This window comes from Lagenorhynchus albirostris, chromosome 5 (genome assembly GCF_949774975.1).
Source record: "Lagenorhynchus albirostris chromosome 5, mLagAlb1.1, whole genome shotgun sequence".
NCBI lineage: Eukaryota > Metazoa > Chordata > Mammalia > Artiodactyla > Delphinidae > Lagenorhynchus > Lagenorhynchus albirostris.
In genome coordinates this window covers 139,797,057-139,869,145 of record NC_083099.1, presented here as the reverse complement: position 1 = coordinate 139,869,145, position 72,089 = coordinate 139,797,057, and positions in this window count along the sequence as shown.

The following is a 72,089-nucleotide window of genomic DNA, read 5'->3' as shown; positions in this document are numbered from 1 at the left end:
AAATAAAGTCTGGGATTTGCTTTTTCTATAAACTCTAAAGCACTGACGGTTGCTTTAACACACCAGTTGGCCAGATACGAAAGGCAGGCTCCTTAATCAAGTATGAGGTTGCTATGATGATGCTTCAGTATTTCATTAATTGCCAAATCAGTACCCACTCCGTTTTCCATTTTAAATCAGCTTAAGATGCTGCAGAGCAGATTAAAAAAAAAAAAAGTCCTCTTTTGTTAACTTCAGGCAGCCTGCTGGGATGGAAAGATCCGGGAATTTGGAAACAAAAGATCTTGTTCACATCTGGCTGGATCACAACAGTTTGCAATTTGACCCAGGGTATTTAAATACTCCACACCTGTGTCTATGTCTCCAACTGGGGAGAATCATGCCTGCCTGGTGATAATTACTCCTGTCATGACTTTTTGGGGGCTCAGGGCAGGTCGCTCCAAAATATGCCTCAGTGGCGTATGGGTTATCTTGAATTACGGTTACTTAAGAAACAGCCAATGCACGAGGGACACTCTGACCCTCCTTTCCGTCTCTCTGAAATCAAAAAAATAAATCTCCCATGTGAAAGATGCACCCCCTGCATCTAGAGGTAGAAGAACACCTTTATCTCCAGAGATGGGGAATCCAGGGCTGAGAAACCTATATAAACAGATCTTGTCACTTCTTTATTACCCCAGCCCAAACTCCGTTTATATTCTTCCCTAACAGAGCACCCCAAACCTAAGTTTCTTTATCTTGTCAATTCCCCACAAATTTATAGGCTCAAAGGTTTAAAAGCTGCCTGCTTTTTAGCCACTTCTCAAGTCCCATTTCTATGAGATCTCCTTCCGTACACAAAAGGTAAAATTTGTTTCTTTTTCTCCTGTTCATCTGTCTTGTGTCAGTTTTATTATGAGTCCAGCCACAAGAACTCAAGAGGGGTAGAGGGGGAATTTTCACCCTCCTGACAACTTCGAACCAAAGTGTGCCCTTTGGCAGGTTGGGGGGCACCCCATAGTGTCACCTCAGTTCGCCCCTTCAAGTCCACCTTGCCAGAGGGATTCTGTCACACACAAGCAGAGGGCGCCCTGCCCCCGGGATGACCCCAGCCTGGAGAAGCGTGGGAAGAGTGGTCCAGATTTGCCCTGAGAGCCTCCCTCCTGGCTGGCTGCTTGCAACACAGGCCACATCCACAGAGAGTTCAAGGGCACCGGAGAGAAAACGCAGCCGGGTGGGTTCAGAGGACAGTGGGCTCTTGCACAGCCAGCGAGAGGAACAGAACTGGGTCTCCTACAGTTCTCTGTGTAAGTAAGTTCTTCCCGAAGCCAGCAGAAGCCACAAACCCTCCACAAACATTTTTATATCATGGAAACTTTCACCACAGTTCATAAAATAAATGATACAGGATTACAAAGGAAATCAACGATGTTGAAATAAATGTATCAAAATACTTTTAAAAGTGTACCAAAGTAATATTCTACGCTGCTGAACAAAACCCAAGCCTTTTAAACTTAGTCACTGAAAGAAAACACAGCATGAATCCAAACTACAGATTATCTTATAGAAATGGAGACATGAGAAGACACACAGCTTCGAACCCTGGAGCAATGAATGTGTTTCTACCCCGTTTGTGAGGGAAAGAAGTTCCGCAGCTTGGAGGGGATTTGGACTCCCCTTGGAGTCCCGCAGCTGTCTGTAGGGTGGAATCTCCTCATACACACAACACTATCAGTTGGCAAAAACTAGAACTCCCTGCTCTGTATAAATGCTGGTGAGGGTAACCTGCACTGCTGTTGTGGGTCAGAGCAACAGTATGCTGGATTTCAGGCATCAGGTGGACGCTCTCTTTGGGCTATCACGTTAACAACATCAAAATACATCAATTTCTTTAAAAATAGTTTTATAAGAAAAAAACTCTTCTATGCTGGAATGCCCTTTATTATTGTATCTGATAATGATCTGTAGCTGCATGTCTAATAACTATCTTCATTTTGAAGGCAGCATGAGCTCCGCCCGTATTTGGAAGGGTCCACAGCTACTACTCTACTGTGCAAACGCCGATGAGCTCTTTCGGAGGCAAAGTCGCGGGCTCCGCTGCTGAGCGGGTCGGTGCCTGTTAGGGGCTGACCCGTGGCCCCCACCCCGCAAAACGCCTCTGTTGGAGCCCTAATCCCCAGAGCCTCAGAACGTGACCTGATTTGGACAGTCTTCACCAAGTTACAATGAGGTCTATTAGAGCGGGCCCTCGTCTACTTATGACTGGGGTCCTTATTAAAGGGGGAAATTTGCACACAGATAAGCACACAGGAAGAATGCCATGCGAAGATGAAGACAGAGATTAGGGTGATGCTTGTAGAAGCCAAGGAACGTCAAGGATTGCCAGCCAACCAGCAGAAGCTGGGGGCAAGGCCTGGGACAGACTCTCCCTCACAGCCCTCAGAAGGAACCAATTCTGCCCATACCTTGACCTCCAACTTCCAGCCTCCAGAGCTGTGAGAAGATAAGTACCTGTTGTCTCTCTGCGGTCACACCACCCCATCTCCTCTGGTCCTAAGCCCTGGGTTTGAGGTTCTTTGTTACCACCACCCTAGGAAACTAATACCATGCCATATTCATGATGGAAAGAAGTGCTAAATTTCAGTGAAAGGTTCATGAAAACAAGAATGTAATTTTTGTTCCATCCAAGGTGTCAGATCCACTTTATTAGTCCTATTCTGGTGCTCAGGGTCTTCCGTCACCACTGGTGGACAGAGGCTCTCACACCTGAGCTGAGGGATGGTCACACTTCAAAACTAATGATGGCAGTGATTCCAGGAGGCGAAAGACGGCACCGTGGGTATCTGAGGCGCTGGGTGAGGTCATCTCCACATTTCTGGTCCCTCTAAGAAGGTTACGGTAGTTGTTTTTATCTGACCTTCCCTCGAGGGCCTGAGAGTCAGGGCTGGGGTGAAGTGGAGTGGAAACTTCGCACATTTTTACCACTTTTCTCAGTAAAACATATTTTTCCATTTTATGAAAAAGAATGGTGACGGTGGCTGACCATTTTTAAAATTTTTTCTGCTTAACCAAAGAAACCATCAACTCTACTTTAGCCCCTCTCCCATTTAAAAAATGTTTGAGACCATCTGTTCTGGCTCCCTGCGGCAGCTCAGGGGAGGCTGCCCCTCCCCCGGAGGCACCCTTGGGCTGTGGCCGCGCACACCAGCTGCCTTTGACGCTGTGGGTCATCGCCGAGCCAGTGGCTGGACTCTGCACACAGAGGTGTATAGAGCGCGCCGGGGGCCTCCTCTTTGGCGAGAAGGGAATTTGAACGTCCCAACCCCACCACGAATGGTTCCTTTCTGTGCCTTTCACATCACCTCATGAGCTCAACCAAGAACCGTGAACAAAAATTCCATTTACCATTCAGCTCTCACGCTGCCGGCGGCTGTAGGAAATTATATTGGTGAAGCGTCCCCACCGACGTGGCCTCGGGGGCATCCTGTGCCCATCCTTTGAGGCTGACCGGCTGGGACAGGAATGCTTCCCATTGGAAGAGCTTTCAGTGTAGCCCCTTGCTGTTGGGAGGGAGCGAGCCCTGCGCCCTCATCCCAGACACTTTCACTGCCTCAGAAAACCTCTTCCGAGCACCTCCTCTGTACCCGGCAGGGGTCCGGGGGCTCCGGGTTCCAGGATGAAGAAGGCAAACTTTTGAGGGGCTCACAGCCCACAGGATGAGCAGAGCAGTTAAGTACGACACGACACAGCAAGGAGGTCTGCGGACCTGACAGACTCTCTCCCTGACCAAATTCGTCAGGCTCTTCTGAATCCACTTCTCAACGAGGCCTCAACCTTGGACTCCCACGTAATCTCTGTGTCACCCAATTTCAGCAAGAATCCTGCTAAGTGGGTTTAGCCAGAATCTCCCATCCTCAATATCTGGTCAAATTCCTTATCCCCCCAGGCTTGGGGCCCACCGTCAGCAAGAACCCTGTCAAGTTCAGTTTAGCCAGAATCCCCCCGACCCCTGATGCTTCCTCTCAGTAATTTCCTACCCACGGATCCCACACCCTGCTCCTTGGCTATAAATCCCCACTTGTCCGGGCCGTACTCCGAGCTGAGCCCAGCTCTGTACTGAGGTCTCATTTCCCCTATCGCGATAGTTCTGCAATTAAATGTGTTCTTCCTGCTTTATCTGCTGTCCAGCTCTGGCTTTGCTTTGACAGCACAGAGGAGAGAACAGAAGTCCTACCTGAGGGCGTTCAGGATTGCTGCTCTGGGGAGGCCCATGGGTCCCAGAAACAGGGCAACATGCAAAGGGAAAGCTTGGAAGTGAGGCTGGGGGCCAGCACGGCCTTGAGAAGCACGTGAGGAGTTTGGCTTTTCTGAGGACATCAGGGGGTCGGCTTCTCTAGGCTTTACGGAGTGCTGAGTCTGGGGTCCCCATCCACTTACTTTGAACGTGACAGCTCCAACCACATCAAGTGACTGAGAAAACAGAGCCCAGAGATTCATACCAACGATCCCTGGTCTCAGAATCAATAAATGTTTAGCTTTAGGAAGGCATTTTAGGGGTTGGCATTTTAGGCAGGTCAGGCTGCCATACCAAAACACCATAGTCAAAGGAGGCTTAAACCACGGACATTTATTTTCTCACAGTTCTGGTGGCTGGAAGTCTGAGATCAGGCTGCCAGCAGGGCTGGGTTCCAGTGAGAGCTCTCTTCCTGGCTTGCGATGGCCGATGTCTCCATGTGTCCTCACGTGGCACAGTGAGGAAAGAGGGAGGGATGAGAGAGAGAGAGGAGAGAGAGAGGCAAAGAGAATGCACTAAAACTAAACCTAGTTGCCTTCCAAAGGCCCCAGCTCCAAACACTATCACACACATGTGAACTTGGCAGGGACACAACTCAGTCCATACCAGGGACCATCTCGCAGCGTTTACTATCTGAAAGGTACTGCTGGTCCCAGGGGGTCTCCTTAGATTTCCCTCAATTATATGAACTATTATCCAGAGGAAAGCATCGCTCTTTTCCAGGCTATCAGTTGTGCTTTCCACTGGGAAACTCCATTTCTGGACCTTCTGTCTCTTTTTCTGTCCCAACTGTGGAAAAGATCACCCCACCGGGCCTTGTGACTGGAATTCTGACAGTGAGACGGAGATGTGTGTTTGCAGGGGTCCATACTCCATTCAGGCTCTGTCCCCTCACTCTGCAACCTACCCACTGCTGAAGACTTCTTTATTTCAAAAATAATAACAATAATAATAATGCCTTTACTTGCGGCTCCCAATCCTTAAGAAACCAAGGGCCCAACTCAAGGTATTTTGAACCTATTTCTTTTAAGCTTCTGAAGCATTCTTTTCTGAACAGCCCAAATAACAATGAACAATTTTAATATTATTGAACAGTTTTATCCACAGTGTTAAAAAGAACCAAAAAATGGTGTCCATAGATTTAAGAAAGGCAATCTACAATGGGTTTTTAAAGACGATAAGCTTCTGATGAAGCTTCTAAGCTTCAATAAGCTAAGAATAAGGACCCTTCTTCTGACCAAAAATGAAACAAAACAAATTAATAACATACCAAAAAAGGATACAGCAGAACATATCCTTGCTTATTCTTCTGTGCAATAACCAGGTTAGAAAAATCTGAAATTTTTGGAAAAACTCTTTGACTGCCTGAGTCTGAAATAAAGTATTCTTTAGCCCCATATAAAACACTCTGAAAACAAATACAAGAGATTTTTCTCAGAGAACATCTTCTCCCCAATTATTCTGGACTCCTGCGGCCTGACTGGGAGAGTCACAGAATCCAGAATGCTGGAAGAGGGTCTCAATCAGAAATTCGAGAGTGATAGGGATTCAGCGTGCAAACCACAGGCACGGGGGGGGGGAGAAGGAAGAAAAATCACTGAAACAAGGGGGTGTGATCATTCTGGAAACACAGCCTGCCCAGATTTCGACTTACATGAAGCACCCTCAACAGGAGGCCATGTGGCAACAGTAGGCAGGATTCAGGTTGGACTGCGCTGAACTCTTCATGGCTTGCAATTTCAATTCTTGACAAATAAGTTCAGTGGATCTTTAAGATGACCATCCACCCACCCACCGAGCTCCTTATAAAACAGCTCACATCCTGCATTCTCTGTTACAGTGGACCTCTCCCTGCCTCTCCTCTCAGGCCACGCTTGCTCCCTTTCAGATCCTTCCCTCCTGTGCAAATGACCTTCCTTGTGTGAGTTTCCAAAGCCTCTGCCACACCCCCGCCCACCCCACTCTGCTCTACCTTACCCTTCAGGGCCCATTTCCCAGCAGCGGTGTTCTCTCCTTTACTTCCGCCACCCACTGCATGGTATTTTATCAGTTTCATGAATGGGATTTTATCATTTCTTTGTGCAGACTTTGGACTACTGCCCACCTTTCTCACTGGCTGATCACTCCAGAAGGACAGAGCAGGGACCATCTTCCATATTTTCCGTCATTGTAGCATCTGCTGACTCACAGTATTTGACTCAAAGAAACCCAAAGGAAAGATCTGAATGAATAGAGAAGCCACCCAAGTCTCCAAAGGCCAAATTATCCTTCTTTGCAACTTGGATAACAGTTTCTTACATGAAAACAAACACTTGGTTTATATGGAGTCTCCTGAGGATTAAACTGTTTACAAAATTTTTCAGTGCATTAAGTATTTTTGCTTTATGAACATTGCATAGGACTTCAATAATATCTCAGAAGAAATAGAACCTGGCGTATTTCAATGGAAGAGGAAGAAGCCATATCAAGAGTTTCACCCCCTGCTGTTCATACTGAGGAGGCTGGTGGGTTACTAGAGGCAAAGTTTGGACTGTTTTTAGGAGCATTCAGAAACCTAAGTCAGGCTGCTTTAGCAGGAAGGGGAATAAAAAGCTGTGCAAGAAGAAAGACAGGGAACGAAGGGCACACACAGGGCACAGATCTGCCTATTGGTGCCAGGAGGTAGACAGGATGATTAAGAGGATGGAAGACAGCCTTCTTTCAAAACCCTGAAGACTCCACACAAAAGCTGCTAGAACTGATAAACAAATTCAGCAAGGTAGCAGGATACAAGATTAATGTACAGAAATCCGTTGCATTTCTTTACACCAACAATGAAATATTAGAAACGGAATGTAAAAAAAAATACCTTTTAAAATCGCAACCCCCAAAATAAAATACTTAGGAATAAACCTCACCAAGGAGGTGAAAGATTTATACTCTGAGAACTATAAAACTTTAATAAAGGAAGTTGAAGATGATTCAAAGAAATGGAAAGATATCCCATGCTCTTGGATTGGAAGAATTAATACTGTTGAAATACCCATTCTACCCAAAGCAATCTACGGATTTAATGCGATCTCTATCAAATTACCATGACCTTTTTCACAGAACTAAAACAAATAATCCTAAAATTCATATGGAACCATAAAAGACCCAGAATTGCCAAAGCAATCCTGAAGAGAAAGAACAAAGCAGGAGGCATAACCATCCCAGGCTTCAGACAATACTACAAAGCTACAGTAATCAAATCAGCATGGTACTGGCACAAAAACAGACATGTAGATCAATGGAACAGAACAGACAGCCCAGAAATAAAGCCACACACCTACAGTCAATTAATCTTCCACAAAGGAGGCAAGACATACAATGGGAAAAAGACAGTCCCTTCAGCAAGTGTTAGGAAAGCTAAACAGCAGCATGTAAATCAATTAAGTTAGAACACACCCTCTCACCATACACAAAAATAAACTCAAAATGGCTTAAGGACTTAAACATAAGACATGACACTGTAAAACTCCTAAAAGAGCACATAGACAAAACATTCTCTGACATAAATCATGCCAATGTTTTCTTAGGTCAGTCTCCCAAGACAATAGAAATAAAAATGAAAATAAACAAATGGGACCTAATCAAACTTACAAGCTTTTGCACAGCAAATGAAACCATAAAGAAAACAAAAAGACAACCTACAGAATGCCAGAAAATATTTGCAAACGATGCGACCGACGAGGGCTTGATTTCAAATATACAAAGAGCTCACATAACTCTACAACAAAAAAAACAAACCACCCGATCAAAAAATGGGCAGAAGACCTAATGAGACATTTCTCCAAAGAAGAAATACAGATGGCCAATAGGCACATAAAAGATGCTCAACATAGCTAATTATTGGAGAAATGTGAATCAAAACTGCAATGAGGTACCACCTCATGCTGGTCAGAATGACCATCATTAAAAACTCTACAAATAACAAGTGCTGGAGAAGGTGTGGAGAAAGGGGACCCCTCCTACACTGTTGGTGGGAATGTAAGTTGGTGCAGCCACTGTGGAAAACAGTACAGAGGTTCCTTAGAAAACTAAAACTAGAATTACCATATGATCCAGCAATCCCACTCCTAGGCATATATCCAGACAAAACTACAATTCAAAACAATACATGCACCCCTATGTTCATTGCATCACTATTTACAATAGCCAAGACAATAACCAAACATCCTAAATGTCCATGACAGATGAATGGACAAAGAAGATGTGGTACATATATACAATGGAATATTACTCAGCCATAAAAAAAGAATGAAATAAAGTCATCTGCAGCAACATGGATGCAACTAGAGATATCATACTAAGTGCAGTCAGAAAGAGAAAGACAAATACCATATGCTATCACTTATATGTGGAATCTAAAATAGGACACAAATGAACCTATGAAACAGAAACAATATCAGGGACATAGAGAATAGACTGGTGGTTGCCAAGGGGGAGGGGGCTGGGAGAGGGAAGGATTGGGAGTTTGGGATTAGCAGATGCAAACTGGTACACATAGAATGGATAAACAACAAGGTCCTACTGTACAGCACAGGGAACTATATTCAATATCTTGTGATAAACTGTAATGGAAAAGAATATGAAAAATAATATATATATATGTATAACTGAATCACTTGGCTATATGGCAGAAATTACCACAACATTGTAAATCAACTATACTTCAGTTTAAAAACAGAGAGAGAGAAAGATAGTCTTTGTTCAGAAAATCATGCACACACAGTAATAAACCATGGCTGTCCAGACACAAAATGCAAAAACCTACGTGACCTGTCACACAGCAGAGTGACTCTTTCAGGAGCAGATACACCTCTGGCGGAACTGCCTCTTGACTCACACCTGCGCCCTCCACGACACACGCAGATCGCCCTCAACCCACAACTTCTTCTCATTGTGGGATGACTTCTCACCACGGATTTCATCACTCACAGCTCCCTCTCAATCCTGACAGCAGACAATCACAGAAATCTACAAGCAGACAGGTGAAAAGCTGAAGCCAAACATCAACAGTCTCATCCACATAGGCAGGTCCCTTCTTGAGCTGCCCACGGTAACTGCGATTATTATCATCTGTCTTCTGCTGGAATGTCCTTTGAACTGTGGGCTATTTCAGGCTCTTGACTTCATCGCAGGAGGTGTGGTAGAACAATCTGATTTCACAGTGGATGCTCTTGTAACAAGTGGGTGATTTCTACCTCAATGTGATGAATGCTTACTTATGCCTGTCATTTTTTCCTATATAGTAATCACATAGCTTCCTCCAGCCTGTCATTACTTCCTGATTGTCTTTAAGAAAGTGGGCGGATTCTACTGAGGACATATGACTAGGAAAGGAGCTTTGTTTTTCTAGTAGAAGTAGAGAAAACCTCGTGACTTCTGCCTGTTGGGTTCAAGATCACTTGGCCTGGCCTGAAGCAGATCCCTGTGCCCAGGGTCTGGACAAAATGTTGAGGCCATGACACTCGGCCAAAAGACTCACTGATGGGGGAGGGTTTAGACCCCTTTTTTGATTCAAACACTGACCTACACAGTTGCCAAGAGACTTCCCTCAAACTCCCAAGACTGTTCAACCCAAACTTTCATTTACAAAGACCAGCCATGAAGAGTAAAACATAGACGTTTGAGGAGAATTAGCAACTGGGAGGAAGGATTGGGCAAACATTTTTGTAGTCTTCTTAAGAAAGCAGATTTCCACATGACACCCTAATAACAGGTTTCACAACTACCACATGTGTATAAATATTGTGCCGGTTACAAACATTCCTACCCAGATCCTAGTGCAGGCAATATTCCATGGCAATATTCTGTTAACCTTCTTGTATTTCTAGTTTTATGAAGTGCAGAAGCAAAGAAAGTGAATGCCATTGCACATAACCATTCACTAATTTAAACTTGACCTTTCCCTACATTTCTGAACTTGGGATCACCTCACCACAGTGGCAACAGGTGCTGCTGAGTCACACGTACTTTTTAGGATTCCCTTATTACCAAAGGGCCAAGGTGTAAGACAGCTAGTCACGGCAAACCCTCATGGTCCTCCTGTGATGGACGGAGCCACCTGTCTACATCCACCTCCCCATTTAGATAAATAATGACATCCACTCCCCTGTTCCCAGACCCAAATCCTCAGCCTCTTAATAGAAGAATTCAATAGCCACTTCCCTCTGGGAATCTTTGGGTTAAGAAAAAAATTAGCAAAGGAATGATGGGATATTATATCTGCCCTGCTACAGCCCCAGGAGCCCTAGGAACCCCGAGGCCTAGAACAATGGGAACGAAATGGTAGGTGAGGCACAAATATTTATTGAATAAGTAATCTGGGTAAAGTCTATGAGCATAAAACAAAAGGCACTTTTCCCTGCATCCATAAGCCCCATCGCTCAGCTCATTCCTTCCCCTCAAGGTGGACCCACATTCATACCTCACCCTGTCCTCATAATGTTTAAGCCTCTCTAGTAGTAAATGTCCATGTTCTGGGATCCAGGCTTCTGGCCTGGGGGTACTGTGAATTTCTTCTTCATCAGTTCCAATGACAATACATATTAATAATGAGCAATGTGGGACTTCCCTGATGGGCCAGTGGTTAAGACTTTGCCTTCCAATGCAGGGGGTGTGGGTTTGATCCCTGGTTGGGGAGCTAAGATCCCACATGCCTCATGGCCAAAATTAAAACGTAAAACAGAAGCAAAATTGTAACAAAAAAGACTTAAAAGTCTTTAAAAATGGTCCACATCACATCAAAAAAAAAAAAACCTTTAAAAATGATAATAATAATGAGCAATGCAAACGGTATTGTTTTTTCCTCTTAAGATGACAGCCACGGCCTACATGAATCTCTGCTGTAAGTATGATTGCAAAACAAAAATTCACTCCAAAAACATGTTTAAAGGACCTTATCTCAATAACCTAACATCTTCTGGTCAGCCTTTTATTTTCTTTCCCTTCCAAATCAAGCTTCTGGAATAAATAGTCTGTACTCACCACTTTATACAGCCTTATCCCCCAATTAATTAACTTTCAACACACTGCTATCTGCCTCTACCCCCATTGCTTACCTGAAAGCACTCTACCAAAGGTCACCAATAGCCTGCTTTGGGTCAGGAAAGGATTAACGGAGGAACACCGATAGTCTATTCCTCCTCCACACTTCTGCCAAGAATGCTGTCTTTACCAGCTTGTTCCTTGCAAAGGATTAGGGTCACTGATGAGCGAAGAATTGAGAAATACTGGAAAAGGCGGAGAGTTACTAGTAGAACAGAACAGAATCAACATGGAAGATAAGAGGTGCTGGGGTGAAAGAAAGAGCTAGTGAGGGCTGGATTGGAGAGATGTTGGAGAATTTACAGGACGGGGACCGGGTAACTTGGAAGGTGGCAGATTACAGGGAAAGAGCAGGGAGAATTTAAGATGTTGTTGGGCATTATGAATGGAATCGCCTTTGGCGTCCTTTGAAAGATTTCAGCAGAGATTCTACTTGCCTTTTGGATATCAAACGGCTGATATTTTCATATATATCAGGTGAGACTGTAAAAGATATAACGTCAAGACTGAGCCACAAGGCACATGAGCTCTACGCAGGCTTCATCTTCCATGACCTGCTGGAGATGTTGGGTGTTTCTTCTCATAACAGCCACAGTCCTTGGCTTCTACGCTGTGCTCATCTGCTTCTCCTCTGATCACTCTGATTTTTCACTCTGACTCTCCTTTGTTGGCTCTGCTATTCATCTTGCCCCTAAAATTCAGGTGTGCTGCCGACCCTCTCTTGTTACTTGACATGGTCTCCCTTATCCACCCCACCTCCCCCGGTTAGGGGGAGGGACAAAATCGTCCCCTAATCCATACTGTCTTTCCGCACTTTTTGCCTATCTCCAAATCCAAATGCCAAATGGACCTCCCATAGACATCTCAAATTCCACTCCTCTTTTCAGGCTGAAGGGCCTTAGAATCCACTCACAAGCGCCAAACTCAAGCCCATTTTGACTGTTTCATCTCACAAACTCTGGACTTAACCACCTCCACTGCAGGCTCTATGCTGTCAATCAGAACTTTTCAAAACCACAAGTCCAGTAGTGTCATTCCAGTGCTTAAAACTTTCCAGTGACCATGGACTATTACTCAGCCTTTAAAAAAGAATGAAATAATGCCATTTGCAGCAACATGGATGGACCTGCAGATGATCATACTGAGTGAAGTAAGTCTGACAGAGAAAGACAAATATCATAGGATATCACTTATATGTAGAATCTAAAAAAAATAATGCAGATGAACTTATTTACAAAACAGAAACAGACTCACAAGCACAGAAAACAAACTTTCAGTTACCAAAGCGGAAATGGAGGTGGGGGAGGGATAAATTAAGAGTATGGGATTAACAGATACAAACTGCTATATATAAAGTAGACAAACAACAAGGATTTACTGTAGAGCACCGGGAACTATATTCAATATCTTGTAATAACCTATAATGGAAAAGAATGAAAAAGAATATATATACATATATAATATATAAGTGAATATATATATACACATATATATAAGTGAATCACGTTTGCTGTACACCTGAAACAAACAGAATACTGTAAATCAACTGTACTGCAATTAAAACAAAACCTTTCCAGTGGCAACCATCACCTCCACAGTGCAGCCTACAATCCTGCCACAAGATGGCTTAAAGTCCCATGAGTGCACTGTTTTGTTTCAGACCTCCATTCTGCTCTCTCTGGCCAGAGTGCCCATGGTCTACCAAGTGATCTCCTTTTAATCCTTTCAGATCCGGCTCAAACTTTGCCCTTTGAGTGAAGTTTTCCTGTCATCTCCACCACAATTCCTTGTACACACCTTTACCATAGTACCACCGGATTATAGTTATTTGTTGCTACATTATTTGTTTATACTATACTGTAAGTGGCTTGTGACAGGAAATATTTTATTGGTATTTATTTAAACCTCAACACCTCATAACGTACTTTTCACATAGCAGATGCTCAGTAAACATTCACTGGCTGCGTAAATAAATATTTACTGTTATGGGTTGAATTTTGTTCCCCCCAAGTCCGTATACTGAAGTCCTAACCCTCAGGACCTCAGAATGTGACCTTATTTGGAAATAGGGACATTGCAGATGTAATTAGTTAAGATGAGGTCATACCGGAATAGGGTGGTCCCTCATCCAATATGACTGGGGTCCTTAGAAAACAGAGAGATTTGGACACAGATGCACACACACACACACAGCACCATGTGACGATGAAGACAGAGATCAGGGTAATGCTTCTACGAGCCGAGGAACATCAAAAATTGTTATCAAACCACCAGAAGCTGAGGAAAAACCTGGAGCAGATTCTCCTTCACAGGACTCAGAACCAGCCCTGCTGACACCTTGATCTCGGACTTCCAGCCTCCAAGGCTGTGAGACAGTAAATTTCTGTTGTTTAAGCCACTTGCTCTGTGGTCCCTTGTTATGTCAGCCCTAGAACACTTATACAATTACTAAGTGAATAAATGAATAAAATTACTCAAAGCAGTTATTGCTGGAATATCTGCAACGCATCTTGTGCGAGCTGTGCTAGGCAGCAAACACAATACGGTACTAGGTGGAATTCCTCCCACAAGCCACATTGCATTTATATCTGTCAGGACATGCTTCCTCCTCTCTCTATGAATATTCTGAAAGGAAAAATGTTTTTTCCATAATTTTCCGTAATTCTTCCCCACTTGATTTTTATTTCTGTTTAAAGAAAACTCTAAAGGCAGGAACTCCTACAAAAGACTAGACAGATGGTTACAACATTCAAGAGTCAAAAAGAGCTGGGGGCTATTTCCATTCAGCTGTGTCGCATCCTTCCTTAGTTTTTTCTGCCTCATCTTACCTCTCCAGAACTACCCTCTCTCCTCTGGCCACCTCTAGGTCATCATAGCTTTTCAATGAATCTATGGAAACCACCTTTCCTGAAATGGAAAAAGAAAATACTAACATGCAAACATCATCTCCTGGTCAAATGCCAGTCACCTCCTTGTGTATTTCACTGTTTCTCACTTGAAAACCCAGCACAGACACCATGAATCAGTGGAAGAAGCAGAAATATGTGAGAAAGACATTTCACTGACCTAAGTCACCAATTCCCAAGTAGTCCTGAATGAGTCACTGCCCTGGGACTTGGGGGGAATGTGGCTAAAATTGCCAGAGGGAATTAACAGAACCAAGACCCACATGCTCAGGAAATTTCCCCTCGGACACGGGTTTCTTATGGATTCTGCTTCCAGCTCACTCACATTCACTTCGCTCCAAATCTGGCTGGAAGCACACAGCTTTCATTAACGATAACGTTGGCAAGAAAACTAGAGATTTTAATGTGAAACGATTCACAGTGAAAATATGACACTTTTGAAAAGCTCATTAAAATTGTTAAACATTGACGGATTTGTTAGCTACTCCTACGGTTCCACTTAACAACAGCTCTTCGTTTTTACAGAGTGCTGGCTGTTACAGAATAGGCTGGGACCATTTTCCTATAAAAAACAAAGCTAGAAATGTACCCTAAGGATTTTATTGAGAATATATAGTTTATTTTAATAATAAAAGAAACACAGCATATCAGTTGGAGAAATGAGAACTCAAATTTAGACTAAAATAAGTGAGTTATAAGCACTGTTTTCAAATGCTGGTAATTTTCATTTTAAGCCAGCATTCCCATTATTATAACTACATGTACTTCTGAATAGCAGTATAACTGTATACCGACTTAAGAGGGAAACAACAGGCCATCATCCCAGCAATAAACCAATAAAACCAGGAATTAACATTAAGTTTAACAAGATCATCAAATCCTAACCACTTAGAAATAAAGAAAATTAACTATGAGGTGAAAAGGAGATATTAAAGGTGTAATAACAGTTTAATTATAAAACAAAACAAAGGAGAACACTAGTTGATTCCTTAGAATGTGTTCAAAGTTGCTTTCAGAGGCAAGTGCATAGCCTTAAGTATTTCCATTATTAAAGAAAAGGACTAAGCTCTCATAGAATTTAGAAAACAAATGAAAATTATAGAAAAGAGTTGGAATAATAAAAACTAAAAGCAGGATTGAATTAATTCACACATTAAAACAAGATATTATTGATAAATACACACACATCCTCTCTTTGAAATGGACTAAGCTGTAGCATATCCAATAAATATAGGAAGGGGGGGCGGGAAAAAATAAAATGAGAAATGGAAAATGGGAAATGACACATACTGAAGACAGTCAAGATGTTAAGAGTTCTGTGTTTGGAGTCCAAGGAAATGGGTTAAATCTTAAGTCAGTCACTTGCTAGTTATGAGACTCTGGGCATATTTACCGTCTTAAAACTAACTGATTCACTTTGTTATAAAGCAGAAACTAACACACCATTGTAAAGCAATTATACTCCAATAAAGATGTTAGAAAAAACATGCTGGAAAACACTAAAAAAACAAGAAAGAAAGCAAATCAATTGGCCACAGAAGGTTGAATATATTTCTGGAATCTCAAAAAAAAAAAAAGACTATTGTCTCTATAAGTGAGAAATGGAAAAAGTCTAAAATGGTAAGATAATACTAACTACCTTCTAAAGTTTTTGTGAAAGTCAATTAAGTACCTCACATTATCCAGTAACTAGTAAGCACCAGGCTACATTCTAAATCACTCCTAAGACTTCCATGACGTTAGTTTGTTTGATTCATAAAGCCCCACCATCCCTTCTTACATCTACTCAGGATATAATCACTTAATGTGGTCCTATTAGGTCCACTGTGCAGGGTGACACTTGTGATTTCATCTTCAAAATAATGCAATTCATAGAAATAGGTGAAAGGTCAAATTCTTCCAGGTTTGTGGTAGAACTGACATGGCTGTGTATGAGCTGGTGAGGGGGCAGCTGACATGGAGTGATCTGACAAGGGTCAAAATGTCCTCCCCAAAATATATCCATACAGCACAGTTTCATGCTACAAGAAGCCTCCTACTAAAAGGTAGAGAGGTAACCTAGTGAGAATCTGTCTGCACAAAGGCGGACAATGAAATGACGACAGCAAGACAATGTCTAGGAAGAGAATGATGAGGAGCAAAGAACAGAATTTAGGAAATAAGAGTCAGGAGGGGAACAAATGGAGGTGAAAAGGGACCAACTGGACACATAAGAGAAAAACCAGATTACAGGCATCCCTCGGTATCCACGGGGATTGGCTCCAGGACCCCTGTGGATACCAAAATCCAAGGATGCTCAATCTTATAAAATGACGTAGTATTTGCACATAACCTACGCACATCCTCCTGTATACTTTAACTCATCTCTTGATTACCTTTTTTTAAATTTATTTACTTTATTTATTTATTTTTGGCTGCGTTGGGTCTTCGCTGCTGCGCGCGGGCTTTCTCTAGCTGTGGCGAGCGGGGGCTACTCTTCCTTGCGGTGCGCAGGCTTCTCATTGCAGTGGCTTCTCATGTTGCAGAACATGAGCTCTAGGCATGCAGGGTTCAGTAGTTGTGACATGCGGGCTCCAGTAGTTGTGAAACGCGGGCTCAGTAGTTGTAGCTTGAGGGCTCCAGAGCACAGGCTCAGTAGCTGTGGTGCATGGGCTTAGTTGTTCCATGGCATGTGGGATCTTCCCAGACCAGGGATCGAACCCGTGTCCCCTGCATTGGCAGGCAGATTCTTAACCACTGCACCACCAGGGAAGTCCCTAGATGATTTTTAATACCTAATACAATGTAAGTACTATGTCAATGCTCGTAAATACAGTGTAAATGCTATGTAAATAGTTGCAGGTGCGAGGTTTCTATAATTTCTTTTCCTGAATATTTTCTATCTGTGGTTGCTTAAATTCGAGGATGCAGAACCCACGGATATAGAAGGCCAAATGTAGCATTCCAATAGTGTCTAAAAACTAACACTTCCTATGTGCCAACTACTGTGTCTAAGCAGGTTTTATGTGATGACTCATTCAGGGCTCACCACACATCTCCGAGGTGGGTGCTAATGTTCTCCTTCACTGAGAGGAATCCCACAGAATGACATCACTAAAGTGAGTTCACAGTCAAAGCTAGCATCTACAGCCAGGCAAAGGTCCACAGTCCTAAACCCCACTGCTCACTCCCTGCCCCTCACAGAGAAGTGTCCCAGGGACCAAAGGAGCTTCAAGGAGGAAGAGGTCATCATCAGTGTCAATCTGACAAAATAACTGTGGAGCCAGAAGCTCCTGGGCTCCCAAAATGCAGCTTCAGTGGAGGAACTGTGGCTAAAATCAGAGAGCAGATGACAATCCTTAGGAAGAAAAAGAAGGCAATGGGGGCCGTTGGCTTAAATAAAACTCTCTGTCCAAGGAACCAACAGCTAAAGAGACAAGAGTCTACAACATGGGATGTGGGAAGGGGAGGGAAGGAGCGGATCTGTTGGGTCAAGTCTGAGAACAGGACAAACTAGGACAGCAATAAATGATAACCAATGGGGAACTATGATGGAGAGAGAAAAGCAAAAAAGAAATAAATGCAAGTCAATATCTTTCCCATAAGTTCATGACAGTGAGAGTATCTTATCTGTTAACAAGTAAGGGTTCATCAATAACAAAAAACAAACACCCATATTTAAAAATGGGCAAAAGACCTGAATAGACCTTTTTCCACAGAAGACATTCAGATGGCAAATACACTCATGAAAAGATGCTCAACATCACTAATCATTAGAGAAATGTAAATCAAAACCACAATGAGGGGACTTCCCTGATGGTCCAGTGGTTAAGACTCCATGCTTCCACTGCAGGGGGCATGGGTTGGATTCCTGGTCAGGGAACTAAGATCCCACATGCAAAAAACAGAACGAGATACTAGTTCACACCCACTGGGAAGGCTATTACAAAAACACAACTTTTTAAAAATTAACCAGTGCTGGCAAGTATGTGAAGACATTGGAACCCAACCTGTGCACTGCTGGTGGAACTATAAAGTGGCACGGCACTGTAAAAAACAGTATGGCAATTCCCAAAGTAAGAAACCCTAGACATACCATATGATCCAGTAATTCTCCTTCTGAGTATAAACCCACGAGAAATGAAAGCAGGGACTTGAACAAATATTTGTACACCCACGTTCACAGCAGCATTATTCACAGTAGCCAAAATGTGGAAACAATAGCCCATTGATGGATGAATGGATAAACAAAATGTGGCATATTCATACGATGGAATAGTATTCAGCCTTGAAAAGGAAAGAAATTCTGACACACTACAACGTGGATGAACCTCGAAGACATGATGCTAAGTGAAACAAGACAGTCACACGAGGACAAATACAAATGGTCAAACCCATAGAGACAGAAGGTAGAATGGTAGTTGTTAAGGGCTGGGGGCCCTGGGGAGAAATGACTGATAACGGGTACAGGGTTTCCTTTTGGGATGATGAAAATGTTCGGCAACTAGATAGTAGGGATGGTTGCAAACCACTGTGGATGTACTAAATATTGTGGAATTGTGGCTAATGTGGTCAATTTAATTTACATATATTTTACACAAATTTATAAAAAAGAGTTTGAGGGTCAATGAATTGTAAACTCTGTGCAAAAAAATATATAATGTGGATATTATACTCCAATAAAACTATTAAATAAAAAAAGAAAAAGGAAAGAATCAAGGGTTGAAGGGAAGCCAAGATGAGAGTGAGTGGGAACATGGAGTCCTTTCCGTCAGTGTGGGGGAGGTTTGCCCACACTGCCCCACCGTGCCCACGTAGGTGCCCACACATACGTCAAGCAGACTGTGTGTGTGTTGGGGGCAGAGGGGTGAGGGTGGGAGAGAGGCGGAACTGCAAGTTGGGGAACCACTGTATTAAACAAAATTAAACAGGCTTCTTTAATGCACGACTTTTGGGAAACTTTACAAAGACCACGTGCAGAGTGAACCTCAAGAGAAGATTCACAGGCAGAGTTGCCCAAATTTCTCTGATCTTCGAACAGTGTGAAACATATCCCACAGACTAATGAAGACGTTGAACAAACAAAGAACAGACTGACTGCATGGGGTAGCAGCCCAGATGGGGTGGGGCAGCAAGACAGCAAAAGCCATCAGCCCCACGAATCTGAATAATCAACCACGTGCAAAATGCCTTGCTAACCTCAGAAGTCTTTTTCTCTAACCATTCAAATCTCCCACATGGTAGTTGGCATCATAGGTTTTCATTAGCCTGAAAAAGCTCCTCCGTTTCACCTGATGGAAAAACAAGTACAAACTACAGGTGATCCAAGAAGGAGTTTCAATTAGACAGGTGTGAGGAGCACGTTAGAAGTCAGCAAGACAAGAACCAGGAAAAGTGGGCACGCGATACTGGATGTAAGTGCTATGCCCTAAGTCTAAAATGGGACGTGTAGATCCATCAAAGCGTAACGCAGGGGAAATTGCATATTTGCATGCAGTTTAGTTACCTTTCTTATAAATGATGTTCTCGCATGGGAAGCAACTGGTAAACTGACTCTCAGAGCAGAAGCAAAAACGAGATATACAAGAGAATGTGTACAGGGAGAAAAACTTCAATTTTGGGATAATGAATCTTACTTGCACTTTTTTGAGGGGTAAACTGATTAGTTAATAACTAGCAAGGAGGGAAACTGGGCATTTTGTCCTTGAGAAAGCCAAATAAGGGTATCCAAAAAAATCCAGTTTCAGGATTCTCCAGAAAACTTTGAGAGTTAACTGTGGAGCATTCATGACAGGTTGTATCTATGGAATGTTGACCACCATTCTTCCATCTACACCTACACCTTAATAAGGCCATCTCTCCACCATTTATTTGCCTCATTCAAATTTCTCAGTTCCTTAATTCATGTCCAATTATAGTGGGTACCTCTTCCTTTCTAAAGATTCCAATCACCTGGGCATGGTACCAGACCTCATACAAAATAGGAATATTGAACACCCACTCTGACGGAAACCTAGCGGGGCCCTGTGGGGCTCCCAGGCATGGAGGCCTTTTTTGTCCCGTGTTTCTTGTAGGCAAGACTCCAGCCTCCATGGCCTGCCCTGAGTTCCAAAGGGCAGATTCGAACAGTTGCTAATCAAGGAAGGAACAGCCGGGAAACCACCCGAAGCAAGATTAAAGGGACCGGAGAAGCTCATCCAGATTAGGAGACCGACCACCTGAGACCCTGCTCACATCCTCATCTTGTCAGCAACCCCACCCTTGAACCGTTGCCATAAAACTCCTCGCCAAACTCCCCTGGGTTGGGACACATAGTTTTCGTGGGCAGGAGCCCACTGTGTCCCCCTTTGCCTCGCAAAGCAAGAAAGCTATTTTTTTCTACTTCACCCAAAACGCTGTCTCCGAGATTCGATTCGGCACCAGTGTACAGAGAGGCTGAGCTTTCAGCATCATGACCCACTGCTGATGGGTTGAATAATATTAGTAGTTATTGATATCATTGCTTAAATGTGTAATAGGGTACCGAGACATTTCTTTCTCTACTTTGTCCACACGGAAATGAAACAATAAGTTCAAATGGGCCAAAATTATACAAGCAACACTCAAATGAAGGGACACAACTCTTGGCATACTCCTTGAAAGTGCTGGTCCAGGAAAAGCACTGGAAACACCAGAACTTTACATGCACAGGTGAATGGGCAGATGAAAGTGGGAAAAGGTGAGGAACTGAAATTCATAGAAGTCTTACTTGTTGCACTTCCCAAGCTGGAGAAAAGTGAACAGAGGTGGTAGGTAGGAAACCTGAGGGAAGTGATCCTCTAGAGCAGCGGTCCCCAACCTTTTTGGCACCAGGGACCATTTTGATGGAAGACAATTTTTCCAAGGACCAGGGTTGGGGGGGGGGGTTGGGGATGATTCAAGCCATTACATTTATTGTGCACTTTATTTCTATTATTATTACATCAGCTCCACCTCAGATCATCAGGCATTAGATCCTGGGGGATAGGGACCCCTGCTCTAGAGTAAAATGAGGGTTAAACCTCCAGGCTGGCCTTCCCAGTTTCCATAGAGAAAGGTAGACCCTTACTGAAAGGAGAATCATTATCTCCCCTCAGAGATAACTCTCCAACAACAACCAGAACTTATCAGAAAGACAAAGGAGATGTTGCAAACAGATTAAAAGGATCAGCTTAATCTGAAAAGAGTTCCTGAAGAAAAGAATTGAGGGAATAGCAGAGAAGAAATATCAGAAGAAATACCAGCTGAAACTTTTTCAGAATGAAGATATGAGTTCTGAAATCAAAACGGCACCGGCACCGTAAGTACCCAGCATGATAAATAAAGATAAATCCACGCCTCAACACATCATGGGGGCACTGTGGGACATGGGGGGTAAGGAGAAAGTCTCAAAAGCTATCAGAGAGAAAGGCTAACTGCCCACAAAAGCCACACAACTAGACTGACAGAAATTTCTCATGACGGAAGATAATGGAGTGTTATCTTCAAAATGCTGGAAGGAAATTATTGCCAATCTAAAATGTTATACCCAGTTAAACTAACATGCAAATGTAAAGCCATAATTAAGACATTTTCAAGCAAACAAATAGTATGAAAGTTTACCACCCATGTAGTATCACTAAAACAATTATTAATGGATGCACTTCAGCAAGGTGTCCAAACCCAGACCTACATCCCGGGATATGGGACACAACAATGGCAGAGAAATTGACCAAATTTGTGATTAATAAATTAAGTTGTGTGAATAAATTAATTAATTTATGTCCATATAAAGAACTACTATTTCATGTTTAAAAAGTTAAAACCAAACTCTAGAAACAGTTACAAAATAAGGGAGAGAGGGCTTCCCCGGTGGCACAGTGGTTGAGAGTTCACCTGCCGATGCAGGGGACACAGGTTCGTGCCCCGGTCCGGGAAGACCACACATGCCGCGGAGCGGCTGGGCCCGTGAGCCATGGCCGCTGAGCCTGCGCGTCCGGAGCCTGTGCTCCGCAACGGGAGAGGCCACAACAGTGAGAAGCCTGCGTACCGCAAAAAATTTAAAAAAATTTAAAAATAAGGGAAAGAGGTTGTTTGATAATTAAAGTGTGTTAAGGTCCTTGTCATGGTAGGGAAAATGATAGAAATACTGAAAAACTTTAAGTTATATATGGTTAAAATGCATGACTCAAAATTAAGGATAATCACTAAAATAATGCAACTACAGTCTGTAGTTTGCAAATCAGCAAAGGGCTAATATAGAAACATAGAAAACTTTATCAACTCAACAGGAGACAAAAAATGAAGAAAAGAGAAGAAAAATGGGGACTTCCCTGGTGGCGCAGTGGCTGGGAGTCCACCTGCCAATGCAGGGGACATGGGTTGGATCCCTGGTCTGGGAAGATCCCACATGCTGCGGAGCAGCTAGGCCTGTGCACCACAAGTACTGAGCCTGCGCTCTAGAGCTCGCAAGCCACAGCTACTACTGAGCCCGCACGCCACAACTACTGAAGCCCGCGGGCCCTAGATCCCATGTGCTGCAACTACTGAGCCCACGCACTGCAACTACTAAAGCCCACATGCCTAGAGCCCATGGTCCGCAACAAGAGAAGCCACCTCAATGAGAAGCCTGTGCACTGCAACAAAGAGTAGCGCCTACTCGCCACAACTAGAGAAAGTCCGTGTGCAGCAACAAAGACCCAACGCAGCCAAAAATAAAATAAGATTTTATTTTAATCTATATAAAAAAAGAAAACACTTTGGTAAAGAGAACACTCATGAGAAAATAGAATTCAATCCAAGTACCTCAGAAATCATACTTATTATAAGTGGATTAAACTCATTTATAAACAGAATTTATCAGATTGGGAGAAAAAGTCCATCTATATGCAGGTTCAAATAACACACCCGAAGTAAAGGTACAAAAATAGGTGGGACGGATACCTGCAGTACTAAGCAGTGAGGTGGGCTGGGGGAGATCCCTAGTGCAGCTATTTGAGACAAAGGAGAATTCAAGCCAAAAGTAGCAACTCAACACAGCAGTTCACCATTTAATCTTATAATACAGATCCTTGATATACCTGGAAGCCTTTCACAACACAGCCTCAAAACATACAACACAAAAAAAGACAGTATTACAAGTATAAATTGTGTACTTGGATACAGTATATCCAAGTACTACAAGGATAAATTGTATGTGTACACATTCCTCTCAGAAAGTATAAGACAAGCAAACCAAAAAACAGTAATAATAGTGACTTAATAAAGAAAACTAATGAACTTCATTTAATATATATGTAGAGAAATAAAGAATAAACACTTTTTTTAATTGCACGTGTACCATTTTTAGAATCTAAAAATCAACATAGGGGCTTCCCTGGTGGCGCAATGGTTGAGAGTCCGCCTGCCGATGCAGAGGACACGGGTTCGTGCCCCGGTCCGGGACGATCCCACATGCCGTGGAGCGGCTGGGCCCGTGAGCCATGGCCGCTGAGTCTGTGCGTCCAGAGCCTGGGCTCCGCAATGCGAGAGGCCACAACAGTGAGAGGCCCGCGTACCACAAAAAAAAAAAAAAAAAATCAACATAAAAACATAATGGAGAAAAACATATGTTTTGAAACTTTTAAACTTATATATGAAATAATTTATGGCTGGGACTTCCCTGGTGGTCCAGTGGTAAAGAATTCGCCTTCCAATGCAGAGGATGTGGTTCGATCCCTGGTCAGGGAACTAAGATCCCACATGCCATGGGGCAACTAAGCCCACATGCCACAACTACTGAGATTGCATGCCTCAACCAGAGAGCCTGTGTGCCACAAACTACAGAGCCTACGTGCCACAAACTACAGAGCCTACGTGCCCTGGAGCCTGTGCACCACAGCTAGAGAGAGAAAACCTGTACGCCACAACTAGAGAGAAGTCCGCGCGCTAAAACAAAGAGCCCGTGTGCCACAACTAAGATCCAACATGGCCAAAAATAATCAAATAAATCAAAAAATAATAATAATAATTTATGGCTTAAAGAGGAATTCACAACGGATATTTTAAACCAAATAACAATGAAAGAACAACATATTGAAACCTCTGGAATGCAACTAAGAATCACTTAAGAATAAATTTACAGATAGAAAAAGAAGGATTTAAAATAAGTTATACATATAATTCAAGAAGCTAGTGAAAAAACAATAAACATTAAAAAGGCAAAAATGATGGGGAAATGATATGAGTAGCAATGAATGAAATAGAGAATAAAACAGAGGAGATACCTACATATTCAAAAACTGTTTATTAGAAACACCAATAAAATAAAGTTCTAGCAAGATTTAACCAGAAAAGAGGCAAAAATGAATCATATTAAGAATTAAAAAGGTCCATAACCATAAAGAAATAAACATTTTAAATCATAATGGAATATTATGAACAACCTTTATGCAATAAATTTCAACTTAGATGAAATCATATTGTAAAAAAAATCACAAATAACAAGGTTCACTGAAGAAGAAATAGAACCTGAATAAACAAACAGTAATTAAAGATATTGTACCTTACCCCACCCTAAAAGACAACAATTCAAAAAGATTTAGATTTAAACATACAAAATTTAAAGGAACAAAATACTGATAAAAATCTTTCTTTTATACAAGCTGTTTTAGAGAAACAGAAATAAAAATTTCAACTTCAGAGAGCAAAAGTAAAAGAAAAGAAAATTATGAACAATATCTCCTTCAGACATAAATGGTAAAGTTCCTAAATAATATATCAGGTTTCTATTAATATACTATATCAGTAAATTAAATGAAGGAAAAAAATACATAATTATCTCTAGGGATGCAACCAAAAGAACGGAATCAATAAAATTCAGCACTAATTCACAATAGAGAAGGGTATTCATCAAACCCCAATCATAAACATCATACTTAATAGTGAAAATTAAGAGACTTCCCTTCAATGTCAAGATCAAGACAAGAATGTCAATTATCACCGCTTTTATCAAACATTGTACTCAAGGTCCCAGCCAATGCAATAAGACCAGAAAAAGAAATGAGATATAAGAACTGGAAGAAATGAAACTATGCTATTCTTATTTACAGAAAATACTGTATCAAACCAAATAGTCTAGATTATGCCACATTAACAAACAACCCCAAAATCTCAGATCTAAATACTGTAAACATTTATTTTCACATAAGCAAAGTCCATTGCTGATCCAGGCTACTTTTGAAGGCAGCTATCCTTCATATGTTGATTTATCATTTTATGCTATTTTTCTTATGACATGTTCATATCAATATGTGCTTACACAAGCAGAGAATAGAGAGCTGGAAAGTCAAGCAGCTGCAATTAAATCTCTTAGCATTCACCACTTCAGCTCCCATTTCACTGACCAAAAAAAGTCATGTGACCATGCCTAACTTCAAAAGTTTAGAGAAGTAAAACCCTCTCACATGCTAGGAAAACACAGATAACCAAAATATCTAATACAATTTTCTATATAAAATATTCTAGAGAATCTACATATAAACTATTATAACCAATAAGAAAACATATCCAATTTATCAAACATTGGTGTTACTGTTGTTAAAAATGCATAACTTCAATCTAGTCCTAAGGAAATGTCAGGCAAATCCAAACGGAGGAACATTCTACAAGATAACTGCCCTGGACTCTTCCAAAATATCAAGTTTGTAAAAGACAAAGAAAGACTGAGGAACTACTACAGATTGAAGGTGATAAGGAGACATAACAACCAAATGCAAAATGGGGTTTTTGGTGGGATCCTGGACCAGAAAAATGACATCAGCAAGAAAAAGGGCAAAATTCAAATAAGGTCTGAAGATTAATTAAGAGTACTGTGTCAATGTTAATTTTCTGATCTCAATAACTGAACTATTAGTGTTAACATCTTACATAACCATGTAAAGGGGAAGCTGAGTGAAAGGTTTATAGGCACTCTCTGTACAACCTTTGCAACATTTCTGTAAGTCTAGAATTGTTTCAAAATGAATACTTTTTAAAGCAGCACAAAAATGAACAAAAATCTCGTTCACAAGGGCATCAAAAACTAGAAGAAAGGTATCAAGGACTAAATCTAACTACAGATGTGCAAGACTGCTATATTTTAAAATGTTATTAAGGAACATTCAATGAACAATGCAACAGATAGCAATATAATAAATAACAAATATAACAAAAGGACATAAACTATGTATAGACATACGATGTTCATAGGTAGAAAGATGCAATATCATAAATATGATTCCATTTCTCCCCATAGCTATAAGATCTAGAAAAGTGGCTTAAAAGAACAAGGTGGGGAAACTTTACAACTAATCTTTAAAACTAATCAATAAATTAGAAATAGTAAGAAACGGCATAGACAAAGCTGAAAACTTACATAGTAATGCCCAGGAATGGCTTCAAATAATTACAGAGTCAGAAGTTAAATATAAGGCGTAGGAACCAAAACTGAGACATCAAATTAAATACTGTGGCCCTAACATTAGTCATTTTATTCCCACAATTCTGCTGTTGCTCAAAATAGTCTGGGCACATTTTGGGTGCAATTGCTTTTAAAACCAAGGTGCTTTTTTTTTTAATTCAATAAAAGAAAAACAGTTTTGTTACTTCATTTTCATTCTTGATCCAAAGCAATTTTTTTTTTTTTTTTTTTTTGCGGTACACAGGCCTCTCACTGTTGTGGCCTCTCCCGTTGCAGAGCACAGGCTCCGGATGCGCAGGCTCAGCGGCCATGGCTCACGGGCCCAGCCACTCCGTGGCATGTGGGATCTTCCCGGACCGGGGCACGAAACCGTGTCCCCTGCATTGGCAGGCGGACTCTCAACCACTGCGCCACCAGGGAAGCCCACGAAACAATTTTATACAACATGGTTTTAAGTGCGTGGCACATAAAAGGCAAATAATAGTAATAGCTATAAGTCCTATGGTACATATTACATAATGGCACTGTTGTAAAACTCTATAGATATGGAACCATCTAATCTCATAACCACCCCCCAATGAAATAAATACCATTATGACCTCTGATTTCAATTGAGGAAACTGATGCAGAGAGAAATTAAGTAACTTGCCCAAGGTCACAGAACAAGTACCTGACAGAGCTGGCATATGAACCCAGGCATTTGGGTCCAGCGTGCAAACTCTTCATCCCTCCATGAATGCATGAATAGATGGCCAGCTACTTCCTTTACCCAACTTGGTCTCACACAACTTCCGGCTCTTTTTCTTCTATTGAGGCTATGGGAAAACATTCAAAGTTAGATATAAAAATTCTGGTTGATGTGTTCTTTCAAGTGAGTCTCATTCCACCATATCCATATCCCATAATTCTGGTTTGCAAGGAAGGCCACGTTCATTGTCAAAATCTCTACAAATCACTCGCCCCCCCCCACTTCACCTTGTCGCTTCAGACACAGGTTCACTCCCTTCGTAAACAAAGAAAAGTCTTGCCAAAACCCACAGGAGACCAGCCACAAAAAACTCAAAGGAGCCTGGCCCTCAGGCCAAGGGCAAAGGAGAAAAGTCTGGAATTAGGAGGGCTGGAAGTAGCCCCTACCCATTCGAGGGGCTTTCCTGGGGGTGGGGAGGTGCAGCAGAGGAGGTCAACAGCACCAGGGCCAAGCTGAGTTTCTCGGCCATTGGAACCAGGACCCAGGACGAGGATCTAGTTCTGGCAGAGAATCAAGTAAAAATTTGATCAGAGGCTGGGTCAAATAGACAAGCATCCTGAGAAGGCAAAGGACTCCCCTGGGACACCAGTGCCTGGCTCGGAGCCCAAGTCCATGTCCAGGCAGGAGGCAATGGAGACCCTGACACCCTTCCAGAATTGGTCTGAACTGACCTGAGTCTGAGCTTGTCTTCTGCCTGAAGCTGGGCAGGCAGGACGGAGGAAGGAGGGCTGCGCGCTGGTGCCCTGATGAAAGGATGAACTTTGCCACCCACACGAGGAAGTCTGTCCAGGCATGTAGCCTCTCATAAAAACAGACATTAATCGTGGTCCTGGTTTATTCAAAGCACCTACTTAGAAATCATACAGAAGAAAGGGTACCAGTGTCTGGAAGAATCTTCACAAAGACAGCACTGTCTTTGTCAATTTTTTGAGGTGACAACTTAGTGAAATATCTTTACACTCCAAGTTGCATATGCAGGAGTTAAATGTCAGTGGACCTCATATTGAAATCCTCTCTGCACATATCAGAGCTTAATTATTTTTTAAGTTTACCTAACAAAGGAACTATATAAGATGAACTGACTTGAAAAGAGAAAGAAAACATGAAAGGACAGAGGAAACAGGTCTTAATAGATGTGCAACCATTCCTTAAAAGGAAGATATACGTAGACAGACAGATAGATAGGGTGTTTTTTTTACTATGTTAAAAAAAATCTTGTTTCTCTTGTAATAATAACTTATTTCTCTTCTAACTGGACTCTGTACATTTTAAGCCCCTTGACCCACTTTGCCTATCGCCCACCCCACCTCCACCCCTCAATTCCCCACCCCCGGCCTCCGGCAACCACCAATCTGATCTCTATGAGCTCAGTTTTTTGTTTGGTTTTGTTTTAGATTCCACATATTAGTGAGATCATACGGTATTTGTCTTTGTCTGACTTATTTCACCAAAAGGAAGATATTAAATGCTCTCTCTTTGAAACAATTTGCCTATTACTTGTAGCTGTTTCAGAGGAAACACCATAAAAGATGGCCATCTGCCAGACTAGACAACTTAACTGAAATATTTTAGTACATGTAAGGATGGGCAGAATCAGCGTGCATTTAGCCACAAATGTGGTTCTAGGGATTTCCTGTCTATAAGACACTCCACACAGCTGCCATGTCCCACCCCCCAGCGCTCGCTGGAATATGACACTCCCCAGATCTCTATCTTCCTTAAATTCTACTCCTCCATTTCAAGAAGCGGGGGCAGAAATAGTAAATGAGGGAGACAAGGGGATGGGAGGTGATATTAATATTTACAAAGGGTAAAAACATAACAAAGATTTTTTTTTTAAGTTTGTCATGCTAATACAAAGGAAGAGTGAAAAATAACTTCACAATATCTGATTACTGCTGATTTGGAAAGGGTTTTGGAAGCTGTATTTATCCCCAACAGGTCAGAAACCTAAAGAAACCAACAAAAAAGTGAAACAGAAACAGGATTTTTTCTTTTTTAAGTTAGATGCAATATTTACCACACATACACACACACACACACACACACACACACGACTGGCATAGATATTGCAAAAATGTTGATTATAAAATCTCACCGCACTTAGAAATGATCTAAAGAGACTCCCTTTCTCATCTCTTCCACAAAGTCAAAACCCTACTAGCACTTGGTGAAAAGATGTCTTTTCATCATATTGTCTGTCAGTCCCTGCACAACGCCCACGCTCTGCAGGAGCTGTCTGTGCAGACTGCTAAGGAGCTGACATTTTTTTTTTTAGATCAGTTATTCATTTTAACTGTGAGACATTTCTATCCAATGTTAATTCCCTAATCTTCTGTTTGCACTGTGTCCACCCAATAACCCAACTTCCTGGGTGTGTGATGTGAGTAGGGATAACCCTTCAGAAATATATTGTTATCAACAGCAAGAAATAAACAAATCAGGGCTTCCCTGGTGGCGCAGTGGTTGGGAGTCCATCTGCCGATGCAGGGGACACGGGTTCGTGCCCCGGTCTGGGAAGATCCCACATGCCGTGGAGCGGCTGGGCCCGTGAGCCATGGCCGCTGAGCCTGCGCGTCCGGAGCCTGTGCTCCGCAACGGGAGAGGCCACAACAGTGAGAGGCCCGCGAACCGCAAAAAAAAAAAAAAAGAAATAAACAAATCATCCAATGGGCAAAAGATGTGAACATTTTTTCCTAAGAAGACATATGGCCAACAGGTATGTGAAAACATGCTCAACGTCAGTAATCATCAGGGACTCATCAGGGAAATGCGAATCAAAACCACAGTGAGATATCACCTCACACCTGTTAGGTTGTCTATTATCAACAGAACAAGAGATAACAAATGCTGGCAAGGATGTGGAGGAAAATGAGCCCCTGTGCCCTGTTCATGGGAATATATATAGGTGCAGCCACTATGGAAAAGAGTATGTAGGTTCCTCAAGAAATCAGAACTACCACAGGAGCCAGCAATCCCATCTCTGAGTATAAAACCTAAAGGAAATAAAAACATCATCTCAGAGAGCTGTCTAGTCCCATGCTCCCTGCGGCATTATTCACAATAGCCAAGGTACAAACACAACCTAAGTGTGGACAGATGAACAGATAAAGAAAACATGGGGGGACTTCCCTGGCGGTCCAGTGGTTAAGACTTTGCCTTCCAGTGCAGGGTGTGCAGGTTCCATCCATAGTGTGGGAGCTAATATCTCACATGCCTCGTGGCCAAAAAACCAAAACATAAAACAGAAGCAATATTATAACAATTCAATAAAGACTTTAAAAATGGTCCACATCAAAAAAAAAAATCTTCAAAAACGAAAAGAAAATGTGATACACACATAGGAATGATGGAATGGAATGTTTTCAGCCTTAAAAAAGAAAAAATCCTGCCCTTTGTAACAACATGGATAACCCTGAAGGGCATTATGCTAAGTGAAGTAACCCATAGGGAGAAAGACAAATGCTGCAAATACTGCATGGTATCGTTTACACGGGAAGCTTAAATTTTTTTTTTTTAAGTGGAAATCATAGAGAGTAAAAGAGTGGTTGCCAGGCGCTAGAGCGTGAGGGAAATAGAGCTCCTGAGGATCTACTGCACAGCAAGGTGTCTATAGCTGGTGACACTGTATCGGATAACTGAAATTTGCTAAGCGGTTAGAACATAAACGCTCTCAACAACAAAGGTAAATTTTTTAAATGAATACACTGTTGGACCAACTTGGATCACATCTAGTCTGTAACCACTGCCTTAATGTGCAAAGAAGAAAGAAAGAGGTCAAACCCAAGCCCGCCGTAGGCGCTCCTCGGAAGTGCGCTGGAGGGGAAATCCGCCCAGCCCCGGCCGCCGCCCCCAGCTCCCCCGGCCCCGCCCGCGCTCCCCGCGCGCCCGCTCGGCCCTGCCGGCCCTCACCGTGCGCCCAGCACTCCCCGCGCGGAGCCGGTGCAGCCGCGGGAGCTCAGAGCCGCATTGCAGCCGTCCGCGGAGCAGCGGGTCGAGGCCCAGCGCGGCTGTCCCCTCCGCTAGGCATTTAGGAGGTGGGAGGAGCGGCGCGCCGTGCGCACGGGAAATTTGATAGGTGAGGAGGCGGGGGGGGGGAGGGGCGGGGACGCAGGGCGCTGCTGCTGCGGCTGCTGCTGAGGGGGGGGGCCGCCCTCCCCCTCCCCCTCCCCCTCCTCCTCCCCCCCTAGTCCCCGCCAGCGCCCCGCGCGGGGCTCCGGTAAGTGGCGGGACCCCCGCGCCGAGCGCCAGGGGAGGCGGCAGGCACGCTCTGACTCGTTCCTCTTTGGTCGCCCCCAGGGGAAGAACATCTTTCACGGAGCACCAGACATTCACGACGGTGGAGTTTGCTCCGATGCCCCTCAGGCCGGGGCTTTGCGTTTACCGTCCTGCCCTCCCTGGGGACGATCCCAAAGTTAACTTCGAAAACGCTCTCCGTGCGGGGAGAAGCCCCGCGGTCCAGCACTTCCTAAACCCCAGAGGCCTCCAGAAAGAAGTCCCTCCCCCCGCCTTTCAGAAAAGAGATGCTATTTTCATAGCAAACAACTTGGTTATGAGCAGAGTCAAGGTCAGACGACGGAATGGGGAGTTAGGGGGGCTCTTAAAACCTTAGGACGGCCGAGCGAAGCAGGCTGTATCCCCATTCCCACTTCACAGATGAGGAAACAGGCGCGGGAAAGTTAAGGGGCGTGCAGCGGCTGAGGGGTTGAGCAGCGAGATGGATGAGAAGATGCCGGTGGGCACCCAGCTCCCTCTGGCAGGGAAAAAATCGCTGGCTAGAGATTCATGTGCGAAAATATACATGTACGCTTGTTAAGAGCTGGGGACACGTCATGGATCATCTCATTCATCTCAACCCTGGCCGCACATTAAAATTGCCTGGGAAAGTTTTAAAATTCCAAACGTTCAGGCCCTACCCCAGGCCAAAGGAACTGACTTCTTTTCCTTAATCTCATATCTGCAGTAACGTCAGAACAATGCCAGGCCTTCTTTTGCCACGGTTAGCATGTGATCCTTCTTGCGCAAAGATGAAGTGAGCTCTTCTCGGGGGGAGGACGAAGACCACCCGATACTTGGTGAGCTACAGCGCCAGAGCCTGAAAGGTGCAGAACCCTTGCTGAGCTGGAGAGAAAGGAAGTCACAGACACCCGCCCCCGCCCCGAGATCCAGTGGGCGGAGCTGAGCTGAGGGTGGCTGGCGAATGCCCCGTGAAGAGGCTGATGAGACAGGAGTCAGCGCTGAGAGCAGGGTGGCGTGGCGCGAACACCAGCCTCACTCGGTTGATGCAGCTCGTTTCCTGCGGTAACCAAATGAGCCTCGCAGCTGAGCGCTGATGGTCTGGCGCAGCCAGGCGGATGCCGGTTCCACAGCCTTTAGGTGAGGCGGCCAGAGCCCAGGGGTGAGTGAGGAAATGCCTGGCCTCCCCAGGCATCCCTGTCCTCTCCCTCCCCCAAGCCCCTCTCAGTCTCGCGCCCCGTGTCTTGTGCCTCCTCTGTCCAGCGTTGGTACCAAGCCACGCCTGTCACACACACACACCTCAGCTCACCTCAGCTCAGAGGGCTCTAGGCCTCGCTTCTGGTATCCCGAGGGGCTGTGACACAGGGCAGATGTTTTTTAATCGAGGAGAGCAAGGTGGGTCCAAGACCTAGAGAAAAGGGTCTGGGGAGGATGGGACTGAGTGGTGGAAAGCCAGTGTCCCCTGAGATTGCAATGATGAAAAGCCATCCAGGCAGAGGGAAGGCTGAGACACGAATCTGCCTGCCCGTGGCTCAGTACTACCGTGTGGTGACACGGGTCAGTGTGCGCGAATCACGTAGCTCTGGTTACACATGTCGGGAAAATGAAAGCACCATCCCTGGAGCAGAGCTCACTGAGGTTGGTGGGTGTTTGCTAAGCTCCGGGAGGACCCGGGTAGTGGCTGCTCTGTCCCCTTCACCGCGGGGTGGGTCTCACCTGTGAGTCACGCACAGCACTCCCCTTGAGGAAAGGATTTTGCAGAAGCAGAGGCAGCTCTGCCCCATGTCCCCCACCTCCACCCCACACCCTCTCCGCAGCGGGGGACCCGTGACTGCCAGTCGTAGGCTGCTGAGACCCAAAACAAGGGTTCCCAACCTCAGCACCATGGACGTTTGGGATCAGAGTTGTGAGGACTGTCCCGTGTGTTGCAGGATGTCTAGCAGGAACCCTGGCCTCTCCCAACTAGATGCCAGGCGTGCGCATGCGCACACACATGGTTGTCTCCAGACGTTGCCACGTGTCCCAAAGGGAGCGAAGTTGGCCCTGATGAAGAAGCACTGCTCTAATAAGAAGGAAGGGGACCCAGTGCCCCACAAATACTGCAGAACACGTATTTATCAGTGATGGCCCCATGGAAAGGGGCTGTTTCTCAGATTGGAAGCCTTCACTACAGAACGGGGCCCCTGGCCAAAGTCCACTTCGTCCGGTCACAGCATCCTTCCTGTGCTCCTTGAACAGGCCGAGCTCATCCCATGGCAGGGTCTGGGCACCTCCTCTTCCCTCTGTCTGGAATGTTCCTCTGCCGAATATCCATGGGAAGGCCACCTCATCCCCGGCAGAGGCTCGGCCTGGCACGCAGTGGACGCTTGGACCGTACTTATTGGATAGACAAGTGGGAGGATGGACAGGGGCCAGAGATGTGCACAGGGGCTGGAGGGCGTGGAGAAAGCTCCGTTTACGCTGTTGGCTTGGGTCTGGGCGTTATGGGAAGCAGGGGGCAATCCTTTCCCTCCTTGGTGATCACAGCGGGTGGAGGTAGTGCCTACTTCTCACTCATCTCAGACAGGGGACAGCTGCCCCAAGCGGGAAGTCCTGCACTTCCGATAAAGAACCCGGTGGAACCAGCACCGTGACTCACACAGTCCCGGGGACCCGCATGGAAATTTACAGAACAGACCAGAGTTTCTTTGAGGCCTGGAAAACGGTGCTCCTGGGGCATCCACTACACTAATTAGAGTGATTGTGCCGGGGGAGGTGTTTCAGGCCAGCAGCAGTTTTCTGAAGCGTTAAGCAAAGCTCTCAGGGAGCAAGGTGAAGGGTTGTGGGAATTGATATCCCGAGCTCCGAGGAAGTGGCTGAAATTGGCTCGGGATCTGGTGTATGTGCTGGCTGTGTGAGGCCTCAGTGAGGAGATCCTGGCTACAGCCAGGTTGGCCCATGTGGTCCTACAAGGCTGTGGCCAGTCACACCCTACATACTGGGATATTAGGGCCGCCCCTCATTCTTATAAGTAGATGGGACCCCACCTTCCCAGACAATGAAGGGATTCACGCTCCGAGTGAGTCCAGAAATGGCAGTCTACCCCGGTCTAAAGAGGGTCGGGTTAGGCAGAAGGGCTGAGTTCTGATGACCCCGGCCACCTCTGAACAGATAGAGCCCTTCAGCCCTTAGGCCACAGCCGGAGTGTAGTAAACAGTGTATGAACTCGCATCAGTAAGTTTTGTATTTTGTACTTTCATGTAAGTATTTTGCTTTATTTTGGGATTTTTTTTCATCATCATGCAATTTTATGGCACATGAAAAACCCAAGGACTCAGAAAAAGACCCCTGACTTTCAGCTGCTGGCGTGGTCATTTGTACTTACTCCTCAGCACAATGAACACCATCCACGCAGGGACACGCTCCCCTTGACGTCTCCAGTGAGTGCTGGAGCATCTAAACCTAACCCAGAGAACTCCCTGGTGGTCCAGCGGCTAACCAAGCAGAGCAAGTCCTAAGCTTTCATTGCCAAGAGCTCAGGTTCGACCCCTGGTCGGGGAACTAAGACCCCACAAGCCACACAGCATGGCCAAAAACATAATAAATATATAAATAAATAAATAAACCTAACTGGATTCTAAAGTCTAAAAATAAGTGTTCGCCTTGCCTCTTTTTTTCTTTAAAGCATTTTAATTTTTTTTTTTTAATTTTTGGCTGCATTGGGTCTTCGTTGTTGCGTCTTCGTTGCTGCGCGCGGGCTTTCTCTAGTTGTGGCGAGCGGGGGCTACTCTTAGTTGCGGTGCGCGGGCTTCTCATTGCGGTGGCTTCTCTTGTTGCGGAGCACGGGCTCTAGGCGCATGGGCTTCAGTAGTTGTGGCACGTGGGCTCAGTAGTTGTGGCTCGTGGGCTCTAGAGAGCAGGCTCCGTCGTTGTGGCGCACGGGCTTAGTTGCTCCGCGGCATGTGGGATCCTCCCGGACCAGGGCTCAAACCCGTGTCCCCTGCATTGGCAGGCGGATTCTTAACCACTGCCACCAGGGCAGTCCCGCCTTGCATCTTAAGGATAGAAGTTCCAAGCCAGGGAGGTGACAGAGAGGTGGGGCCAGTCATCCTGGTTCTGCAAGCTTCTGGCTCTGGGCGTTGGGTCCTCCAGCTCCCTCATTTGAACAGTGGACATCAGGACGAAGGGTTATGTGGAAGACAGCCACCAACCCTTGTCTCAGCATTGCCTGCAGGAGCATTGGCGACCCTCTCAAGAAACCCATTCTTCAGAGGTATGCACCATCCTTGTCAGAGAAGCTATCTACCTTCTCTTTTTTGAGGTGTTGAAATCAACTCCACACTCAGAGATTCTTTTATGATTGAGGAGACTTTCACGTGCCCTGAGCTCTGTTAACAGCTCCTAGAGAGGCATTGAAGAGAGTCACGGGGACCATTTGCAAGAGAGGACGTTCATTTCAAGCATATAAACTCCGGAGCGTTGGCTTCATATATTGATCATCTTTTGAAGAGGGCACAAAAAAAGGTAAAAGTCATCATCTTTCTCCTTCAGGGAGCCCCCCTGGCAGAAGAGGGACCAGCTTGTCAGTAACTGTCCATTTCAGGAGTTGGATCTGGACGTGAATGAAGTTTAACAGAACGTGGTGGGAGAACAAGGAAGGGCCGCTCAGTTCTAAGTGGGGGACGAAGGAGGACTTGTATCCAGAATATATAAAGAACATTCAGAACTCAATAGGAAGAAAACAAATGCCTAAACTTAAATATGTACAAAAGACTTGAACAGTCTCCTCACTGAAGAAGATATACAGGTAGCAAGTAAGCTCATAACCATTACCCAGCATCAGTCACCATTTAGAATCAAGACTTCATCATTGTTTTCCATCCTTTTTTAGCACTAGAAACTCTCCTTGCAAATGCAATGTGTGTGGGCCTCCAATACCCCAAAACGAGCTAGGTCAGAGTTGTTCTGTAGGAGGTTAGCGGGACCCCCCAGCCCACTCAACAGCTCTCTTCCATCGTCCCAGGGATACCATCTTACACCCCTAGGACTTTGCCCAAGCGCTGCAGCACCTCTAGACCTGAGCACAGGGACGTTTCCTTCTGGTTCTAACCATCATGTCGGTTAAGGGGGAGAAGTACAGAGCAGGGAGGAGGCTAAGGAAGTCAGGGCACTGGCCACTTGTTTCCGAAGCTGTATGCTGGGGCCCTCGCCCTCGACTCTGGCCTCTCAGACATTTCCTGCCCTTTAGCGCACAGGTGGGTGTGCCAGGGCAGGGCGAGGAAATCAAATATTAATCAGCCGTGACTTCTTGCCTGCTGCCTTCCCCGTGGTGGAATCAAGATAAAAGCAAAAGCTACAGTGCAGTTTGGAGGGCCTCTTACTTTGTCCGAACTCTCCTACTTTCAAAGCACCGTGTCTGTAAACCGTTTCATTCAAGCTTCCCATATTCCACCCCTCTACCCCTTCCACCCCTGGTGGACTGCGTGGGAGGCTTTAAAATTTTTCAGATGAAACTGACCCAGTGGTGACTGAGATCACGGGCTCCAAAGCCACGTACCAGCCCTGTGCCCTTTGTCACCGCCGTGACCTGTGCCCATAAGGGAGGTGCAGGAAAAGTGGTGGGGAGGGGTTAGTTCTTTGCAGTTTTTTACTTCACACATCTTTGTTCCTTAAAGCATTCGTGGGTTTTTTTAACATCTTTATTGGAGTATAATTGCTTTACAATGGTGTGTTAGTTTCTGCTTTATAACAAAGTGAAACAGCTATACGTATACATATATCCCCATATCCCCTCCCTCTTGTGTCTCCCTCCCACCCTCCCTATCCCACCCCTCTAGATGGTCACAAAGCACCGAGCTGATCTCCCTGTGCTATGCAGATGCTTCCCACTACCTGTCTATTGTACATTTGGTAGTATATATATATGTCCATGCCACTCTCTCACTTCATCCCAGCTTACCCTTCCCCCTCCCCGTGTCCTCAAGTCCATTCCCTACATCTGCATCTTTATTCCTGTCCTGCCCCTAGGTTCTTCAGAACCATTTTCTTTTTTTTTTAGATCCTATATATGTATTAGCATACGGTATTTGTTTTTCTCTTTCTTATTTCACTCTGTATGACAGACTCTAGGTCCATCCACCTTGCTACAAATAACTCAATTTCATTTCTTTTTATGGCTGAGTAATATTCCATTGTATATATGTGCCACATCTTTATCCATTCATCTGTCGTAGGACACTTAGGTTGCTTCCATGTCCTGGCTATTGTAAACAGAGCTGCAATGAACATTGTGGTACATGACTCTTTTTCAATTATGGTTTTCTCAGAGTATATGCCCAGTAGTGGGCTTGCTGGGTCGTATGGTAGTTCTATTTTTAGTTTTTTAAGGAACCTCCATATTCTTCTCCATAGTGGCTGTATGAATTTACATTCCCAACAACAGTGCAAGAGGGTTCCCTTTTCTCCACACCCTCTCCAGCATTTACTGTTTGTAGATTTTTTGATGGTGGCCATTGGACTGGTGTGAGGTGATACCTCATTGTAGTTTTGATTTGCATTTCTCTGATGATTAGTGATGTTGAGCATCCTTTCATGTGTTTGTTGGCAATCTGTATATCTTCTTTGGACAAATATCTATCTAGGTCTTCCGCCCATTTTTGGATTGGGTTGTTTGCTTTTTTACTATTGAGTTGCATGAGCTGCTTGTAAATTTTGGAGATTAATGCTTTGTCAGTTGCTTCATTTGCAAATACTTTCTCCCATTCTGAGGGTTGTCTTTTCATCTTGTTTATGGTTTCCTTTGCTGTGCAAAAGCTTTTAAGTTTCATTAGGTCCCATTTGTTTATTTTTGTTTTTATTTCCACTTCTCTAGGAGGTGAGTCAAAAAGGATCTTGCTGTGATTTAGGTCATAGAGGTTCTGCCTATGTCTTCCTCTAAGAGTTTTATAGTGTCTGGCCTTACATTTAGGTCTTTAATCCATTTTGAGTTTATTTTTCTATATGGTGTTAGGGAGTGTTCTAATTTCATTCTTTCACATGTACCTGTCCAGTTTTCCCAGCACCACTTATTGAAGAGGTTGTCTTTCCTCCATTGTATATTCTTGCCTCCTTTATCAAAGATAAGGTGACCATCTGCATGGGTTTATTTCTGGGCTTTCTATCCTGTTCCATTGACCTATCTTTCTGTTTTTGTGCTAGTACCATACTGTCTTGATTACTGTAGCTTTGTAGTATAGTCTGAAGTCTGGGAGCCTGATTCCTCCAGCTATGTTTTTATTTCTCAAGATAGCTTTGGCTATTCGGGGTCTCGTGTGTTTCCATGCAAATTGTGAAATATTTTGTTATAGTTCTGTGAAAAATGCCATTGGTAGTTTGATGGGGATTGCATTGAATCTGTAGATTGCTTTGAGTAGTATAGTCATTTTCACAATGTTGATTCTTCCAATCCAAGAACACGGTATATCTCTCCAACTGTTTGTATCATTTTTAATTTCTTTCATCAGTGTCTCTTCTGCATACATGTCTTTTGTCTCCTTAGGTAGGTTTATTCCTAGGTATTTTATTCTTTTTGTTGCAATGGTAAATGGGAGTGTTTCTTTAATTTCCCTTTCAGATTTTTCATCATTATTGTATAGGAATGCAAGAGATTTCTGTGCATTAATTTTGTATCCTGCTGCTTACCAAATTCATTGATTAGCTCTAGCAGTTTTCTAGTAGCATCTTTAGGATTCTCTATGAATAGTATCATGTCATCTGCAAACAGTGACAGTCTTACTTCTTCTTATTCAATTTGGATTCCTTTTATATATTTTTATTCTCTGATTGCTGTGGCTAAAACTTCCAAAACTGTATTGAATAATAGTGGTGAAAGTGGACAACCTTATCTTGTTTCTGATCTTAGAGGAAATGGTTTCAGTTTTTCACCATTGAGAACGATGTTGGCTGTGGGTTTGTCATATATGGCCTTTATTGTGTTGAGGTAAGTTCCTCTATGCCTACTTTCTTGAGGATTTTTTATCATAAATAGGTGTTGAATTTTGTCAAAAGCTTTTTCTGCATCTACTGAGACGATCATGTGGTTTTTCTCCTTCAATATGTTAACATGGTTTATCACATTGATTGATTTGCGTATATTGAAGAATCCTTTCATTCCTGGGATAAACCACACTTGATCATGGTGTATGATCCTTTTAATGTGCTGTTGGATTCTGTTTGCTAGTATTTTGTTGAGGATTTTTGCATCTATGTTCATCAGTGATATTGGCCTGTAGTTTTCTTTCTTTGTGACATCCTGGTCTGGTTTTGGTATCAGGGTGATGGTGGCCTCATAGAATGAGTTTGGGAGTGTTCCTCCCTCTGTTATATTTTGGAAGAGTTTGAGAAGGATAGGTGTTAGCTCTTCTCTAAATGTTTGATAGAATTCACCTGTGAAGCCATCTGGTCCTGGGCTTCTGTTTGTTGGAAGATTTTCAATCACAGTCTCAAATTCAGTACTTGTGATTGGTCTGTTTATATTTTCTACTTCTTCCTGGTTCAGTCTCGGAAGGTTGTGCTTTTCTAAGCATTTGCCCATTTCTTCCAGGTTGTCCATTTTATTGGCATGTAGTTGCTTGTAGTAATCTCTCATGATCCTTTGTATTTCTGCAGTGTCAGTTGTTACTTCTTCTTTTTCATTTCTTATTCTGTTGGTTTGAGTCTTCTCCCTTTTTTTCTTGATGAGTCTGGCTAATGGTTTATCAATTTTGTTTATCTTCTCAAATAACCAACTTTTAGTTTTATTGATCTTTGCTATTGTTTCCTTCATTTCTTTTTCATTTATTTCTGATCTGATCTTTATGATTTCTTTCCTTCTGCTAACTTTGGGGTGTTTTTGTTCTTCTTTCTCTAAATACTTTTGGTGTAAGGTTAGGTTGTTTATTTGAGATGTTTCTTGTTTCTTGAGGTAGGATTGTATTGCTATAAACTTCCCTCTTAGAACTGTTTTTGCTGTGTCCCATAGGTTTTGGGTCATCGTGTTTTCATTGTCATTTGTCTCTAGGTATTTTTTGATTTCCTCTTTGATTTCTTCAGTGATCTCTTGGTTATTTAGTAGTGTATTGTTTAGCCTCCATGTATTTGTATTTTTTACAGAGTTTTTCCTGTAACTGATATCTAGTCTCATAGCGTTGTGGTTGGAAAAGGTATTTATACGATTTCAATTTTCTTAAATTTACCAAGGCTTGATTTGTGACCCAAGATATGATCTATCCTGGAGAATGTTCCATGAGCACTTGAGAAGAAAGTGTATTCTGTTGGTTTTGGATGGAATGTCCTATAAATATCAATTAAACCTGTCTGTCTAATGTATCATTTAAAGCTTGTGTTTCCTTATTTAATTTCATTTGGGATGATCTGCCCATTGGTGAAAGTGGGGTGTTAAAGTCCCCTACTATGATTGTGTTACTGTTGATTTCCCCTTTTATGCCTGTTAGCATTTGCCTTATGTATTGGGGTGCTGCTATACTGTATGCTTAAATATTTACAATTGTTATATTTTCTTCTTGGATCAATCCCTTGGTCATTATGTAGTGTCCTTCTTTGTCTCTTGTAATAGTCTTTATTTGAAAGTCTATTTTGTCTGATATGAGAATTGCTACTCCAGCTTTCTTTTGATTTCCATTTGCATGGAATATCTTTTTCCATCCCCTCACTTTCAGTTTGTATGTGTCCCTAGGTCTGAAGTGGGTCTCTTGTAGACAGCATATATACGGTTCCTGTTTTTGTAGACATTCAGCCAGTCTATGTCGTTTGGTGGGAGCACTTAATCCATTTACATTTGAGGTAGCTATCGATATGTATGTTCCTATTCCCATTTTCTTAATTGTTTTGGGTTTGTTATTGTAGGTCTTTTCCTTCTCTTGTGTTTCCTGCCTAGAGAAGTTCCTGTAGCATTTGTTGTAAAGCTGGTTTGGTGGTGCTGAATTCTCTTAGCTTTTGCTTGTCTGTAAACGTTTTAATTTCTCTGTCAAATCTGAATGAGATCCTTGCTGGGTTGAGTAATCTTGGTTGTAGGTTGTTCCCTTTCATCACTTTAAATATGTCCTGCCACTCCCTTCTGGCTTGCAGAGTTTCTACTGAAAGTTCAGCTGTTAACCTTATGGGGATTCCTTTGTATGCTATTTGTTGTTTTTCCCTTGCTGCTTTTAATATTTTTCCTTTGTATTTAATTTTTGATAGTTTGATTAATATGTGTCTTGGTGTGTTCCTCCTTGGATTTATCCTGTATGGGACTCTCTGTGCTTCCTGGACTTGAGTGACTATTTCTTTTCCCACATTAGGGAAGTTTTCAACTATAATCTCTTCAGATATTTTCTCAGTCCCTTTCTTTTTCTCTTCTTCTTCTGGGACCCCTATAATTTGAATGTTGGTGCATTTAATGTTGTCCCAGAGGTCTCTGAGACTGTCCTCAATTCTTTTCATTCTTTTTTCTTTAATCTGCTCTGCAGTAGTTATTTCCACTATTTTATCTTCCAGGTCACTTATCCGTTCTTCTGCCTCAGGCTCTTGATCAAGAGGCTCTTGATTCCTTCCAGAGAATTTTTAATTTCATTTATTGTGTTGTTCATCATTGTTTGTTTGCTCTTTAGTTCTTCTAGGTCCTTGTTAAACATTTCTTGTATTTTCTCCATTCTATTTCCAAGATTTTGGATCGTCTTTACTATCACTACTCTGAATTCTTTGTCAGGTAGACTGCCTATTTTCTCTTCACTTGTTTGGTCTGGTGGGTTTTTACCTTGATCCTTCATCTGCTACGTGTTTCTCCGTCTTCTCTTGTTGCTTACCTTACTGTGTTTGGGTCTCCTTTTCTCAGGCTGCAGGTTCATAGTTCCCGTTGTTTTTGGTGTCTGCCCCCAGTGGCTAAGGTTGGTTCAGTGGGTTGTGTAGGCTTCCTGGTGGAGGGGACTGGTGCCTGTGTTCTGGTGGATGAAGCTGGATCTTGTCTTTGTGGTGGGCAGGACCATGTCCGGTGGGTTGTTTTGGGGTGTCTGTGACCTTAATATGATTTTAGGCAGCCTCTCTGCTAATGGGTGGGGTTGTGTTCCTGTCTTGCTAGTTGTTTGGCATGCGGCGTCCAGCACTGGAGCTTGCTGGTCATTGAGTGCAGCTGGGTCTTAGCGTTGAGATGGAGATGGCTGGGAGAGCTTTCTCTGTTTGATATTACATGGAGCCAGGAGGTCTCCGGTGGACCAATGTCCTGACCTCAGCTCTCCCACCTCAGAGGCACAGGCCTGACACCGGCCAGAGCACCAAGACCCTGTCAGCCACTTGGCTCAGAAGAAAAGGGAGAGAAAAAGAAAGGAGGGAAGGAAGGAAGGGTTACTAAAATAAAAAATAAAAAATTTATTAAAAATAAAAAAAAATTAATGTAATAAAAAAAGAAAACAACGGAAAGAAAGAACCCTAAGACAAATGGTAAAAGCAAAGCTATTCAGACAAAATTAGACAAAGCATACACATACACACAAAAAGAGGAAAGGAAATATATATATATATATATATTTAAAAGAAAAGGAAGAGAGCAACCCAATCAATAAACACATCTACCAATGATAATAAACTCTAAATACTAAACTAAGATAAACATAAAACCAGAAACAAATTAGATGCAGAAAGCAAACCCCAAGTCTGCAGTTGCTCCCAAAGTCCACCTCCTCAATTTGGGATGATTCGTTGTCTATTCAAGTATTCCACAGATGCAGGGTACATCAAGTTGATCGTGGAGCTTTAATCCTCTGCTCCTGAGGCTGCTGGGAGAGATTTCCCTTTCTCTTGTTTGTTCGCACAGCTCCCGGGGCTCAGCTTTGGATGTGGCCCCGCCTCTGCGTGTAGATCACCTGAGGGCGTCTGTTCTTCGCTCAGACGGGACGGGGTTAAAGGAGCCGCTGATTTGGGGGCTCTGGCTCACTCAGGCCGGGGGGAGGGAGGGGCACGGAGTGCGGGGCGAGTCTGCGGCGGCAGAGGCCGGCGTGACGTTGCACCGGCCTGAGGCGAGCTGTGCGTTCTGCCGGGGAAGTTGTCCCTGGATCCCGGGACTCTGGCGGTGGCGGGCTGCACAGGCTCCCGGGAGGAGAGGTGTGGAGAGTGACCTGTGCTCGCACACAGGCTTCTTGGTGGCGGCAGCAGCAGCCTTAGCGTCTCATGCCCGTCTCTGGGGTCCGCGCTGTTAGCCACGGCTCGTGCCCGTCTCTGGAGCTCCTTTAAGTGGTGCTCTGAATCCCCTCTCCTCGCGCACCAGGAAACAAAGAGGGAAGAAAACGTCTCTCGCCTCTTCAGCAGGTCCAGACTTTTCCCCAGACTCCCTCCCGGCTAGCCGTGGCGCACTAGCCCCCTTCAGGCTGTGTTCACACCCCCAACCCCAGTCCTCTCCCTGTGCTCCGACCGAAGCCCGAGCCTCAGCTCCCAGACCCGCCCGCCCTAGCAGGTGAGCAGACAAGCCTCTCGGGCTGGTGAGTGCCGGTCGGCACCAATCCTCTGTGCGGGAATCTCTCCGCTTTTCCCTCCGCACCTCTGTGGCTGCGCTCTCCTCCGCGGCCCCGAAGCTTCCCCGCTCCGCCACCCGCCGTCTCCGCCCGCGAACGGGCTTCCTAGCGTGTGGAAACCTTTCCTCCTTCACAGCTCCCTCCCACTGGTGCAGGTCCCGTCCCTATCCTTTTGTCTCTGTTTTTTCTTTTTTCTTTTGCCCTACCCAGGTACGTGGGGGGTTTCTTCCTTTTGGGAGGTCTGAGGTCTTCTGCCAGTGCTCAGTAGGTGTTCTGTAGGAGCTGTTCCACGTGTAGATGTATTTCTGATGTATTTGTGGGTAGGAAGGTGATTTCCGCGTCTTACTCTTCCGCCGTCTTGAAGGTCTCTCCCCAGGAAAAGTGTTTTGAACTGTACCTGCCTGGCACCTCGCAAGCCCTCAGGACATGGCAGCTCTGGTGGCCGGGTCACTGACCCACGAACACATCTCTAGGAGGTGGGGGGCTGAGCACCAAGACCGAAGCCTCTGAGTCCCCCCTTGAATGGCCTCCCTAGTCCTGCTATTCCGGGGCCCTTTGTGTGGTTGCTTGAGTCCGCACAGAAGCACTTCTGGTCTCCAAAAGAAAGTAAAAAGTGTTAGCATTTATTTATTGGTGAATGAATGAACAACACTGTGATGTGAAGGCTCTGTTATCCAGAATTTTTAATTGTTGATTTCATTGAGTGAAGCCTGGGAGAAAGAATTAATCATAGTCAGTGTGACTAACTCACTGTTATTTTTTGGAGGTAATATTATTATTAACTATTATCAAATCTCCATGCCAATCATTACGCTAAATGTTTTATAAGCATTAACTTGTTTCTTTCTCTCACTACAGTTGTGTGAGGTAAGTGCTGTTTTATCCCCATTTTACAGATGAGGAGACTGAACCACAGAGAGGTCAAATAATTGGACCCCAGAAAACAGTCTCTGGCCAACTAGAAATAACCTAAAGTAATCATGTATGTGCATCACTTTTAACCTGATGTGAATGGAAGGCTGGCAGGAGTTAGCAGAGATTTGTTTCAAAAGAAGAAACCCCAGAATCCATCATTTGTCCTGGGCTGCAAGCTGGATCAGAAACCTTTAAAAAAGAGATAGGAAGCCAATTACCCTGCTTCCCTCTGAGGCAAAACATCCAGGAATAGGGTGGAGAGCAGTAAGAAAAATTAATTAGAGACAAGGTAAAAAATGGAAAAGAAAGAGCCATGCGACACATGATAAGACCCTCTTTAGATGTCCAGGACCAGCCCTGCATTCCATTACCCATGGTTTTCCCATTTTTCTTCCTTTTTTATGGACTTAAGAACACGACTTTTAAGGTTCTCGTGGTTTGTGTGTCCTAGGGCAGCATTTACAAAAGTCCGTCCCCTGGGCGTTAAAAGTGTATTTTAAAAAATTAAAAACAGTGTCTAAAGTCTCATGTACTAACAACCTGGTCCATACAGTTTTTTAGTGCAGGACTTCTCAGAGCCTTTATGGTGAATTGTGAATGTTCAAGAGGGGCATGAGGAATGCAGGCTTTTCCAAATGTATCTAATAATGTAACCCATTTTTCAAAGAGCACGTTGTAGAACTGTTGTTCCAAGGTCCTCACTTTGGAGAATGATGTTCTAAAGCAAAATAAATCAAAGGGAAATAAATAATGGTGAGATACGTCCTTTCTGTCTATTACACGATGTCCATTTGACAACACATCCTTACAGCTGTGTCCCTGCCAGGGCCAGAAGCCAGGCTGAGCTCTCCGTTCCCCCACATTGTCTGGGAACCCCACCTGCCCAGCCCTGGACTGACTTAATCCACACAGTGCCCGGCCAGAAACAGAGCAAGCAAAACTTTAGATAAAGATCCGTTGAGTAGAGAAAGGAGATTAAATAGAAATATGTACAAATAAAATGAGACAGCCCTATACAGTGAATCTAAAGGCAAGGCCCTTCCGTATACAAGCTCATAACCTTGGGCAAGCCTCTTACACGTTGTCAGACCTCAGGGCTGTCCAGATTCAGTAACAATGGGGCCTGGCATACGGTGACCCCAGCAAGTGCTAGATGAAAGAGGGAGGGAGGGAGGGAGGGAGGGAGTGAATGAGTGTAGGATGGGCTGAGTCCAGAGCAGAAGGTGTTAAAAAAAAAAGGTAAAATTTTATTTAAATCTTTTATTGCTAAGTAAAATTGTATGAAGGCTGGCCAAGACCCGTAGAGTTAAAACCAAAAGGAGTATATGTTTTTCTGGCAGGAAAGCAGTGAACTCTCCACACCCCTGAAAGCAGGATCAATGTGGATGTGGAAGACACCCCTTTCAGTGCAGTGCACTGAGGTCTTGGAGGGTCTTGCGTGGAAAGCCAAGTTCAGAGATTCCCACATATTTAGTAAGCGAACTGCTTGTTTTGGGGGTTTTTTTTTCCTGACATCAAAAAGACATCCTGCATTCCTGACATCTGTTGCCTGGGAAGGTAAACACTGTTTTAAAAGCCTCATAAATTTTAAATGATTTTGCACCTTCTGTTTCACAAGTGTATCTACACATAGTTGAACAACAGAGAACACGTAGGAGGAAAACTCTTTTTCTGGGACATGCACGATGCTAATGGCACACACATGGGTTTAAACTCCCTTTACAAAGCTCTCTGCTCCTCAGGAGCTTGGAAACCCTAATGAGGGGAAAACATCCTGGCCTCTGAGTCAGAGTGACATGTTTAAAGTTATACCCGACCTCATAAATGCTGTGTGATTGTGAGCAAGTTAAGAAAGCTCTCTGAGTGAGCCTTGGCTTCTGTATCTGGAAATCGGGGGTGATACTCATCCCCTTGTAGGCGTCCTCTGATGATGAACTCAGACAACGTAAGCCAAAGAGCTGGCATACAGCAGGCACTCAGCAAAGGCCTGTGTCCTCCATCTCAACAGGGGAGTCACGTTTAAATTCACATCCAATAATAAAACCCCAAGAGAAGAGGCTCAATATGATTTTGAATATTTTATATCAAAATAATTATTCGATAAATCAAGTTTTCTCTCTATACATTTGGAAATTATGCCTTCCCCTTTCTATTCTTTGGGTGGTTATCCTTAAAATTAGACTAGACATACATGGCAGATGCCCAAAATTAATCCACTCTCTCATCCCACCGGGCAGCGCAGACCTTACAATGTGGAGTCTCCAGGCCTCTTCCTGCTGTATCTCCCTGCCTTGTTGTCCTGCATTCTCATTCCCTTTATTTACAGCCCCAAACTAGTCATCATTATTTTTGTTATTTTATATAGTCCATGCTTTTTTTTTTTTTTTGCTAATAGCTGTTCTCTTCAGTGAATTCAGTGGAGGTCTACTGGTTTCCGTCTGGTTTCCATTTTATTTGTCTGAAAATGCCCTTGCGCACTCGCGCTTTAATGATCCCTCCAGGTATAGAATTCTAAGTTGAAGCTATTTTCTCTCAGCTATTTGAAAATGTTCCTGTATGGTGTGAGAGTTATAGGCACAGGCTCTGCCTGGCTTCGCCAACTACTAGCTGTAGGAACTTGGCACGTGACTCAGAGACTCTGGGCCTCGCGTCCTCACTGGCAACACCCGGATAATATAGGTCCTACCTTGTAGGATTGTTGTAAAGACATAGTACATGTAAAACCCTGAGAACATAACAATGCCTGCCGTAAGGTTAGCTGTTCTTTTTATCATCACTTTACTGTCTTCTGACTTTTACTGCTGCTGTTGAGAAGTCTGATGACGTCTAATTTTTGTTCTTTTTTTTAGGTAACCTGACTTTGCTCCCTGCTTCCATGTAGGATCTTCGTTTTAGGTGTTTTACAATTTCGTTCCCATGTATCTATCTGTTGTTTATTTTTATTTATTTAGGTCTCACCGAACTTCCTGAATCGAAGCACTTGTTTTCTTCCTTGCGATTGGAAAATTCTCAGCCATTATTTCCTTGAATATTACCTCCATCTCTTGCAAGCTCAACCTTGCATTTAGAAGGATCTTTTTTTATGTCATCCAGTATTTCTAGGGTTTTCTTTAATAGCAGGAAGGTTTTCCGTGTATGTGGATCACCTCATTGACAGAAAGAAAAGTCCTAATCTGTGCACTTTTCAAGTTCTTTAAATTTAGCATTAAATTCAAATATAATACCAAAGAACTCTTTAGAGCCCCAAATTACTTATTTAAATGGGAAAATCTGTATACACTGCATACAATGACATTATTCTTATAAGAGTGCTAAGCTGATCATTGAAAGCAAGGGAATATTTGAACTTAAATTTCCTCTGACTGACGCTCAAAGGATGTTCAGAAACCTTATTGTGCCAACACCTTTTTCCCAAAAACTTATCTGCCTGCAGAAACCTCTTACCAAGGCCAGTGAGTAAAAGAAGATACACCATGCGTTTCTTTTTTCGGGTCACCAACCTGCCCATTTCTATTCTCTTGTCTGTGGGCTAATTAAGCATCATGATTTCATTCCATTAAACATACCAACATTAAATTTATATTTTTTCAGAATACTTGATAGCACTTTATATACTTGCCAGCTTTTTTTTCTTTTTGCCTAAATTCACACTCAAAATCAAATTTCCCTATTTCTTTTCTTTCAACTTAACTCTGCTGAGAAAAAGAGAATATATTCATTTCTAAGTTAAATGTTTCGCTGCATAATTACATGCCTTCGGTTTTTCCATCTCCTGCGTTGGCATTCTTTAAGTCTGGACTTTGTTGAAATCATTAAATCATAAAATGGAGCTCCAAAAGGGCAGGGACTCGTTCTTATTCAGCCCTATGTTCTCAGCCCTGTAGGATGCACTCAACAAATATCTGTTGAATGAATGAAAGAAACTTTAAGCTTTTTCAAATGAACTTCCCTCCCAAAGCTGGAATCCCTTTTAGTGGCATCAGAGTAATCCAAACTCTACCTAAATATCTCCAGTGGCAAAGAGCTCTCAACAGCATACAGAAATCTATTCCACTCACCCCTAGACCTGTCCCCCACTAGACCCAGTTGTTTGGTTGGTTTGGGCTTTTTTATTTGAGTCACTCTACTTCCTACACCTAGTCCATCTGGGTCCCAGTTGATTCTTCTGCAGTAATGCTTCCTAGGATTATACTTGATTCTGCATGATAACCTATCTTAAAAAACCTCTCCCTTGTCTTGTAATAGATTCTTAAAGTTGGACAGGATCTGAGGTTGGGTCAGTTTTTGGAATTTCCCCAGTGGCTTTGGATGCAATTAGTTCATGGGCCAGCACTAATTTGGTCACTATTCTGGCAACAAATTCTCCTCCAAATTTCTCCTCTGTTCAGTGAAACAGTCCTCATCCTTTTAACTGGGTCTGTAAAGTGATGTTCTCCAGTTGCCTTCGTCTGTATTCAGTCTAATCTGGACATTGCTTCAAAAACTGTCACACATATAAATGGATTCAATACTCTACATATGATCTGCCCACCACAGGCCATAATGAGACCAGATGGACACCATTTTTCTATCAGTGTGGACTGAGCTTTTCCATGGCCCCAAGTTTTGTCCCATTTTTAACTCATTGTCAGTTAATTCACAGCCCACTTTTTTCTCATAAGCATAGCACCTGTAGTTGGAAGGGGTGGGGGAGACAATAAACTCAATGCAGAAATTTATGTTCACGCTTTTAAAATCTTATATTGGCTTTTGTCAAATGTTCCAGGAATTGGAGAAATATTTTAATCTTGAATATCCAATAGGAATTTCCATTCAGCTTTTTGTGATTTGCAAATTTAATTCACATGCATTCTGTTTCTTCATTTATTCACTCAACAAACACTGATAACCCACCATGTGCAAGTCATTAGCTAAACCCTCATGTGGGACATGAATTTCTACAAGACACAATGACTGTTTGCAGGGACCCTGCACTCTAACAAACACATCTAAGTCTTCATTTGTATGACTGACAACAAAAGCCACCCCGGGGCAGAGACCTGTGGCCCAAGATTACAACTCTTTACCTCCAGACTGTGTCCTTCATCAACGCTATTTGAAGACAGTCCTTCATCAGGTCAGAATCTACCTCCTGGACCTTAGCCCATATTTCCTTATTTCTCCACCGTATCAGAGAACATTTCTATAAGAAACTTCATCAAGTATTTTAAGGAGATGAAAACATGCATACGGTATTCCTAAATTCCCTAATTAAAAGCAAGAAGAAAATGAGGCTAATGGTGATGGTTTTGTTGATCAGGAACCTCAGCTGGCACCCAGTGTTTGTTATCTCCTCTTGTACATATTCAGACGCCATCTGTTTCATGCACCATTCCCAAGGCTACCAGGGACTGACTTGAAGTTCACCAGTTCAGAGTCTCCATTTTCCGATTTTTCTGAAGGGACTCACATGAGTCCAGTGTCTGGAGCCCCTTCCCAGGACTGTGACTCCTCAAAGTTACCTGGTGGGAGCTTTGAGAAATTCTCTGGGATGTGACTGGTCTGAAGCTGAAACATCTACTTACCATTTAAATACTCAACCAATTTTCTGACTATCTTTTCACTTCTCCTGTGTCTACCTCCCTTTCTATGTTGTTCTATGCTTTCTAACCAGAAGACCCCCTTTGGAAGAGCATAGATTGAGTGAGTCTGTTGGCCTTCCTCCATCTAGGGACAAGAGCATCTTCCTCATAGAAAGGTCTTACACTTCTCGATCACCTGACCCTCTTCTTACAGGTCCCTGCCAAAGAGTTTTATTCTATTTATATAGAGCACCTCCCCCTCCATCCTTTGTACATTATTTCATAAAGTTGAGCTCAAAGACCTTCTTATGCAGCCTTTTGTCTTCTCTAGATGTCTTTCCCTTTAATATTATTTGTGAGTTCTAAATCATTATTTTATTTTTTTCCAAAGCTTCTATTCCTTACAGCTGAATATCCCTTTTAAGAGTCTATAGTCACAGCCATAAAAAGAAATGAAATTGAGCTATTTGTAATGAGGTGGATAGACCTAGAGTCTGTCATACAGAGTGAAGTAAGTCGGAAAGAGAGAGACAAATACCGTATGCTAACACATATATATGGAATTTAAGGGGAAAAAAGTGTTATGAAGAACCTAGGGGTAAGACAGGAATAAAGACACAGACCTACTAGAGAATGGACTTGAGGATATGGGGAGGGGGAAGGGTAAGCTGTGACAGAGCAAGAGAGAGGCATGGACATATATACACTACCAAATGTAAGGTAGATAGCTAGTGGGAAGCAGCCGCATAGCACAGGGAGATCAGCTCGGTGCTTTGTGATCGCCTGGAGGGGTGGGATAGGGAGGGTGGGAGGGAGGGAGAGGCAAGAGGGAAGAGATATGGGAACATATGTATATATATAACTGATTCATTTTGTTGTAAAGCAGAAACTAACACACCATTGTAAAGCAATTATACTCCAATAAAGATGTTTAAAAAAAAAAAAGAATCTGTAGTCAGATCACTGAATCTTAACATCCTTTTAAAATAAATAGAAAAATCCAGAAAGTAGGGAAAGTTGTGTACAAGCAAGAGATTAAGTCGAGAGGATGCCAAGAAAATAATTTGAGAAGTTTGTAGCTGATGAAAAAAGCTCACATTCAAAATTTCAAATACAAGAATGTCAAAAGTAGGAAGGCACTTTAGTTATTATCGGAACATAATAGTGATATATGGGAATGAAAGCAAAGAAGCACATGATTTTTCCCATACTTGCACTAAAAACATCAAAAGTACATGTGCTTGCTGTAGAAGAACCCAGACATTCCAGAGCTGCACTGAGTTCTACAAATGCCATGATCACTACCCGGTTACAAACCACAGTAAACAATTCTGTATGTCTCTTCCTAAGATGTAGGATTTCTTCGAGACAGTCTTTATTGAACCTGAAGATTCAAATGAGGTTTCATGGCAGAGAGATCAGAAGCATCAGACTTAGTAATGTTGAGCAAGCAGGATGTTCTAAACCCAAACTGACAAAATCATTTCTAAATAAGTCATTCAGTCTTCAGGGCACCTACCCAAGGTGAAATTCTAAAGCAGCCGCTCATAATGTTGCTGTAGAACTCACCCTCCCTGGAGGACAGAGGGTGGCAGCTTAGCCCCCAGCCAAATACACTTACTGAAGAGTTTGCATATTTTCCTATTTAAAAGGATGCCCCATTCCTCATACATAAATAAAATGAGACTATACAAACATATGTATCTTCATCTGTATCTGTATACATATGTACATATACATCCCTCTTTCTTGCCATCATACTTCTCTTGAACATGAGGTTTCCTAAATAGCTCTGAATCTGTCAGTCACCCCGTTTTAATGTTCTCAGGCTGCCGTAACAAAGTACCCCAGATGGGGTGGCTTAACCAACAAAAATGTGTTGTCTCACATTTCTGGAGACTAGCGGTCTGAAATCAAGGTGTTGGCAGGGTTGGTTCCCTCTGAGGGCTGTGAGGAGAAGATCTGTTCCAGGCCTCTCTCCTTGGCTTGTTCATGGCTCTTTTCATGCTCACATGGCACTATCCCCATCTGCAAGCCTGTCTCCAAATTTCCCCTTTTTATAAGGACGCCAGTCATATTAGATTAGGGGCCACCATAATGACCTCATTTTAACTTGGTAAAAACCCGTCTCCAAAAACAGCCACTCTGTGAGGCACTAAGGGTCAGGACATCACCATATGGTTAGGAGGGTTACACAATTCAGCCCGTAAAACACTCCCACGTCCAGCCTTTGCCCTGAAAGTCACTTTAATCTAAAAGAAGCAGCTCTTCAGCAACAAACAACAAAATCAGCTGAGAAGAACCAAGGCTCCAAAGACTATGCCCAGTTCTTGTAGAAATCCATGTTCTAGCTGGTTGAGTATCTATGGAAAACCAGCCTTTCCCAGGAGAGTAAGAAACACAGGAGACATAAGAAAGGAAAAAAAATATGAAAGGAAAGAAAAGTACAGCAGACAAAAGTCCCCCAAGCAGGGTGAGCGTTGCAGAGGGAGCTGCTGATCATCTGTTTGTTTAGCCCATCCGTGCAATCCCTCTCTGGGAAACAAAGTCAGCCGTGCCTGTGGCTGGAAGCCCCGGGCCCTGACAGCAGACAAGAAGGATTCCACACGCCCGCCATCCAGACCTGTACAGGCACTCGGGGTCGTTAGCTGCCATGTTTCACACCTACAAGGTCACAGTTGTAGCCGACCAACTAGATTGTTGTGTAGATCATTCATTGTCACTGAGATCCTTCCACACTGTAGATGTGGGTGAGGGCGTTGCAGGATATGGGAGTGCATCTACATGCAACCCAAGCGTTGGTCCACTACCTGCCAACATGTATTTATTGAGCTCCTGCTCTGGACCAGGCACTGTGCTAAATATTGTATTTCAGTGTAACTGGGAGTCTAAGTGGAGATCGAGTATTGATGGGGTGTAGGACTCTGGTCCCTTCCACCCCACCCAGGCATCCATTTTCATAAGCTGTTTGGGGGTGGGGAATGGCATTGGAGTTAATGAAGGAGGGGAGAGATGGTGCTTGGGGCCTGGGGAAGAGGCTTGGAGGGAACCTGGAGAAGTTTGTGGGAGGATGTGGGGAACCCAGCCCCTCCCCTACTTGCCCTTCAGAAAGTAGGGTTGTAAGTCAAGGGCAAAGAGAATGTTTTGATTAAGACTTTATGACTTTGGGGCTCAGGGACAATTTTCTCCTCCTTCCTGTGTGGACCCTGTAGCCACGGCCAGTTGGGGCCTGAGAAGGTCAGCAGAGCAGACTGCTCTTCCCTTAGGATATTCTAAAATGGCAAATTTTCCCATACTTTGGTCAACAATTTATTTTGCAGGTATTTACTGAACCAGTTTTTCTTTCATATCCTCAAAATATTTTGTTTCCATGAACAAAGTTCTGAGACTTGTAAATAATTGCAAATGTTTTGACTTAACTGTGAATTATTGAATCACATACATTCTTAAATTACTTAGGTAGCCATTACAAGAGAAGCATCTCCATGCTGAGTCTAGTCACTGGGGGAGTTTTTCAGTGATGCCCTTTGAGAGCTTATAACCACACCTGTTTAAGAAGGAACCGCAGGACTTCCCTGGTGGCACAGTGGTTAAGAATCCGCCCGCCAGTACTGGTGACATGGGTTCGATCACTGGTTCCAGGAAGATCCCAGATGCCACAGAGCAGCTAAACCTGTGTGCCACAACTACTCAAACCTGCATGCCTAGAGCCTGTGAGCCACAACTACTGAAACCTGTGCACCTAGAGCCCGCGCTCTGCAGCAAGAGAAGCCAGCGCAATGAGAAGCCCACGCACCGCAATGAGAAGTAGCCCCCGCTCACTGCAACTAGAGAAAGCCCGTGCTCAGCAACAAAGACCCAACACAGCCAAAAATAAATTAAAGAAAGAAAGAAAGAAATTTATTTAAAAAAAAAAAAAGAAGGGACAGCTACATTGTAAAAGAAAGCATATTAAATTCTTGGTTTTGTTTTAATATTCACAATACTGTTTTAGAATTTGCCTCTCCACATTTTAAAAATCCATCTCTATCCCACTTAAATAGCCATGATCTACTCTGGGCTTGTAACCTGCAAGGGTATTTCAGGCTTAAGAACACCATATTGTCTTCTGTGCATTATTCCGATAAGGCTACTAAGTCATTAATTTTGCTTTTCTTCTCCAAGAAAAAGGCTATTTCCTAAAGTATAATTTCTCGAGCAGCAGTTTATGGTTCTCTTTCCTCCACCAGTATATAAAGGTTTCTGTTATGATTTGCATAAACTTGCCAAGTGAATTAAATCAGTGTGCAAAATGCAAATGTTACCATGCAAATGTAGAACACTGTCTGAGTGTGAGGGAAACCCACCCACCCTCATGCCACAGAGCCAGGGAGCTGCCCAAACACAAGAGAAGTTTGGCTGAGGGCATAAAACAGTCGTTTTATAATCCATTTATTGGGTTCCAGAACAGTTCATAATTCAATTTCCTGTAGTCTCAACTCAAGACTTTCTTTGTTAGTGGACTGATGCTCTGTGCCGTCTGTAGATGGGCCAGCCACTCGCCCAAGGACTGGTTTCTATATGCTTCCAGCTATTCCCTGGTGAGTTCTTCTGATCTTTCACCCAAAATTAAAATAGACATGGCCATCAACTGGTTTTAAAGTTTGTACATATTTTTTCAGGATGCATTTATAAACAATAAATATAAACCACACTTCAAAAAATTCTAAATTTAGCCAAAATCGTCATTCCTTCCTTTCTCACCAATATTTAAATTTCTTCTCCCCATCTTCTTCTCTCTCATCCCACCCCACAACCGTCCATCCTCTCCTCCTGGTCTGTAACATTTCCAAGATAGAAATGGAGAGCAAAGAAGCAGTGCTGAGAGGAGAGGCAAGCTACCGTCTTTAGCTCCTCTCCCTACAAGATGTGCACCTATGGTACCCAGCTTCTGAGGGACTTCGGAGGAACTCAGTTGCTTGAAAGGAAATTACAACAATGTACTGAGGGAGCATTTTTCCTCACTCATCTTTGTCGTTTGTCAAATTCCAAGTGCTGTCTTCTTCCCTGAATTCCTGATTAGAGCTGTGAGATGCTCTCCCTAAGGAGAAGGCATTTATTCTTTCTGTGTCTTCCTTAGTTCCTTTTTTTTTCCTTCCAGTTTTATGGACATATAGTTATATAATAATTATATAATCTTATAATCACTGTATTATATAATAATAATTATTATTATATTATTATTATTATATAATAATTATATAATCATAATCACTGTATAAGATTAAGGTGTACAGCATAATGATTTGACTTACATACATCATGAAATGATGACCACAGTAAATTCAGTGAACATCCATCCTCTCATATGGATACAAAATTAAACAAAGAGAAAAAGATTTTTTTCCTTGTGTGAGAACTCTTAGGATTTCCTCTCTCAACACCTTTCATATATAACGTACAGCAGTATTACTTATATTTATCATGTTGTACGTTACATCCCTAGTAGTTAATTATAACTCAAAGTTTGTACCTCTTGACCACTGTCCCCCAACCCCCTCCCCCCACCTCTGATAACCACAAATCTCATCTCTTTTTCTATGCATTTGTTTCTTTTTGAAGTATAACTGACCTGCAACACTATGTTAGTTCCTGTTACCCAACATAGTGATTTGATATTTTTATACATTTAAAAATGATCACCAAGATAACCTAAATGGGAAGGAAATCCAGAAAAGAGGGGATATATGTATACGTATAGCTGATTCACTTTGCTGTACAGTAGAAACTAATGCAACATTGTAAAGCAACTATACTCCAATAAAACTTTTTTAAGAAAAGAAAATTAACAAAAATGATCACCATGATAACCCTAGTTGCGATATATCACCATACGAAGATATTATAGTTATTGGTTATAGTCCCCACACTGTACATTTCATACTTGTGACTCATTTATTTTGTAACTGGAAGTTTATACCCCTTAATCTCCCTCACCTATTTCTCTTCTCCCCCAACCCCCCTCTCCTCTGGCAACCACTTGTTTGTTCTCCGTATCTATGACTGTCTTTCGTTATGTTTGTTATTTGTTTTGTTTTCTAGATTCCACATATAAGTGAAATCATACAGTATTTGTCCTTCTCTGTCTGACTTATTGCACTTAACATAATATGCTCTAAATCCATCCATGTTGTTGCAAACAGCAGGGTTTCATTTTTTATAACATATATATTTTTATATATCACTATGTCACATCTTCTTTATCCATTCACTTATTGATGGGCACTTAGATTGCTTCCATATCTTGTCTATTGTAAATAGTGCTGCAATGAACATAGTGGTGCATATATCTTTTTGAATTAGTGTTTTCATTTTTTTCAGATAAATACGAAGAGTGGAATTGCTGGACCATATGGTAGTTTTAGTTTTAATTTTTTAAAGTCTCTGTTTTCCATAGTGGCTCCACCAATTTACATTCCCACCAAAGTGCACAAGAGCTCCCTTTTCTCCATATCCTCACCAACACTTGTTACCGGTTGTCTTTTTGATAATAGCCATTCTGACAGGTGTGAGGTGATATCTCATTGTGGTTTTGATTTGCATTTCCCTGATGATGAGTGACATTGAGCATATTTTCATGTGCCTGTTACCAAAATCTTCACATTATTTACTTTCAAGGAGCAAAATTGTATATTCTGCTGTTGTAAAACTTGAGAGTGCTTAGGAAACTGAGTACTTAGCAGACCACAGATTCAAGCAATGAAGGTCCATACAACAAGAGGAATGAACTATCTACAACAACATGCAAAAATGTAGATGAAATCTCACACACATAATGTTGAGAAAAGCCAGACAGCAAAGAAGACCTACAGTAAGTTTCTAATGACACAAAATTAAAAAAAAAAAAAAAAGGCAATATTAACCTCCAGTGTTAGAGGTCAGGAGAGCGGTCACCCTGGTGGCATGGGAGTGAATGGAAGGGGGCCTGAGGGGCACACCTGGGGTTCTGGTTATGCTCTCATTCTTAATCTGAGCTCATACACAGGTGTGCTTCGTCTATGAAAATTCATTGACTTGAGCACTTAGGATAACTTCTCTTCTCTGAATGTACATTATATGCCAATATTTTTTTTCAAGTGTGTGCCTTTTTTTGGTCCATTTCCTACTTTGGCCCTCACTAACACTTTTTTCCCTCAACTTTGAATTTCAACACAGATTTTCAGAGACAGAATCCAAGTCCCACTCTACCGTGAATGTAGTTCAGCATTTGTGCTACCTCATTGTCTGAGTACTAAGCTGCACAGATGGAGAGGTGAGCTCTAGGAAACCAGGCTTTAAAACAAAACACACAAAAAAATCTTTTAAAGAAAGCATATTCAACAGCAGCTGGATACCACAGGGCAAAAATGTCGATTTGCAGATTTAACCAAAATAAGTCACTAAACAAAGAAACAAGGGAGAAAAAAACAATAAAAACATTTGGGGGAAAATCAGAATTCAGAGTTGATACAATATACAACCTCTGAGATCAAGTTTTCAACAAAAAATTACAAGATGTAAATAAAACAGTGACCCATACTCCAGAAAAACAAAAATTCAATCAACACTGTCACTGAGTGTTCCCAAATGTTGGGTTTAGCTGACAAAGACTCCAAAGTAGCTATTATAAATATATTCAAGGAACTAAAGAAAACCACGTGTAAAAACTTTAAAGGAAATTATGAGAACAATGAATCAGCAAATGGAGATTTTCAATAAGGAGATAGAAAAATTATAAATTCTGAGGGTGAAAACTCCAATAACTGAAATGAAACTTTCACCAAGAGGACTCAGCAACAGATCTGAGAGAGCAGAAGAAAGTTTCTATGGACTTGAAGGTAGATCAATAGAAATTTCCAATCTGAAGCATAGAGAGAAAAACGATTAAGTAAAAATGAACAGAGCCTCAGAAACCTATGAAAAAACACGAAGTGTAATATCTGCATGCAATGAGAGTCTCAGGGTGAATAGAGAAAAAGAAGCAGGAAAAAATTGAAGGAATAATGGCCAAAATTTATGAAAAAGCATTAATCTACCATCTTAATTCAGTCTGCTAAAGCAATTACCATAAACTGGGTAACTTAAACGTCAAGCATTTACTTCTCACAGTTCTGGAGGATAGCATCCAAATCAGCATGCCAGCAAGGTTGGGTTCTGATGAGATACAACTTCTTGTTGTATCCTCAGATGGCAGAAAAAGATCACGCTAGCTCTCTGGCCTCCTCTAATAAGGGCACTAATCACCTAATTACCTCCCAAAGACCATCCCACCTCCAAATACCATCATACTAGAAATTAGAATTCAACATATGAGTTCAGTCAATATTCAACAAATATACAGTCAATAACATCTATATGTCCAAGAAGTCCAATGAATACTGAATAGGATACATTCAAACACTGCATAGTCAAATTGTAGAAAGACAAAGAGAAAATCTTGAAAGTATCAAGAGAAAAACAATTCATGTACAGAGAGGCATCAGTATGATTGATGGGTATCTTTTCATCTGACAAGTGGAAACCAGAAAGCTGGAGAATGACATATTCAATGTGCTTAAAATTGAAAAAAACAAATTATCAATCAAGAATTCTACTTATTGTAGTAATCATTTTGCAATATATCGATACATCAAATCACCATGTACACTTAAAACTAATACAACTGTTAGATGTCAATTATATCTCAGTAAAACTGGTGGTGAACACAGGGACATCAGCCCAGTGCTGTGTGACCATCTAGAGGAGTGGGATAGGGAGGGTAGGAGGGAGATGCAAGAGGGTGGAGATATGGGGATATATGTATATGTATAGCTGATTCACTTTGTTATAAAGCAGAAACTAACACACCATTGTAAAGCAATTATACTCTAATAGAGATGTTAAAAAAAAAACTGGTGGGGGGAAAAGAATTCTATATCCACCAAATCTGTTCTTTGAAAATGAAAGCAACATAAAGATATTTCCAGATGAACAAAGAGTAGGAGAATTCGTTGCTAGCAAAACTTCATTACATGAAATACTAAAGGAAGTCCTTCAGGGTACCAGATGATTAAAAAAAATCCAGGGAAAGAAATTAATAGTTCAGGAAATGGTAAATATGGAGGTTAAAGTCTATAAATATATTTTTTTCTCACTTATCCTCTTAACTTCTTCAATAGACATAGATTCTACAAAGCCATAACTCCAACACTGTATTGTTGGATTTCTAACATCTACAGATTGAATATTTAAGACAACAACAGTACAACTGGAGGACGGAATAAAAGAAGAGGGGAATGGAACTATATTGGAGCAAAATTTCTACATTTTTGCCAGAATTAAGTTAGTATTAGTCTGAAGTGGGTTATGATAAATTAACAGTCATTTATAATCCCTAGCTCAACCACGAAGATAAAAAACTCAAAAGAGATAGAATTTTTTTACATCAGCAGGAATTTAAATATGTTTTAATATACTTATTTAAAACAAAAAGTCAATTTTTAAAAAAGAATAGAACATTTATATTCATAATATGATTCTAAGCATTGTAAGCAGCATTATTGTTTTCAGAACTTTTTTCTCATCTCAAGCAGTTTGGTTGGAAGGAACATCAGATCCAGTAAAAAGGTGGTTTAGAAACATGCCTGGTCCTCCCAGGCACTGAGGACATCCCAGGAGCCACTCCCTTTCTGAGACCCCAAGGATTTTGGTCTGTGCTCCTTTCCGCACGTCTGCCTCCTTCACCGTCCAGCTTCGGTGTTGGTTTATCAGCACATACAGAGCTCCCAGTGGTCACCAGACCCTGGGCTATGTGACCTTACAGACCTGGCTCTCCTGTCTGACCAGGTGCCTTCCTTTTCTCAAATGGGCTCAGAAGAGGTTCTGGTTGGATGCTGGTAGGCAGTGGATAGGCAGGCACATGTCAACCCACGGGGATCATCTTTCCTTCTTGGTGGTGGGAGAGGCAGGGCAGGAGAATCTCAGCAAGGGCTCAGAAGGGGGCAGCAAAATGACTCATGTGGCTACACTACTTCCTTTTACTGAAAAAGGAGCATCACTTCACTTTTTTTTCCGTGTGCTGACTTGTTTGATGGACACGTTTGGTTCCATGCATTCCTTTTTAGTCAGAAATCTTAACAAACGGCCAGAACCTAAGCAGTGGTTGGTGGCCCACAGAGGGGCCTCCCCTGGGAGGAGCAGTGAGTGTGAGCTGCAGCTGGGGGGCTGGGGGCGGGGCCCCAAGGAACCTGGAGGAGGGCAGACAGACCCTGGCAGTCGGCCTCAGCCCTAGATGCACAGCAGAAGCACTGGGGGAGCTGTTAGTTCCAGGAGATGCCAGGGCTGCATCCAAGATGGACTGAATGGAAATCTCTGGGCAGGGAGGTCCCAGGTTGACTTTAATGTGCTCCTAATGCTGAGAACCACCTCTGTAAAGGAAAACCTTGTCAAAATAGTGACGTCAGGAATTTTAAACGACCTCAGAAAAACTCAGGTGATATGGGGAGGAGTGTGTGAGAATATAGCCAGGGAAAGAAACATACTCCAAAGGATTGTATATCATATCCTGGACATTGTGAGCCTTGTGTTTCGGAGACTGAGTCCTCTGAAGGATGTGGATGTTTGTTTGTGGAGCAGGTCATTCATTTCTTTGGACTCAGACGGCACACTCTGTCTCTCCAGCAGGAGCTCGTTTCTCAGTTGACGTCCTTTCCCTTAGCTGGGCTCTGTCCCATCTCTGCTCAGTTCAGGGAATCAGGCAGGATGGTGAAGCTTCCACCCAGAACTGGGGACACCCTCCCTCTAGTCCCCTCCTTCCCAGGATCACCCCTCACTCTCCAGTGCCTGCAGTTTCACCAAACTCTGTCCTCTGACCCTTCAGGAAAGAAAGAACAGGGGGTTTTACTGGGGTTTTGTCTTCTCCACAGGGCTTGGCCTGCTGCCAGACTAAACGCCATGGAAATGGGGAGCTCGTCCCAGGCCACTCTCATCTTTCAAGGGTCAAGGCTGAATTGTGTGCTTTTTCTCATTCTCGTGTGTTGCTGTTGTGTTTTTGTCCAGAGTTTTACTTGTCATCTGTTGTGTGATCGGAATGAGGGGGGCAGGAACAAGCTGCGGTTCCAGGGCACCTGGCAGTGACTGACACAAATAAACTAAAAGACACACAGACATGAATCACAGGGAACACAGGCCAGTGCCTGTTGAGCCTGTGGGTGTTGGAGGTGAAAGAGGTACAAGATCCAGGTTCCCTCCACCCCAACCCGCCCAGGTGGAGGCAAGGATTCTGGGAGAGAACAGCATCTGAGGCTCCCGCTGGGGCCTGTTAAACCCGTTTTGGTGGATTATACAGACCAAGAGAGCCGTGCTCCTCTTCCGGGGCAGGGATGCCCCTAACACTGTGGACCAGATCAAGGGAGCAGGTAGGACAGCAGGCTCACAACCTGTGCCCCTTCCCTTCTCCTTGTAACTCTGTCCCTTACCAGCCCCCACATCCAAGCAACCTCCCAGCCCCCCTCAGGTCTAAGGTGGACACATTGGCAGTGTAGTCTACCTTCAAGAGAATGGACCCATGGGACTTCCCTCGTGATCCATGGTTAAGACTCTGTGCTTCCACTGCAGGGGGCACGGATTCAATCCCTGGCCAGAGAACTAAGATCTCTCATGTCCCGTGGTGCAACCAAAAAATAAAAAGAAACAAAGAAAGAAGGAAAAAGAAAGCACTGGGAAAATAATCTAGAAAGGAGTGGATATATGTATATGTGTAACTAATTCACTTTGCTGTGCAGCAGAAGCTAATACAACATTGTAAATCACCTATACGCCAATAAAAATTTTTAAAAAAGAAAGAAGATGGACCCAGGAAGCACTCACACTGGCCCTAGAAGTGGCCTGGGACACTGGGGTTGAGGTGTGCTCAGTGGTGATGCCCCAAATTTCCCAAACTCAAGATGTAGAATTTGAATCACCCACCAGCTACCCTGCTTCAGAGATAGTTCCTGCTAAACCACCACATCTTCTGGAAACTGTCTTCTGGAAACCTCTGGATAAACAAATGGATGGGAATATGGGCACTAAACTTACACAGGAAAGAATCAAGTGATATTGAATCCAGTCCCAGTCCAACCCACCCTGTAGGTAAATAGGGGTAGGTCAGGGGTTGCAATGCAGGAAGCAGAAATGAACCAGTACTGCCCAGGTGCCACCCAGTGAGAAAGCTGCTTTTCGAGGCGCCAGAAACTAATCCTTTAGTCCCTGGATTGCTGCACTCCAGGAAGTTACAACAGGTCACATCCTTGGCAATGGGCGATTTTGATTACTCACGTGACAGTAAGCCCAGAGTTGTATCTTTCCAGAGGACCCAGGAGGAGCTGCCTAGGGTTATGGAAGTGTCTGCAGCCATTCCTAAAGTTATATTCTCCACATTCTTTCATCCTTTGCCAGAGGTGGCAGAATCCATAAGCCCCTCGGTGAAGGTCTGGTGCTATTACCAGAAGCTATGCCAATGTGTGGTCATTATAGATGATGCTAAGCCACCATCTGTCTCTTATTCAAGAGAATATTCTTGAATATTATTCTACAGAGAGGATGTGCCACAATCTGACCAAGAGCCCAAACGATAAAGAGAGTGAGTCAGGTACCTTTCAATGTGCCTTCTCAAGACCTGCTCCCCAGACTTCTCCGCCATGGCTTTCATGGGGATTGGGTTGACCGCACACACAGCCCTGGTGATCAACAAGCCCTGTGCTCTCTGGCTTCAAAGTTGATTCAGCAAAGGGGAGCCCCACAGGAGATTGGAGGGAGGAAGAGCAGTACTTTCTTGGCATTAATTCTCTTGACTGCCTCCTGCAAGGTGACTTGGTCACTGCTCTCCTTAAGGCAGGATTAATCATTCTAGGAGAGAGACTCTCCCCTTATTGATTCTTTGGACCACTTCCTCTTTCTCATTCTTTGGTCCTAGTGCAGTAACAGCTGTTACACCTTCCTCCTGCTCTTACTACTGCACTCACCCTAATGATTTCCCTATACCCTGCCTCCACACCTTTGTACCTGGTGCTTTTATTAAGCCCTTCTTGGCTTTGCCCTGTGTGATGTACTTCCTGCAGGGACTCGGACTGATATTGATACCCTATCGTTATGATAAGATCCAGCTGTCTGTAACTGAGGGCCTGGGCCCTCACATGGGCTTATTTAATGACTTGCTTTTAAGAAACACATATATCACCAATCATTTTCATTGTGTATGCTTTGCTGGAGTCTTTTCTCAGTTCCTTATAGTTTTAAAGATGTCCTATATTGAACTTTTATGATATTCCAACTAAGCACCTAAACACTCCAAATGCATTTTTCCTTTTTAACTCACACAACTCCAATAAATAAAGCACATCGTCACCCTCATTTTATTAGTGAGGGCTCTAAGGCTCTTGTCAAGATCACCCAGTCAATAAGGATTATACTTATCTATGGGACGTTACCAAGAATCTTTGATCAAGATCTTTACTGATTTTGCATTATCATTTTGTGGAAAATTTCACTGGAGATAAGTTTCTTCTCAAAATGGCTCGGCTTGTAATACTCTTTCAAATTTCCGTCAACAACTGTCAGTTCTGTACCAGTTACTTGGAGCTCTCAGATGATTAGCGTATTGAAAATGAGTCTACATTTACCTAAAGTTTTAAGATTATTTGCCTCAATTAATATAATGGACTAAATAGTGATGTAGTGAACCAAATGGACTAAATCCCCAAAATTCATGTCTACCTGGATCTTCAGAATGTTGTTTTATATGGAAATAGAGTCTTTGCAACTATAATTAAGTTAGAGATCTCAAGATGAGATGATTTTAGATTTAGAGTGGATCCTAAATCCAATGGCTAGTCTCCTTATCAGAGGAGGGGACACACAGAGACATGGGGGTTGTAGGGTGACCACATGAAAATGCAGACAAAGATTAAGGTGATGTGGCCACAAGCCAGAGAATACTGGAAGCCACCAGAAGCTGGAAGAAGCCAAGAAGAATGCTCCCTAGAGCCCCTAATGACTCCTTGATTTTGGACTTCTGGACCCCAGATCTATGAGAGAATTGAGAGAATACATTTTTGCTGCTTTAAATCACCAAGTTATCACCAACAAGTGATAACTTGTTACCTAGGAAACTAATACAATTAAATTAAATGTGGAGACATGAACCTTATTTGAATCATGGAAATACTTCATAAGCAAACAATCTGAAAGAATCATAAAAAATAATGCAAAATTGGAAAACTTTGGTGATTGTGGTTTGCTAACCTATCATTCCATGTCTGCAAGAGAGAGTCTGACCGAGTCGCTAACTGGACTAATGTCTCTGGATTTGTCTCAATTGACATCCCTTGGGTTTTCCCTGGAAAACCCAAGGAATGTCTACAAGGGAAAAGGAAGATATTTAGGTTGCCACACACCCTGCACCTATTCTTTGGGATTTTCACCCAAGCAGCTGTCTCAGCAGAAAACTCAGGAGCTGGACCAAGCAGAGCTTACCCTATGAACTGGGACCAAAGGCCCACATCCCATGACATTCAGTAAATCAGGCAGAGCAAGATCTCATTCCCATAGGAGACATCTACAGAGGTGTGCCCCCGCAGTGGGCTGCTAACCACAGACCCAGAAGCATTCCTGGGAGCAGTAGGGTGGAGATATTTTGGTTAGACTTCCTGAAATTTCCTCAGGGTCACAAAGTAAGGAAAGCAGCCATTGTTCTACAATGACTCAGCTGCTTCTCCAACCTCAAGACCTTCAATAAATAAAGCACCGCCACCGCTCTAGCACAAGGTCAACCTCAAGAAAGGGTCCTCCTTGGCTAGTTAAAGACTGCTGGTCCCAGCAGCCATAAAAGATGATGGTAATTTAACTCTGTAACCCTTCTGAACTTCTGTGTGAAGAAAAAAAAAAATATCCTAACCAAGACAAATGACAAATGATTAAGCTGTTCTCAATAAGCATGGTGTATATACACAAGAGCCTGTTCCTTCACTTTCCAAAGAGGTCTTACAAATCAGTAAAGAGCCACCCAGTAGCAGAAAAAAATGGAATTTAAATAGGTAGTTCACATAAAAGTATAGGAAAATAGTCTCAAACTGGCACATAATTACAGAAACTAAGACAAAAATAATAAAAATGATTTCCTTTCAATGTTGGCAAAAATTTAAAGGTTAGGTATGGGAAACAAGCATTCTTATACAGCATGGGCTGGAGTGTAAGTACAATATCTGGGGAGGAATTTGGCAATATGTATTTAAAATGTACAAACTAACACAGTTTAGATTCTTAAAATACTCTTTAAGAATTTAGCTTATGTGGGCTTCCCTGGTGGCGCAGTGGTTGAGAGTCCGCCTTCCGATGCAGGCGGGTTCGTGCCCCGGTCCGGGAAGATCCCACATGCCGCGGAGCGGCTGGGCCCGTGAGCCATGGCCGCTGAGCCTGCGCGTCCGAAGGCTGTGCTCCGCAACGGGAGAGGCCACAACAGTGAGAGGCCCGCGTATCACAAAAAAAAAAAAGAATTTAGCTTATGCAAAGAAGACATACAGATGACCAATGGGTACATGGAAAGATGCTCAGCATCACTAATTATCAGAGAAATGCAAACCAAAACTACAACGAGGTACCACCTCACACCAGTCAGAATGGCCATCATTAAAAAGTCTATAAATAACAAATGCTGGAGAGAGTGTGGAGATAAGGGACCCCTCATACACTGTTGGTGGGAATGTAAGTTGGTGCAGCCACTATGGAAAGCAGTATGAAGGTTCCTTAAAAAACTAAAAATAGAGTTGCCATATGATCCAGCAATCTCAATCCTAGGCATATATCCAGACAAAACTATAATTCCAAAGGATACACGCACCCCAATGTTCATTGCAGCACTATTTACAATAGCCAAGACATGGAAGTAACCTAAATGTCCATCGACAGAGGAATGGATAAAGAAAATGTGGTACATATATACAGCGGAATATCAGCCATCAAAAAGAATGAAGTAACACCTTTTGCAGAAACATGGATGGACCTAGAGATTGTCATATGAGTGAAGTAAGTCAGACAGAGAAAGACAAATATCATATGCTATCGTTTATATGTGGATACAAATGAACAAAAAAATGGTACAAATGAACTTATTTACAAAACAGAAATAGAGTCACAGATGTAGAAAACAAACATGGTTACCGGAGGAGAAGGCTGCGCGGGGGGAGGGATAAATTGGGAGATTGGGATCAACATACACACACTACTATATACAAAATAGATAACTAATAAGGATCTATTATACAGCACAGGGAACTCTACTCAATACTTTATAAGGGCCTATATGGGAAAAGAATCTTAAAAAGAGTGGATATATGTATATGTATAACTGATTCATTTTGCTGTACACCTGAAACTAACACAACATTGTAAATCAACTATACGCCAATAAAAATTTTAAAATAATATAAATTAGATAAACAACAAGGTCCTACTGTATAGCACAGGGAACTATATTCAATATCCCGTAATAAAACATAATGAAAAAGAATATGTATGTATATATATATCTGAATCACTGTGCTGTACACCAGAAACTACCATTACATTGTAAATCAACTAGATGTCAATTAATTTTTTTAATTTAAAAATTAAAAAAGAGAATTTAGCCTATGGATAGTTGCATAAATATATAAAATGACGGCTCAAAAATGTTCGTAATAGCACTATTTGATAGAGCAAATAAGTAGAAGCTACCCCCAAATTCTACAGTGTATGTCTGGTTAAGTCAGTGTAGTAATATTATATGGTTTTTCAAAAACATAAGAAAAATTTATATATGCTGATATGGAAAGATTGCCAGAATATTTTAAGTAGAAAGAAAAAAGTCAGAAAAGAATGTAAATCCCATAATATACTATATTTACTATACTATACATAGTCTTCTTAACCATTCTACAACTTGGCTTTTCACTTATAGAAAATATATATTTGAATTCCAGAAGAATATACAAAAACCATATTAATAGTTTTTATTCATTATGAATAAATTACTAATATTAGCCATTATTAAATGGTTACTTCTAAAGACTGGGAAAAGGATCAGCAAGACAAAGGGAATTTTGACTTTCTCTTCTGTTTGAACTTTTTTTTTTTTTACCATGAACATGTATTCTATTCATAATTTTTTAAAACTGACGCTAATGTTGAAGGGGATCCCGATAGTGGAGGGCTTGCCTTGTAGGTCAAGGGCACTTGGTGCAAAGTTCTAGGCTTTGTTCCTATAAGTCCTTGTTTGTTGATATCCCAACATATTTTATACCCACACTTTGGAGACTTTACCCCTTCAAGAAAGTTCTTGACTTTCCTTGGGTTGTTACTCTACATGTGTACAGTTAATTTGGTCTTCTGGAGTGTGGTAGGGTTTGCCCCGCCCTATAGCTTCTATTGCTGCCTTACTGAGAGCGACAGAGACAGAGACAGAGACAGGGACAGAGAGAACTACCTCTCTATTCCCAGCCAGCTTTGCAGAGGTGTTGGGTCCTGCCACAGAGATCTCTGAAGGCTCTAGGAGCCAACAGCCTTTGGCAAGCTGGTTACTTTTCCCAAACATGTTGCCCAGGGGGACTCCATGAATTTTTGCAGCCCAAGGTGGTGGGGCAGGCAGAACGCTTGTGTCTACAGCCCAGAGTCCCACAAGTCCCTGCCCACCCCATGCCAGCCCCACAGGGAACTCACCTAATTTGGAGCTACAGGGGGAAGTTGCAGGGAAGCCCTTGCATTAAGGCAGTTAGAAGTCCCTACACCTAATAGGAAGCCCTTATGCCTAATTTGAGCTGAGGGCTTTGGAGGCACCATGAGTTATGCTGGACACTTGGAGTATATGCATATGATCAACACATCACCCCTGTGGGTTAGGTTCTAGTATTCTTCACAGCTCTCCTGATGAACCAAGGCTTCTCGAGGCCACACAGCCACAAAACAGAAGAGCCGGGAGGCCTGCCCTTTCCCCCCGCCAGAGCCATAGACTCATGACCTCACACACAGGCTCCTGGCAGATCCCATTCTTGGGACCTTATGAATTGAGGAACCAAAACCCAAGACACCTACTGGAAGACACAGTCCGACTTCCAACTGTTTTCATGTTTGAATTTAAGATCCACAGCATACTCTGCTGTCAGGGATTTGTACCCACAATTCAAGCCTCCAGGGATGGAAATGGGCTGGACCCTCGTCTATGATTCTTTGTCCTTAGAATTCCCCTTAGCGCTCCCTTTTCCTTGCTCTAGACCCCAGGCCAGCAGTTGTCCAAGGAGCACAGTGCATTTCTAACCCTTGCCTGTTGGAAAAAGAACTTCCTTCCTGTTACCAGGGCAGGATGTTGCACAAGGAGCAGAATGGTTTTCCAATCCCATAGTGAATCCTATGGTGAGCTGTCAAGTCCAGAAGTTGAAGCTAACATCTTGAATAACTTCCAAGCCAAGGCAAGAGATCGGCTAACCTTTACTGTACCCTTCCACCACCACATTCTCTACTGTATAATAGTTGCCAAAGAAATGCACACATGATCTGATGAATGTACCCATAATTGGTCCATTAAGCATGTACCAATTTTAGAAAGCAGTGCTGAACTCTTGCTGTCACAGAACTAAGCACATCACATCGATTATCTCGTTTAATGTTCACAATATTCTGAAGGATAGTGTTATTTTTATCCCCGTTTTAGAACTCAAGGATCTGAAACATATAAAGAGCTCATACAACTCAACAACAAAAAACCAAACAACACAATTTAAAAAATGGCCAAGGGCTTCCCTGGTGGCACAGTGGTTGAGAGTCCGCCTGCCGATGCAGGGGACACGGGTTCGTGCCCTGGTCTGGGAAGATCCTACATGCTGTGGAGTGGCTGGGCCTGTGAGCCATGGCCGCTGAGCCTGCGCGTCCGGAGCCTGTGCTCCGCAACAGGAGAGGCCACAGCAGTGAGAGGCCTGCGTACCACAAAAAAAAAAAAAAAAAAAAAAAAAGGCCAAAAATCCTTGAATAGACATTTTTCCAAAGGAGACACACAGATGGCCAACAGGCACTTGAAAAGATGCTCAACATCACTGATTATTGGGAAATGCAAATCAAAATCACAGTGAGGTATCACCTCACACCAGTCAAAATGGCTGTCATAAAAAAGACAACAAATAAGTGTTGGCAAGGATGTGGAGAAAAGGGAAACCTGCACTGTTGGTGGGAATGTAAATTGGTGCAGCCACTGTGGAAGCCATTATGGAGATTCCTCAGAAAATTAAGAATTGAACAAAAACACTAATTTGAAAAGATGTATGCACCTCCATATTCATTGCAGCATTATTTACAATAGCCAAGGTATGGAAACAACTTAAGGGTCCATTGATGGATGAATGGATAAAGAGGATGTGGGGGATATATATACACACACACACACAATGGAAAACTATTCAGGCATAAAAAGGAATGAAATCTTGCTATTTGTAACAATGAAGATTGTCACAAAGGACCTCGGGGGTATTACGTTATGTGAAATAAGTCAGATGGAGAAAGACAGATACCATATGATTTTACTCATATTTTTTTTACTCTAAAAAAAGATGAACAAACAAAACAAAAAAGAAACAAACTTATAGATACACAGAGCAGTTTGGTGGTTACCAAAGGGGAAGGAGATTGCAGGTGGGCGAAATGGGTGAAGGGTGTCAGTTGTATGGTGACGGATGACAGCTGGACTTATTGTGCTGATCACTGTGTAGTGTACACAGATGTCAAATTATAATGTTGTATACCTGAAAGATAATAATGTTATATACCAAGTTTGCCTCAATTTTTTAAAAAAAGAAATCATCTAAAAAGAGGTTAAGTAATTAATCCAAAATCTTACACATAGAAGATTAAAAAAACAAGATCAAACCACAAAGCCTAGGATTTACCGTTGTAACTTCCAACATAGCTGTTGTCATTGACTAAAATGAACTGGAATTCAGACACATTTTCACTGTCACTAAAACTTCCAAACTTAACAATTCTCTTTCTTTAAAATTCAAAATTAAACCTTTTTTCAGGCTCAATACTTCCCATCCCAAACATTTTATTAACTTGGGATCTATTTTTATCTTGAATTTGTAACACACTGATTATCTGTTAGTTGACAATAAACTCCCTAAACAATGAGACTAAAGTAGAGAACTTTGGGAATCACACATCATGAAAAAGGTGCTACTTTGTTTTTAATTTTTATCGGAGTATAGTTGATTTACAATGCTGTGTTAGTTTCAGGTGTACAGCAAAGTGAAAAAGGTGTTACTTTTAATCCTACTTCATTTCTGAGTGGGAAACTAGTGGCAAAACCAACTAAAGCAGCACCTAATGGAAGCATAATATTCTAATAGTGGAGGTTATTTTAAAGCAAACTCTGAGAGACGATGGCTTTTACAGGCTTTTCTAGACATTCGAGACAGCTTTGGCTACTGTGCAATTTGTACATAAAATGAAAACTAGTTAAAGAACACATTCAGACTCTGTGGACCATCAAATGCATTTATGTGGTAACATGTTGAATGAAGCAAAGATAACCTTTTAGGAGAGGAGCCCGAATCACATGGGCACATTCATCGGGTTTGCTGGCATTTTTCATTCATCTTTTCATAAAATAATTAACGGTGCAACAATTAAGACACGTTTTCCCTCATGGGTCCTCGGGCTGAAGGTCTGTCATGGCCACTGTCACAGCCTGTGCCTTTCCTGGGTCCACCTGAACACAGAAAAGACTTTGTTGTAGGAATTAGCCTTCCAGCCTGAGCCCCTTGAGCTCTGAGAGCCATTTCACGTGGCAATGCCGTTGCCACAGTTACCAGGCCCTCCTAGGGTGCTTTCCAGATTACAGATATTGCTTGAAAACAAATTGGCTTCTTGGTCTCCATTCACACAGTTTCCACTGTTTTATTCTTGGATGAAAAACCATCATGACCTTCTGACATCAAAGAAAAATCCATCTCAGTTCTGGTACTCAAGAGCACTGTGAGTTTCATGTGTTTTTATCAACCATCGTGCACGTTGCTTGGTTTGACAAATGGAATTTATGCCTTTATGTAAACGTCCTTACGTTATGTCTATTTCACATCTTGGTGGGGTTTCCTGCCAGGGAATCCTGTGATGAGTTACTTCAATAAGCAAAAGAAAAAAAAGAAGAACACTCCTCTTCAAACATGTATTACTGATATAATAAAGTAAGAATTGCAGTGACCAGCTAAAAACCATCGTTTATGGCTTGCAGGCATAAGTTCTTTCCCAGTGGTCAGAATTACTTAAGGTGAAGCACGGATGGACCATGCTGGGCCCTAGAGGAAAGCAAAGATCTCCGGGACATTGTCTGCATCACTTCAGCAGCCGCAGCTCCAGGAGAGCTCTCTCAGAGAGAACCTGCCGGAAGCTGGCCGCACACACCAGCCAAGGTG